General features: G+C 43.7%; 2 protein-coding genes across 2 annotated transcripts; both read right to left on the bottom strand.

The window, feature by feature from the left end:
* Positions 1-12595: 12595 nt before the first annotated feature.
* On the bottom strand, positions 12596-55306 carry LOC139386047 (SR-related and CTD-associated factor 4-like). The gene is made up of 14 exons (XM_071131460.1): positions 55139-55306; positions 54088-54171; positions 53898-53942; positions 53551-53712; positions 52721-53044; positions 52118-52291; positions 48215-48543; positions 46231-46424; positions 46032-46132; positions 45705-45818; positions 38664-38820; positions 38124-38227; positions 14249-14372; positions 12596-14034 (listed from the first exon to the last, which is right to left on the bottom strand). Exons 1-14 carry the CDS (start codon positions 55166-55168, stop codon positions 13385-13387), a joined length of 2592 nt encoding a protein of 863 aa, XP_070987561.1. The 5' UTR covers positions 55169-55306; the 3' UTR covers positions 12596-13384.
* Positions 55307-62316: 7010 nt separating this feature from the next.
* LOC139385928 (sulfotransferase family 3, cytosolic sulfotransferase 1) lies at positions 62317-67383 on the bottom strand. Its single transcript, XM_071131225.1, has 6 exons — positions 67114-67383; positions 64152-64354; positions 63937-64063; positions 63571-63665; positions 62989-63163; positions 62317-62731 (listed from the first exon to the last, which is right to left on the bottom strand). Exons 1-6 carry the CDS (start codon positions 67253-67255, stop codon positions 62601-62603), a joined length of 873 nt encoding a protein of 290 aa, XP_070987326.1. The 5' UTR covers positions 67256-67383; the 3' UTR covers positions 62317-62600.
* Positions 67384-72089: the final 4706 nt, after the last annotated feature.

The raw sequence follows: 72089 nt of genomic DNA, 5'->3' as shown, positions 1-72089 counted from the left end.
GTATCAGTAGTTGTAGCAGTAGGTTTATTAGTAGTTGGAGCAGTAGGTTTAGTAGTAGTTGTAGCAGTAGGTTTTAGTAGTAGTATTAGTAGTTGTAGCAGTAGGTTTAGTAGTAGTTGTAGCAGTAGGTTTAGTAGTAGTTGTAGCAGTAGGTTTAGTAGTAGTTGTAGCAGTAGGTTTAGTAGTAGTTGTAGCAGTAGGTTTATTAGTAGTTGTAGCAGTAGGTTTATTAGTAGTTGTAGCAGTAGGTTTTAGTAGTAGTTTTATTAGTAGTTGTAGCAGTAGGTATTAGTAGTTGGTATTAGTAGTTGTATCAGTAGGTATTAGTAGTTGGTATTAGTAGTTGTAGCAGTAGGTATTAGTAGTTGGTATTAGTAGTTGTATCAGTAGGTATTAGTAGTTGGTATTAGTAGTTGTAGCAGTAGGTTTATTAGTAGTTGTAGCAGTAGGTATTAGTAGTTGGTATTAGTAGTTGTAGCAGTAGGTTTATTAGTAGTTGTAGCAGTAGGTATTAGTAGTTGGTATTAGTAGTTGTAGCAGTAGGTTTTATTAGTAGTTGTAGCAGTAGGTTTAGTAGTAGTTGTAGCAGTTGTAGGCCTATTAGTAGTTGTAGCAGTTGTAGGTATTGGTAGTTGGTATTAGTAGTTGTAGTAGTTGTAGGCCTATTAGTAGTTGTAGCAGTTGTAGGCCTATTAGTAGTTGTAGTAGTTGTAGGCCTATTAGTAGTTGTAGTAGTTGTAGGCCTATTAGTAGTTGTAGCAGTTGTAGGCCTATTAGTAGTTGTAGCAGTTGTAGGCCTATTAGTAGTTGTAGCAGTTGTAGGCCTATTAGTAGTTGTAGCAGTTGTAGGCCTATTAGTAGTTGTAGCAGTTGTAGGCCTATTAGTAGTTGTAGCAGTTGTAGGCCTATTAGTAGTTGTACAACTTTTTAGGCTGTTAATGTACGTTTAATAATTATTTAATTGTTATTATTATTATCTGAAAATATCTGAAACCTCTTCAACGAGTATCTTAGACAATCTATGGCCGCGAGGAAAGAGGAAGGGTGCTCGGCCAGTGGAGACGACTTGGGAATAGATTGCTGCTAACTTCTTGCTGGAGCCAATCGGAGTCTGGGAGTCTGGAAGTCGGGAGTCTGGGAGTCTGGGAGTCGGGAGTCTGGGAGTCTGGGAGTCTGGGAGTCGGGAGTCGAAGTCTGGGACACCACAAGATCTGTGTGTTTGTCATCAGAGTTCAGTGTAGATGCGCCGAATACAACAAGTGTAGACTTTACGATGAAAGGCTTACTTACAAGCCCTTAACCATTGTAAATAGTCCGTTTGCCATTTGATTAATTGTTCAGCAGTCTTATGGCTTGGGGGTAGAAGCTGTTGAGGAGCCTTTTGGTCCTAGACTTGGTGCTCTGGTACCGCTTGCCATGCGGTAGCAGAGAGAACAGTCTGACTGGGGTCTCTGCCAATTTTATGCATCCTCTGACATCGCCTGGTATAGAGGTCCTGGATGGCAGGAAGCTTGGTCCCAGTGATGTACTGGGCCGTTCGCACTACCCTCTGTAGCGCCTTACGGTCAGATGCCGAGCAGTTGCCATACCAGGCGGTGATGCAACCGGTCAGGATGCCCTCGATGGTGCAGCTGTAGAACATTTTGAGGATCTGGGGACCCATGTCAAATCTTTTCAGTCTCCTGAGGGGGAAAAGGTGTTGTAGTACCCTCTTCACGACTGTCTTGGTGTGTTTGGACCATGTCAGTTCGTTGGTGACTCTCGACCCGCTCCACTACAGTCCCGTCGATGTTAATGGGGGCCTGTTCGTCCCGCCTTTTCCTGTAGTCCACGATCAGCTCCTTTTGTCTTGCTCACATTGAGGGAGAGGTTGTTGTCCTGGCACCATACTGCCAGTTCTCTGACCTCCTCCCTATAGGCTGTCTCATCAATGTCGGTGATCAGGCCTACCATTGTTGTGTCGTCAGCAAACTTAACAATTGTGTTGAGGTCATGTTTAGCCACCCAGTGGTGGGTGAACAGGGAGTACAGGAAGGGACTAAGTACACACCCCTGAGGGGCCCAAGTGTTGAGGATCAGAGTGGCAGACGTGTTGTTGCCTACCCTTACCACCTGGGGGCGGCCCGTCAGGAAGTCCAGCATCCAGTTGCACTAGTGATGAGCTTCGTGGGCACTATGGTGTTGAACGCTGCGCTGTAGTCAATGAACAGCATTCTCACACAGGTGTTCCCTTTTGTCCAGGTGGGAAAGGGCAGTGTGGAGTGTGATTTAGATTGTGTCATCTGTGGATCTGTTGGGGGGGGGGTGTAAATTGGATTGGGTCTAGGGCAGGGCTGCCCAACCCTCTTCCTGGAGATCTACTGTCCTATAGGTTTTCAGTCCAACCCTAATTTAGCATATCTGATTCAGCTAGTTAAGGTCTTGTTGAGCAGATAATAAGTAGAATCAGGTGTGTTAAATTGGGGTTGGACTGAAAACCTACAGGACAGTAGATCTCCAGGAAGAGGGTTGGACTGAAAATCCACAGGACAGTAGATCTCCAGGAAGAGGGTTGGACTGAAAACCTACTGGACAGAAGATCTCCAGGAAGAGGGTTGGACTGAAAACCTACAGGACAGTAGATCTCCAGGAAGAGGGTTGGACTGAAAACCTACAGGACAGTAGATCTCCAGGAAGAAGGTTGGACTGAAAACCTACAGGACAGTAGATCTCCAGGAAGAGGGTTGGGCAGCCCTGGTATAGGATATCTGGGACGATGCTGTTGATGTGAGCCATGACCAGCCTTTCAAAGCACTTCATGGCTACCGATGTGAGTGCTATGGGGCGCTAGTCATTTAGGCAGGTTACTTTCGCTGCTTGAAACATGTAGGTATTACAGACTTGGTCAGGGAGAGGTTGAAAATGTCAGTGAAGACACTTGCCAGTTGGTTCACGCATGCTCTGAGTACACATCCTGGTAATCCGTCTGGCTCCGCGGCTTTGTGAATGTTGACATGTTTAAAGGTCTTGCTCACATATACTACTAAGGGTGTTATCACACAGTCATCCAGAACAGCTAGAGCTCTCGTACATGCTTCAGTGTTGCTTGCCTCGAAGCAAACATAAAAGGCATTTAGCTGGTCTGGTAGGCTCGCGTCACTGGGCAGCTCGCGTCTGGGTTTTCCTTTGTAGTCTGTAATAGTTTTCAAGCCCTGCCACATCCGACGAGCGTCAGAGCCGGTGCAGAAGGATTCCTACTTAATCCTGTATCCTACTACACCGGCTCTGACGCTCGTCGGATGTGGAACAATCTAAATTCCTACAAATATAAAACTGGGGCGGCAGGGTAGCCTAGTGGTTAGAGCGTTGGACTAGTAGCCGGAAGGTTGCAAGTTCAAACCCCCGAGCTGACAAGGTACAAATCTGTCGTTCTGCCCCTGAACAGGCAGTTAACCCACTGTTCCTAGGCCGTCATTGAAAATAAGAATTTGTTCTTAACTGGTAAAATAAATAAAAATATAAAAGAAAGACCATCGCCAAGCCAGAACCAGAGGTATTAGTTGTGTGAAGGGAACACACTTTCAGAGATGTGACCAAGACAAAATAAAAAAGAGTTCATAATAACTGAGTTTATAACTTCTAAAGAGTTTCAACTTTTCAGTTTCCAATGTTACAAGGAACAAACAGTTCAAGCTTTGTCTCACTCTCCACCAGTAATAACCTCGGGCTATAGGGGGGATTGTAAAATGCAGGCTTAGAGAAAACGTCAAAGACAACATTGTATCATGTAGAGTCAAGCGGCCGGTAGCAATGGACTCACATGTCAGCTGAGGCTGTTGTTGTGGGGTTAAGAAACAGTCGCCCTTAACATGTGCAGCGCCCTTCAGAAAGTATTCACACCCCTTGACTTTTTACACATTTTGCTGTGTTACAGTCTGAATTTTAAAAAATGATTAAATTGAGATTGTGTCACTGGCCTACACACAATACCCCATAATGTCAAAGTGGACTTTTTTTTTGAAATTATTTGAAAGAAATTAAAAATGAAAAGCTGTAATGTCTTGAGTTAATAAGTATTCAACCCCTTTGTTAAGGCGATGTCTAAATAAGTTCAGGAGTAAAAACGTGCTTAACATGTCACAATAAGTTGCATGGAATGTGTGCAGTAAGTGTTTTAGCTTTGATTGTTGGAATGACTTACCTCATCTCTGTACCTCATATACACGTACAATTATCTGTAAGGTCGAGCAGTGCATTTCAAACACAGATTCAACCACAAAGACCAGGGTTTTCCAACACGGGGTTGGCTAGGTTACGGTTACAAGTTACCCGTCCAAAATGTGTAATCAGTAACGATTATGGGGTATTTGTGTGTAGATTGGTGAGATAATTAATCCATTTGTAACACGACAAAATGTGGAATAAGTCAAGGGGTGTGAAAACCTTCTGACGGCTCTGTAAGATAACAAACCAATAATATACCTGTTGTGGTCAGATAATGTAAACAGATGTACAAAATGGACACCGTCTGGAGGAGCCCACAGACAGGTGACGAGCTGAGCATAGAGAGAACTGAAGACGGCTGCAGAGACAACCGGTGCATCCCAATTAGCACCCTATTCTATCCCCTATATAGTGCATTACTTCTGACCAGAGACCTAAAACCGTGTAATATATTGGGAATAGGGTGGCACAGTAACCCCCCCCCCCCTCCTCCTCCCCAACACTCAAAAAACAACTTGCCTTTCACGAACTAACACTCACACTTGACTTTCCCCCTATTAGTTCTGACTTGCTGATAGCTACTTCATTGAGGAACAATTGACTTACTCTGACTGTGATATGAGGTTGTCTCGCCATCTTAAAATGAATGCACTAACTGTAAATCAAATCAAATGCATTGGTCACATACACATGGTTAGCAGATGTTATTGGTCACATACACATGGTTAGCAGATGTTATTGGTCACATACACATGGTTAGCAGATGTTATTGGTCACATACACATGGTTAGCAGATGTTATTGGTCACATACACATGGTTAGCAGATGTTATTGGTCACATACACATGGTTAGCAGATGTTATTGGTCACATACACATGGTTAGCAGATGTTATTGGTCACATACACATGGTTAGCAGATGTTATTGGTCACATGGTTAGCAGATGTTATTGGTCACAAACACATATTTATCAGATGTTATTGGTCACATACACATGGTTAGCAGATGTTATTGGTCACATACACATGTTTAGCAGATGTTATTGGTCACATGCACATGGTTAGCAGATGTTATTGGTCACATACACATGTTTAGCAGATGTTATTGGTCACATACACATGGTTAGCAGATGTTATTGGTCACAAACACATATTTATCAGATGTTATTGGTCACATACACACGGTTAGCAGATGTTATTGGTCACGTACACATGGCTAGCAGATGTTATTGGTCACATACACACGGTTAGCAGATGTTATTGGTCACGTACACATGGTTAGCAGATGTTATTGGTCACATACAAATCAAATCAAATCATCAAATCAAATCAAATTTTATTTGTCACATACACATGGTTAGCAGATGTTAATGCGAGTGTAGCGAAATGCTTGTGCTTCTAGTTCCGACAATGCAGTAATAACCAACAAGTAATCTAACTAACAATTCCAAAACTACTGTCTTGTACACAGTGTGAGGGGATAAAGAATATGTACATAAGGATATATGAATGAGTGATGGTACAGAGCAGCATAGGCAGATACAGTAGATGGTATCGAGTACAGTATATACATATGAGATGAGTATGTAAACAAAGTGGCATAGTTAAAGTGGCTAGTGATACATGTATTACATAAGGATACAGTCGATGATATAGAGTACAGTATATACGTATGCATATGAGATGAATAATGTAGGGTAAGTAACATTATATAAGGTAGCATTGTTTAAAGTGGCTAGTGATATATTTACATAATTTCCCATCAATTCCCATTATTAAAGTGGCTGGAGTTACACATGGTTAGCAGATGTTATTGGTCACGTACACATGGTTAGCAGATGTTACTGGTCACATGGTTAGCAGATGTTATTGGTCACGTACACATGGTTAGCAGATGTTACTGGTCACATGGTTAGCAGATGTTACTGGTCACATGGTTAGCAGATGTTAATGGTCACATACACATGGTTAGCATATGTTATTGGTCACATACACATGGTTAGCAGATGTTATAGCGAATGTAGCGAAATGCTTGTGCTTCTAGTTCCGACAATGCAGTAATAACCAACGAGTAATCTAACCTAACAATTCCACAACTACTACCTTATACACACAAGTGTAAAGGGATAAAGAATATGTACATAAAGATATATGAATGAGTGATGGTACAGAACGGCATAGGCAAGATGCAGTAGATGGTATCGAGTACAGTATATACATATGAGATGAGTATGTAAACAAAGTGGCATAGTTAAAGTGGCTAGTGATACATGTACTAAATAAAGATGCAGTAGATGATATAGAGTACAGTATATACATATACATATGAGATGAGTAATGTAGGGTATGTAAACATTATATTAAGTGGCATTGTTTAAAGTGGCTAGTGATATATTTTACATCAATTCCCATTATTAAAGTGGCTGGAGTTGAGTCAGTGTGTTGGCAGCAGCCACTCAATGTTAGTGGTTGCTGTTTAACAGTCTGATGGCCTTAAGATTGAAGCTGTTTTTCAGTCTCTCGGTCCCTGCTTTGATGCACCTGTACTGACCTCTCCTTCTGGATGATAGCGGGGTGAACAGCCAGTGGGTGGTTGTTGTCCTTGATGATCTTTATGGCCTTCCTGTGACATCGGGTGGTGTAGGTGTCCTGGATGGCAGGTAGTTTGCCCCCGGTGATGCGTTGTGCAGACCTCACTACCCTCTGGAGAGCCTTACGGTTGTGGGCGGAGCAGTTGCCGTACCAGGCGGTGATACAGCCCGACAGGATGCTCTCGATTGTGCATCTGTAGAAGTTTGTAAGTGCTTTTGGTGACAAGACAAATTTCTTCAGCCTCCTGAGGTTGAAGAGGACCTGCTGCGACTCCTTCACCACGCTGTCTGTGTGGGTGGACCAATTCAGTTTGTCTGTGATGTGTACCCTGAGGAACTTAAAACTTACTACCCTCTCCACTACTGTCCCATCGATGTGGATAGGGGGGTGCTCCCTCTGCTGTTTCCTGAAGTCCACAATCATCTCCTTTGTTTTGTTGACGTTGAGTGTGAGGTTATTGTCCTGACACCACACCCGAGGGCCCTCACCTCCTCCTTGTAGGCCATCTCGTTGTTGTTGGTAATCAAGCCTACCACTGCAGTGTCGTCTGCAAACTTGATGATTGAGTTGGAGGCGTGCGTGGCCACGCAGTCGTGGGTGAACAGGGAGTACAGGAGAGGGCTCAGTAACTCTGGAGTATCTGATAAATGACTCACACTGCAGGCAAACTTAAATCAGTTTTACAATGTTTTTACCAGCATGTCACATGTGCAACCAGGAAAAACAGACCACCTTTACTCCACACACAGAGTCGCATTCAAAGCTCTCCCCCGTCTTCCATTTGGCAAATCTGACTACAATTCTATCGTCCTGATTCCTGTTTACAAGCAAAAACTAAAGCAGGGAGTACCAGTGACTCGCCCAATACGGAAGGGGTCAGATGACGCGGATGCTACACTACAGGACTGTTTCGCTAGCACAGACTGGAATATGTTCTGGGATTCATCCAATGGCATTGAGGAATACACCACCTCAGTCATCGGCTTCAACAATAAGTGCATCAACGACGTCATCCCCACAGTGACTGTACGTACATATCCCAACCAGAAGCCTTGGATTGCAAGCAACATCCGCATCGAGCTAAAGGCTAGAGCTGCTGCTTTCAAGGAGCGGGAGACTAATCCAGACACTTATAAGAAATCCCACTATGCCCTCAGACGAACCATCAAACAAGCAAAGCATCAATACAGGATTAAGATTGAATTATACTACACCGGCTCTGACGCTCGTCGAATGTGGCAGGGCTTGAAAACTATTACAGACTACAAAGGGAAACCCAGACGCAAGACTACCAGACTAGCTAAATGCCTTTTATGTTCGCTTCGAGGCAAGCAACACTGAAGCATGCACGAGAGCACCAGGTGTTCTGGATGACTGTGTGATAACGCTCTCGGTAGCCGATGTGAACAAATCCTTTAAAAAAGGTCAACATTCACAAAGCAGCTGGGCCAGACGGATTACCAGGACGTGTACTCAAAGCATGCACAGACCAACTGTCAAGTGTCTTCACTGACATTTTCAACCTTTCCCTGTCTGAGTCTGTAAAACCAACATGTTTCAAGCAGACCACCATAGTCCCTGTGCCCAAGGAAGCGAAGGTAAATGATTACTGCCCCGTGGCTCTCACGTCGGTAGCCCTGAAGTGCTTTGAAAGGCTGGTCATGGCTCACATCAACAGCATCCTCCCGGACACCCCAGACCCACTCCAATTCGCATTCCGCCCCAACAGATCCACAGATGATGCAATCTCAATCGCATTCCACACTGCCCTTTCCCATCTGGACAAAAGGAACACCTATGTGAGAATGCTGTTCATCGACTACAGCTCAGCGTTCAACACCATAGTGCCCACGAAGCTCATCACTAAACTAAGGACTCTGGGACTAAACACCTCCCTCTGCAACTGGATCCTGGGCTTCCTGACGGGCCGCCCCCAGGTGGTAAGAGTAGGCAACAATACGTCTGCCATGCTGATCATTAACAATGGGCCCCTCAGGGGTGCATGCTCAGTCCCCTCCTGTATTCCCTGTTCACCCACGAATGTGTGGCAAAACACGACTACAACACCATCATTAACTTTGCTGACGACACAACAGTTGTAGGCCTGATCACCGACAACGATGAGACAGCCTATAGGGAGGAGGTCAGAGAACTGGCAGTGTGGTGCCAGGACAACAACCTCTCCCTCAATGTGAGCAAGACTAAGGAGATGATCGTGGACTACAGGAAAAGGCGGGATGAACAGGCCTCCATTAACATCGACGGGGCTGTAGTGGACCGGGTCGAGAGTTTCAAGTTCCTTGGTGTCCACATCACCAACGAACTATCAGGGTCCAAACATACCAAGACAGTCGTGAAGAGGGCACAACAAAACCTTTTCCCCCTCAGGAGACTGAAAAGATTTGGCTTGGATCATCAGGTCCTCAAAACGTTCTACAGCTGCACCATCGAGAGCATCCTGACCGGTTGCATCACCGCCTGGTATGGCAACTGCTTGGCCTCCGACCATAAGGCACTACCGAGGGTAGTAGGTACGGCCCAGTACATCACTGGGACCAAGCTTCCTGCCATCCAGGTCCTATATACTAGGCGGTGTCAGAGGAAAGCCCATAAAATTGTCATAGACTCCAGTCATCCAAGTTAGAGACTGTTTTCTCTGCTACCGCACGGCAAGCGGTACCGGAGCACCAAGTCTAGGGCCAAAAGGCTCCTCAACAGCTTCTACCCCCCAAGCCATTAGACTGCTGAACAATTCATAAAAATCGCCACTGGACAATTTACATTTACGCCCCCCAACACTGCTGCTACTCGCTGTTTGTTTGTTACTGTGGGAGCAGGCTGTACATATTGGGACAAACATAATACTGTAGAGCAAAGGTGTACATTAGACCGCAAGAGGAAGAGGATACACTTAGAGTGCATTTGCCATTCTGGTAAAAACAGGAAACCAAGAAATATGCATAGTCACTTCGCCCCCACCTACATGTACAGATTACCTCAACTAGCCTGTACCCCAGCACACAGACTCGGCACCGGTGCCCCCTGTATATAACCTCCACATTGTCTCTGTACCGTGTGTATATAGCCTCCACATGGACTCGGTATCGGTGCCCCGTGTATATAGCCTCCACACTGACTCGGTACCGGTGCCCCCTGTATATAGCCTCCACATTGTCTCTGTACCATGTGTATATAACCTCCACATGGACTCTGTACCGTTACCCCCTGTATATAACCTCCACATGGACTCTGTACCGGTACCCCCTGTATATAACCTCCACATTGTCTCTGTACCATGTGTATATAATCTCTACATGGACTCTGTACTGGTACCCCCTGTATATAACCTCCACATGGACTCTGTACCGGTACCCCCTGTATATAACCTCCACATTGTCTCTGTACCGTGTGTATATAGCCTCCACATGGACTCTGTACCGGTACCCCCTGTATATAGCCTCCACATGGACTCTGTACCGGTGCCCCCTGTATATAACCTCCACATTGTCTCTGTACCGTGTGTATATAGCCTCCACATGGACTCTGTACCGGTACCCCCTGTATATAGCCTCCACATGGACTCTGTACCGGTACCCCCTGTATATAGCCTCCACATGGACTCTGTACCGGTACCCCCTGTATATAGCCTCCACACTGACTCGGTACCGGTGCCCCCTGTATATAACCTCCACATTGTCTCTGTACTGGTACCCCCTGTATATAGCCTCCACATTGACTCTGTACTGGTACCCCCTGTATATAGCCTCCACATTGACTCTGTAACGGTACCCCCTGTATATAGCCTCCACATTGACTCTGTACGTGCACCCCCTGTATATAGCCTCCACATGGACTCTGTACCGGTACCCCCTGTATATAGCCTCCACATGGACTCTGTACCGGTACCCCCTGTATATAGCCTCCACATGGACTCTGTACCGGTGCCCCCTGTATATAGCCTCCACATTGACTCTGTACCGGTGCCCCCTGTATATAACCTCCACATGGACTCGGTACCGGTACCCCCTGTATATAACCTCCACATTGTCTCTGTACCATGTGTATATAACCTCCACATGGACTCTGTACCGTTACCCCCTGTATATAACCTCCACATGGACTCTGTACCGGTACCCCCTGTATATAACCTCCACATGGACTCTGTACCGGTACCCCCTGTATATAACCTCCACATGGACTCTGTACCGGTACCCCCTGTATATAACCTCCACATGGACTCTGTACCGGTACCCCCTGTATATAGCCTCCACATTGACTCTGTACCGGTGCCCCCTGTATATAACCTCCACATGGACTCAGTACCGGTACCCCCTGTATATAACCTCCACATTGTCTCTGTACCATGTGTATATAACCTCCACATGGACTCTGTACCGTTACCCCCTGTATATAACCTCCACATGGACTCTGTACCGGTACCCCCTGTATATAACCTCCACATTGTCTCTGTACCATGTGTATATAACCTCCACATGGACTCTGTACTGGTACCCCCTGTATATAACCTCCGCATGGACTCTGTACTGGTACCCCCTGTATATAACCTCCACATGGACTCTGTACCGGTACCCCCTGTATATAACCTCCACATTGACTCAGTACCGGTACCCCCTGTATATAACCTCCACATGGACTCTGTACCGTTACCCCCTGTATATAACCTCCACATGGACTCTGTACCGGTACCCCCTGTATATAACCTCCACATGGACTCTGTACCGGTACCCCCTGTATATAACCTCCACTTGGACTCTGTACCGTTACCCCCTGTATATAACCTCCACATGGACTCTGTACCGGTACCCCCTGTATATAACCTCCACATGGACTCTGTACCGGTACCCCCTGTATATAGCCTCCACATGGACTCTGTACCGGTACACCCTGTATATAACCTCCACATGGACTCTGTACCGGTACCCCCTGTATATAACCTCCACATGGACTCTGTACCGGTACACCCTGTATATAACCTCCACATGGACTCTGTACCGGTACCCCCTGTATATAACCTCCACACTGACTCTGTACCGGTACCCCCTGTATATAACCTCCACACTGACTCTGTACCGGTACCCCCTGTATATAACCTCCACACTGACTCTGTACTGGTACCCCCTGTATATAGCCTCCACACTGACTCTGTACTGGTACCCCCTGTATATAGCCTCCACACTGACTCTGTACTGGTACCCCCTGTATATAACCTCCACACTGACTCTGTACCGGTACACCCTGTATATAACCTCCACACTGACTCTGTACTGGTACCCCCTGTATATAGCCTCCACACTGACTCTGTACTGGTACCCCCTGTATATAGCCTCCACATTGACTCTGTACTGGTACCCCCTGTATAAAGCCTCCACATTGACTCTGTACTGGTACCCCCTGTATAAAGCCTCCACATTGACTCTGTACCGGTGCCCCCTGTATAAAGCCTCATTATTGTTATTCTCATTGTGTTACTTTTTATTTTAGTCTACTTGGTAAATATTTTCTTCATCTTGAACTGCACTGTTGGTTTAGGGGGTTGTAAGTAAACATTTCACGGTAAAGTCTACACTTGTTGTATTCGGCGCATGTGGCAAATAAAGTTTGATCTGATTAAAGTTTAAAAGTGAGACCCTGGTTACTATCCCAGGTAAAAAAGTGCTACATTGCCCTCTAGCGGTAGATGATGGAACTGCCAACAGTTTCCCTGGTGTCAGTGAGTGAAAAAAAAAACATTGCATTTAAAATGTGCCTCCCATGAAGAATTTACAAGAGACACTTGCTTAGTACAAAAATAGTTTACTTAAAACAAAACAGCTAATGATACAAATTCTGAAGCAAAATATTTTGGTGCTCTGAAGCCCCCCCCCCCTCCCCCTCCCCCTCCCCCTCCTCCCCCCCCCCCCCCCCTCCTCCCCTCCCCCTAATCAATACAAAGATCATTGTGTTTTCAGATCCAACCGATAAAAACTGACAACAAATCAACAGTTTGTTTTTTTCTAACTGGCCTAGTGACAGACTTACTTGAGAATTAACAAAACATTCACTCAAAATATACAAAACAAGATATTGGCCATCAGCACATACAATATATACCAAGCAGTATTCTTCTCTCTGTGGTTTTCTGTCAGAATATACCAGCTCAAAAATAGGACACAAAGTTATTCACATGAACTGACTGCAAAATTAGACTTCCGTCGGTTTAAACTGTGATATTCTCACCGAGTTGGTTTCCCAGACACAGATTAAACCTAGTCCTGGACTAAAGAAGTCCTTCACACAGAGATCCTCCATTCAACATGCTTTTTATTCACGGTCTAGGTCCATTCTGTTTCTGGGTAACCGGACCATAATGTTTCATTGTGATTAGTCTTAATGTCTTTGGAACGGTAGAGAAATTCATCAGGGACAGGCTGTACATTTCAATGTTTGTGTCCCGACTCAAATGCGCCCAGTCTCCAAGTGGTTCTCCTGAGGCCAGGTAATCTGGGTTGTGTTCAGTTACACGCACTGTAGAAAAAAAACTAAACTCTTGTGTTTTTATTGGACGAGTTCAGGTCGTTCATTCCTGTTCATCACCGTTCAAATCTATCCTGTCGGTTCATGAAGTGGTCCCTCCCCTCAGGCCCACCTCTGGACCAACCCCCTCCTCTTCCTCCTCTCGGAAACCCTCTCACCTGCTCCCCAAACCTCCCCCAATCCCTGTCATGTCCCCCGAACCCTGGCCTCTCGCCCCTGAAGTGTCTCCCGCCCTCCCAGTTGCCACCTTCTTCCCCGGGGGGTCCGGGTTGGAAGGGATGTCTGGGGGGTCCAGGCTGGAAGGGATGTCTGGGGGGTCCGTGAGGAAAGTCCCCCATGGACTGGTGGCCCATGGGCATCCTGAACCCACCTGGAGGGCCCCCCCTGGGGGGGAACATGGGGTTGGGGCCCCTGGAGCCCATCATCATTGGGGGCATGTTGGGGGGAGGGAGGTGAGGGGCAAAAGGGGGCTGGAGTTGAGGGGGTGGTAGTCCTGAACGAGGCTGCATGGTCATCATGGCCATCCTGGGACCCAGTAACACTGCTGGGCCTGGAGGACTCATCACGGCCCCTGGCCCTGGAGCTCCCAGCTGGCTGTCTGGAGCGTCTGAGGGGCCAGAGAGGCCACCACTCCCTCCAGCCTTGTCTTTAGACCCCGAGTCATCTTTGGTGCTCCTTGGTCCTCCCACCACTGGTGCAGGGAAACCTGCAGACATAAAACATATGGGTTAGAAAAGTTCAAATCAAACAAATGGACTAACAACATATCTTCAAACGCTTTCGTGATTATTAAAAAGGTTCGTTTGGACCTCTTGTATATTTCATAACAAATATGTTTTAATTCTACAATGACAATCCGAGGGGGTTGGGGGGAGACTGTTTGTTTGTGATCCTATAGTTATTTTGTTCTGTACTGTTACCTGGAGGCATCTGTGTGGGGTTGAAGCCAGCGGGCAGGAAGGAAGGGGGTCCACCGGGGGTGAGAGAGGGGGTTGGGGGGCCAGAGGGACCACCCACAGACCCTATTGGCTGGACTGGAGGCACCTGGAGACACACAGAAACACAAGAATATCCCTGTTAAGACGAGATCAACTTTCTCCGTTTCAACTGTTCTGAGGGCAAAGGAGGGGGGACTTCAATATTAGGAAGGTGTTCTTAATGTTTTGTTCACTCGGTGCATGTGGAGTGCATAACAAACATTATAAATGTTACACAGTACACCCCCCCAACATGTTGCACAACGCACATAATTAAGCAATTAAGGCTTGAACACCTGAACCATCATTGTCAATAACACACGGCCAAGGAATGCTCTTAAAATGACCCAATGAACACACGGCCAAGGAATGCTCTTAAAATGACCCAATGAACACACGGCCAAGGAATGCTCTTAAAATGACCCAATGAACACACGGCCAAGGAATGCTCTTAAAATGACCCAATGAACACACGGCCAAGGAATGACCTATTTCATACTCTTATATAAGGGGCTTCCACAATATTGTGATTTATTTTACCGCATACAAGTTAAAGTACTTGAACACAACCTTTTCAAGCTTCTTTTATTCTTATATGAAAGCTAGCTTTGCTGTTATACTTAAAATAACATCATGCTTGATTGGGGGCGGCTGGTAGCCTCGTGGTTAGAGCCAGTAACCTAAAGGTTACTGAGCTAACAAGGAGCTGACAATCTGTCGTTCTGCCCCTGAACAAAGCAAGTTAACCCACTGTTCCCCGGTCGGCCGTCATTGTCAATAAGAATGTGTTAACTGACTTGCCTCGTTAAATAAAAGGTTACATTGAGCCGTTTTGTAATGTGGTGCCTGCATTTCCTCAAACTTTTATTTTAGCATTATAAACTGGGTGGTTCGAGCCCTGAATGCTGATTGGCTGACAGTCGTGGTATATCAGACCACGGGCATGACAAAACATTTACTGCTCTAATTACGTTGGTAGCCAGTTTATAATAGCAATAAATCACCTCTGGGGTTTGTATATTGGCGTTGTGCCTAAGAACATCCTTAGCTGTGGTATATTGGCAATATACCAAACCCCCTCGTGCCTTATTGCTTAAATATACACTGTGTATAAAACATTAGGAGCACCTTCCTAATATTGGGTTGCAGCTCAATAACATTGCCCCTCAGAACAGCCTCATTTTGTCGGGGTCAGGGACTCTACAAGGTGTTGAAAGCGTTCCACAGGGATGCTGGCCCATGTTGACTCCAATGTTTCCCACAGTTGTGTCAAGTTGGCTGGATGTCCTTTGGGTGGTGGAACCTTCTTGATACACGCAGGAAACTGTTGAGCGTGAAAAAACCAGCAGCGTTGCAGTTCTTCACACACTCAAACCAGTGCGGCTGGCACCTACTACCATACCCCCCCGTTCAAAGGAACTTCAATATTTTGTCTTGTTCATTCCCCCTCTGAATGGCACACAGACACAATCCATGTCTCAAGGCTTAAAAATCCTTCTTTAACCTGTCTCCTCCCCTTCATCTACACTGATTGAAGTGGATTTAACAAGTGACATCAATAAGGGATCATAGATCTCACCTGGATTCACCTGGTCAGTCTATGTCATGGAAAGAGCAGGTGTTCCTAATATTTTGTACGCTGTGTGTGTATTTCATAGCATGTTTTTTTTGTCTGTAGGTGCCCAACATAACAGGTGTGTTTTGGCTCAGTCACTCATATTGAGCCCGTTTACATTCATAATTGACATTGACATAAACTCAAGAATATGACCGTGCCACGTTGAAAGTCACTGAGCTCTTCAGTAAGGCCATTATACTGCCCATGTTGGAGATTGCGTGGCTGTGTGCTCAATTTTATACACCTGTTAGCATTGGGTGTGGCTGAAATAACCCAATCCACTCATTTGAAGGGGTGTCCACAGACTTTGGACACAGCTACTCATTCAAGGGTTTTTCTTTATTTTTACTAATTTCTACATTGTAGAATAATAGTGAAGACATTAAAACTATAGTAACCAAAAGAATGTTACAAAAATTGAAATATATTTTATATGAGATTCTTCAAAGTAGCCACCCTTTGCCTTGATGACAGATTTGCACACTCTTGGCATTCTCTCAACCAGCTTCACCTGGAATGCTTTCCCAACAGTCTTGGAGTTCCCACATATGCTGAGCACTTGTAGGCACTTGTAGCAGTGTTTGTGCTGAAACTGACATCTGGTTGCACACGTAGCTATCTATCCAGTTTGACTGTATCATACCGGAGTAGCTAGATGAGCAATGCCCATTGGCTGTATTATAAGTTAGCGGCGTGGCAGTTTCCCAATGTTTGGTGTTGACGATGAACTTTACTTAGCTAGCTAGCTATGCTTATTAGAAGAATGTAGCTAGCTAGGATATAGTGTCAACATTGATTTGCGGTGGATGATCTATAAAGCTATGGCGCAGGCTCGTTGGCTTGTAACTACTACTTACGAGTTGGCTAGCTAACTGGCTATAATAGCAGCCAAGGACATTTACTAGCTTATTTGTTTGTGCTCTGATTTAGCTAACACAGATGACATCAGACATATGAAAAACCTTCCATAGAAAAAATATCCCAGGCTAGCTAGCTAGCTAGCTTCCTTTGCTAGCTTCCTTTGCTTGTAGCTTGCTTCTCATCCGACTGGTGTTAGCTATCTAGCTACAACTGCTAGCCTGCTACTAGCTAGTTGCGGATTTTGCGCAGGCAAACAAGTGCTGGTTCTGTTTTTAAAACTCTTAAGGTTCAGCCGAAAAGATGTTAGCATTGTCAGAAATGCTACAAAAAGGTAGCACATCGTTTGTCCTTAATAGAGAGAAATGAGGACGTGAGATAAGTTGATACATCTTATAAAATCTGTTGCACCTACAAACTTGGTCAGAACTACATTTTAAGTCCAATGGTCACTTTATGGACACTATAGTCTAGTTTTAATCTGACGTCTAGAATTTGAGCTAGGTAAACTATGAAAACTCAATTGCTAACGACCCGGTTAAAAAAATCTGGCATGTGTTTCTCGGTAACTGCTGGACGGCTCATGATGAGAAGCGGGGGGGGGGGGGGGGGGGGGGGGGGGGGGGGTGTGTTGTGTACCTCCCAAGTTGATTTGCGAATTTTCATCGACATTGGTGTCATATTGGCTTACATATGATAACAGGGAGATTTGTATTTAACATTGAGCTTCAACCTTAGACATACTATAATATCATCAATGATGCTATTTAGGCCTGTGTAGCATTTGCAAGGTCATCAACCGCTATTGTTTCAATTCAACTCAGGGTTAAACAAAAAAATAGATAATACCTAGGGATTCAAACTCTGGTTGATTAAAAATTGAATCTACCAGATAAAAATTCATATTTTAGATTTACGTCTGCATCTAAACCAACATTTTAGTTAAAGAATAAGACTAAATCAAATCAAAAACACACTTTAAAGTGCATTTTAAAGTTTGATTTGGTCACATTCTACAACTTAGATTTTTTGGTTGAGATGGAGATGTGAATCCAACAGAAATGATACATGTATAGATAGACACACTGGATATTGAATTGTGTCTGTTTGTCAACGCAACCAAATATTAACATTTGAAGATGTATCTTCTGCTTGTATAGTTCCATATGTGCTACTGACTTAAACTGTAATTAAATCCAGACTAGCTACAACTTAATAATTGATATGTTGGATTCATCTCCTCCAAAAAAAAATCTAAGTTCAAGAATAGGAATAAATCAAATCATACTTTAAAGCTGCAGTATGTAACCTTTTGGGTGACCCGGCCAAATTCAGCTATTGATCTGTCAATCTCATTGAAAGCCAGTCTAATAAGCGGTAGATATGTTCTATATATCTGCAGTATGTACTCTATTTCTATGGTCTACATATCTATATGCTCTATTTCTATGTTTCCCGTTCTTACGTTTCGTTTTGGCGTCTTTAACTTTCGTTTTTTGTACACCAGCTTTAAAAACAGCTGAAAATACAATATGTTTTTGGTTAAGGAAAATATATTTCACAGCGGTTTAGATGGTACAATAAATCTCTACACTGTACTTGCATGTTTTTGTCCTAGAAAATGAAATTAGGTCAACTTTTCTAATATTAGCAAACAGGAAATGGCAGAGAGCGATTTCTGCATTGTTCACCTTTTAAAAGCACTTTAAATAAAGATTTGATTTAGTCCAAATCTTTATCTTAGATTTTTTTGGTTGAGATGGAGATGCGAATTCAACATAATAAATTATTAATTCATAAAGTTAGTGGCACCGAAGACACGTCTCCTTTAAAATGTTAAAGGAGCTTCTACACCTGCATTGCTTGCTGTTTGGGGGGTTTTAGGCTGGGTTTCTGTACAGCACTTTGAGATATCAGCTGATGTACAAAGGGCTATATAAATACATTTGATTTGATTTATATTCGGTTGCTTTGTCAACCAAACAACCAAATATAGTAGATAACTTTAGGCTAAGGTTGTAACAAACTAATGGAACGGTATTTATTCAACCTTTAAAAAATAAAAAAAACATCCATGGCAACTGAGGTTATTGTAACTATAAATGTGTCCTTATGCAATAATAGAAAACGTGCATGTTTCAAGATAGCGTGCAAAGGTCGCAGGTCGCTGGAGATCTTCACAATCGCTGTAATAATCTGTAATAATCTGTGTAGAATATTGAACAGCGTTGATCACATCGCACCATGTACTTTAATGTCATCTCATTCTCAACTGCAATCCAGGTTATTGGGTTGTGCTACAATGATAACGCATTGAGTTGATGTATAAATACAAAATATCTGACATAGTGTTCCCATTTTTAACTTTGTTGTGCTTTTAAAATGGCTGTGCAGTGATAACACATTTACATGACAATTACACACATCTGACATTGTTTTTCCAGTTGGAATTCGGTTGTGCTTTTACACTGAACAAAAATATAAATGGAACAAAGATTGTACTGAGTTACAGTTCATATGAGGAAATCACTCTATTGAAATAGATTCATTAGGCCCTAATATATGGAATTCACATGACTGAGAACACAGATATGCATCTGTTGGTCACAGACACCTTAAAGAAGTAGGGGAGTGGATCAAAAAACCAGCCAGTATCTGGTGTCACCACCATTTACCTCATTCAGCACGACCACATCTCCTTCACATAGAGTTGATCAGGCTGTTGATTGTGGCCTGTGGAACGTTTCCCCAGTCTTCTTCAATGGTTGTGTGAAGTTGGCAGATCTCTGGGGGGGGGAACATGCACATCGATCCATGGGTGACATGCCTGGTGAGTATTTTGCCCATAGAATAACTGGGACATTATCAACTTCCAGGAATTGTGTAAAGATCCATGCGACATGAGGATGTGCATTATCACGCTGAAACACGAGGTGATGGTGGCGGATGAATGGCACGACAATGGGCCTCAGGATCTCGTCACAGTAACTCTGTGCATTCAAATTGCTAATCGATAAAAATGCAATTGTATTCATTGTCCACAGCTTATGCCTGCCCATACCATAACCCCACCATGGGGCACTCTGTTCACAACGCTGACATCAGCAAACCGCTCGCTCACACAACGCCATACACCTGGTCTGCCATCTGCCCGGTACAGTTGAAACTGGGATTAATCCGTGAAGAGCACACTTCTCCAGCGTGCCAGTGGCCAATCGAAGGTGAGTATTTACCCACTGAAGTCGGTTACGACGCCGAACTGCAGTCAGGTCAAGACCCTGGTGAGGACGACGAGCAAGTTTCACAGACGGTTTCTGACAGTTGGTGCAGAAGTTCTTTGGCTTGTGCAAACACAGTTTCAACAGCTGTCCAGGTGGCTGGTCTCAGACAATCCCGCAGCTGAAGAAGACGAATGTGGAAGTCCTGGGCTGGCGTGGTTACACTGCCAAATTCACTAAAACGACATTGGAGGCAATTTACAGTAGAGAAATTAACATTAAATTATCTCCCAACAGCTCTTGTGGACATTCCTGCAGTCAGCATGCCAAATGCATGCTTCCTCAACCTGAGACATTGTGTTGCGTGACAAAACTGCACACTTTAAGAGTTGCCTTTTGTCCCCCAGCACAAGGTGCACCTGTGTAATGATCATGCTGTTTAATCAGCTTCTTGATATGCCACACCTGTCAGGTGGATGGATTACCTTGGTAAAGGAGAAATGCTCTAACAGGGATGTAAACAAATTTGTGCACAGAATTTGAGAGAAATAAAGCATTTTGTGCGTATGGAAATTTTCTAGTAAACTTTTATTTCAGTACATGAAAAATGTGACCAACACATTAACAAGTTGTGTTTGTATTATTGTTCAGTATAAATAGTTGAAAACACAGTAATCTCTGTTAACCCAGAAGTAATTTGGTCACCTGCTTGATTAACTGCAGTCTACACGCAGGCAGTGGTGTACTTACCATTAGGCAGAAGAGGCAAAGTGCCTCAGGACTCACATCATCAAGGGGTCTTGTGAACAGGGAATAATCCCCCCGAAAAATATACAACAGTGCACTGTTGGGATGCTGGAATTATTTTTGGATGAACGTACGAAGGTAACCTACTTTTTGAAGTGATTTGTTTGACAATCCGATGAAAAGGTTTGTGGTCATGGCACATTAAAAAGGTAATGGATATTATTTTTTGTATTTTTTTTAACAGTTAAATTACATGTCTTTACTATAAAAACCCATTTGGGGGAGGGGGGGGGGGGGGGGGGGGGGGTGCAGAAGCTGCCCGGGTGAGATTCAAAACCATTGTAATAACACATTGGGATTTCAACAGACTTCTGTCTTTTTAGAATGGGTGAATAAAGAAAAGGTTGAATCTCATTGATCAACATCTCAACCAAATATTACCCACATTTCCACATTGAATTTTTTACATTTATTTTGTACCTTTTTTTTAACCTTTATTTAACTAGGCAAGTCAGTTAAGAACAAATTCTTATTTTCAATGACGGCCTAGGAACAGTGGGTTAACTTGCCTGTTCAGGGGCAGAACAACCTTGTCAGCTCGGGGGTTTGAACTTACAACCTTCCGGTTACTAGTCCAACGCTCTAACCACCCTGCCGCCCCAGGGTAGCCTAAACGACGTGGTGTGCCCAGTGGGATGATACAGTGGGGACTGAACTGGCATCTGGAGGGCTGTTGGTGTCATATCCTTGACACACTCTCCTACCGCTGTGCCCTTTGGCAAGGCTCTTAAGCCCCAAAATAGCTCCTGGGACACGGCAATGTGGCTGACAAATATGTGTGTTTGTGTGTTGTCTGGGGGGGGGGGGGGGGGGGGGAGCAGAATACCACTTTCTGGTTCAAAAATAGTTGTATTGTTTAAGGCACCCATGTTATGGCATCACATAGTGGAGGCTGGTGGGAGGAGCTGTAGGAGGACAGGCTCATTGTAATGGAGGCTGGTAGGAGGAGCTGTAGGAGGACGGGCTCATTGTAATGGAGGCTGGTAGGAGGAGCTGTAGGAGGACAGGCTCATTGTAATGGAGGCTGGTGGGAGGAGCTGTAGGAGGACAGGCTCATTGTAATGGGTGCTGGTGGGAGGAGCTGTAGGAGGACAGGCTCATTGTAATGGAGGCTGGTGGGAGGAGCTGTAGGAGGACAGGCTCATTGTAATGGAGGCTGGTGGGAGGAGCTGTAGGAGGACAGGCTCATTGTAATGGAGGCTGGTGGGAGGAGCTGTAGGAGGACAGGCTCATTGTAATGGAGGCTGGTAGGAGGAGCTGTAGGAGGACAGGCTCATTGTAATGGAGGCTGGTGGGAGGAGCTGTAGGAGGACAGGCTCATTGTAATGGAGGCTGGTAGGAGGAGCTGTAGGAGGACAGGCTCATTGTAATGGAGGCTGGTAGGAGGAGCTGTAGGAGGACAGGCTCATTGTAATGGCTAGAATGGGATAAACAGTATCAAAACACACGGAAACCACGTTTGACTCCGTTCTATTAATTCCAGCCATTACAATGAGCCCGTCCTCCTCCTACCAACTCCCATTACAATGAGCCCGTCCTCCTCCTACCAACTCCATTACAATGAGCCCGTCCTTCTCCTACCAACTCCATTACAATGAGCCCGTCCTCCTCCTACCAACTCCCATTACAATGAGCCCATCCTCCTCCTACCAACTCCATTACAATGAGCCCGTCCTCCTCCTACCAGCCTCCATTACAATGAGCCCGTCCTCCTCCTACCAGCCTCCATTACAATGAGCCCGTCCTCCTCCTACCAATTCCATTACAATGAGCCCGTCCTCCTCCTACCAACTCCCATTACAATGAGCCCGTCCTCCTCCTACCAGCCTCCATTACAATGAGCCCGTCCTCCTCCTACCAACTCCCATTACAATGAGCCCGTCCTCCTCCTACCAGCCTCCATTACAATGAGCCTGTCCCCTCCTACCAACTCCCATTACAATGAGCCCGTCCTCCTCCTTACCAGCCTCCACTGCAGTGAACAGGGAAGTAAACCCAGCTGTTACTGACGTCAGAACTCAAATCCTCAGTGCTTTAGGTGCCAGTTGTAGACGGGCCGTAGATAATATCCTGACCATACGCCACTCTTTACAGGTGAGTATGCAGTCAATACTCATCACCTGATTTAACGTTGAAACAACACACTCCAGTATTATTTCAATTTACATTAATTGTGAGTTTAAAGAAATCAGTGAAAAATATACTATTTTTTTTATTGCCATGCTATCGCTACTGACAAAAACACACTCCTCTTCTAGTTGGGGTCGTGAGCATGTCTAGTATTTAAGGACTTGATTCAGAGAGTCAAATGAGCTATAGTTACCCAGTGTATCAGTGCACTGCAATAAGCAATGGTGTGCTTTCAGAAATATTCTGTATAGACACTGATGGAAGACGATCTTGGCCATGTTCTGTTATAATCTCCACCCGGCACAGCCAGAAGAGGACTGGCCACCCCTCAGAGCCTGGTTCCTATCTACCTGGCACAGCCAGAAGAGGACTGGCCACCCCTCATAGCCTGGTTCCTCTCTAGGTTTCTTCCTAGGTTCTCTGGCATTTCTAGGGAGTTTTTCCTAGCCACCGTGCTTCTACACCTGCATTACTTGCTGTTTGGGGATTTTAGGCTGGGTTTCTGTACAGCACTTTTGAGACATCAGCTGATGTAAGAAGGGCTTTTATAAATACATTTGATTAGAATAAGACTGCAGTGACATGCAGATAGATGCAAGGCATTTGTGACCGTCTGACAAGCGCAAAGGGACGACCAGACCAGAGAGAATAGGTCCTCACTGTTTCAGTTGTAATTCTCCCATCAAGAGGCTTTGCTGACTAGGTTGTGCTGCAGTTCCACAACGGTGATAACAGACCCTTAGCTCATGTCATAGATGTTGCAGGGTTGTTTAATGAACTCGTCTCCTTGAGTTCTACCCAGCCCTGCTGGTTAGACGTTTCTCCCCTGGCACCTACTTGATCAATGAATGTCACTGATTGGTTGGAGTATCCACACCTGAGGGATTCTCCCACTGCCAAGCTGAACCGAGTCAAGTTGTACTCAGCTGGCCTGAGTATCGGCGCCAGCAGTTTGGTTAGGTAGAAATCAGGTAGAAATCAGTCCTTGGTTAAAAGGCAAGGACAAACAATGAGCAGGTGTGGAGCCCTGCTGGAAGGATGGAAACGGTTCAGATCATAAGTTCTGACAGATGTACTCAGGTGTGGACTAAGCATTTGATCATGGATTTTTTTCTCTCTCCAAAACATCAAATTGAGATTTTATATGATAATAGTATCTTACTTGATATGGTGTTTTCATAATATATGCCAAATTGCCAATTAGCAGATGCTTTTATCCAAAGCGCCTTACATTAATGCACGTATAAGTGTTCATATCGGTCGCTCCAGCGGGAATCGAACCCACAACCCCGATGATGCAAATCAACACGTTCTACCAACTGTGGGAGCCACACGGGACCACTTCTAATAAGAAGAAGCGGTTGTTACCTGTAGAACGCCATATATGGTCAACACATCTGTTATGTTCAAGTTGTAGAATACGGTTCAAAAGCAAGGTAGCTATGGATACGGTTACCGCTGGCGTCGGTAATTATGTTTCATAGTAGGCTATGCGAGTTTAAAAAATAAATAAAAATGTCTGTGCCAAAAGTGATTGGTCTAACACACACCTGAATCAACTAATCATGGGCTTATTGTAGCACCTGGGGTCATGCTGGACAGGAACAAATATGCAGTCCTGTGGGTCCACGGGAACAGGCTTGAAAAACACTTATTGTACAAGGGTCCTATTCAGAAATGTTGTGATGCCTTCAGATATTGTTAACATCCCTCAATCAACTCGTCTTTGAAAAAAAAAAAGGATACCCCTGTTTGATCACAAATTCACACAAAACGGGTGTATTTCTATCAATTAAGAATGATTAATAAACAAATGAGATTCATACATATACATTTTTTTTTTAAAAAGGCATTATCATCCCTTTTACTTACTGAACTTGGGAGTTCTCTTCAGTTTTCTATTGCTTGTCTATATGTCTAATGTAACCGTTGCCACATATTGACCATATTATTGAAGGGAAACGGTCAACAACAACAAATAAATAATAATATTAGTGGCTTGTACCGCACTACCAGTAACCTACCTTTTAATTTCACTGCATCCACATTACTTCTTTGTCCTTGGATTTAATTGGGGGGCGATTTAATTTCATCAGCAACAGATACGAAAGGCTAAGAGGTACTTGCACACGAGCTGCGAGTTCATTGACAGTATTAAGCAGTTCAAAGCCAAACAAATAAAAGCTTTAAAAAAAAATCTGTAAATCAAACAACGTCACCCTTTTTAAGGTAAACAGCTTAGGGATGGGGGGGGGGCGGGAGAAATGTAACCACTCTCAAATTCATAGAAGTGACTATGGATGAAAAGGACCGACGTCCATGAGATCAAAATAATAGGTTTTAACCACGTTTCGAAGCTATAAGTGTGTTAGTTTGCAAATGACATTGTTTACAAACGATGGGGGTAAAAAAAACACATGTACTGTGAATTTTGTGTTCTGATGGGGGTTAGACAGTTGAACTAAAGCTCATCAGGCATTTCTAAGTTATATTTGTCATGAATTAATGGGTATATATCATTAATATAGATAAAAAAATAGATGTAGCAATCACCGATCGCCACTAACTTCCCCTCCTTTGATAAAGACAACTGATTAGCAGGGCTGGGTAGAGTACTGAAACTATGTACTCAAGTGAAAGTACCACTACTTCAAAATGACCGACTTGACTACATTAGAAGAGTTAGACCTACAAAACCAAGAGTTAAAAAAAAAGTATTTACAGGAAACAAAGTAGACTAGACTAAATGACTTACTTTTCCCTGACGTCACATGCCACCTCACTAGACGTGTGGTAAGTGGCATGTGTAATTCACCCCGTTCCTACCAATAACTTATATAAACCCTGGATTGCAGATGCTATGTATTGGCCAGTGAGAGGCTTTGAAGCCACCAGTAGCAACAGTCCATAGAGATAGATAGAGGACTGATCTTTGTTTCTGTGCCATGACGGCATAGGCCGCGCCATTGAGGCAATCAATTTTCTTCTTTGCGATTGGGTGATCTCTCCTGATGACCCAGCTGGACATGACTGGTTGGGAGGATCAGCCAATGAAGTCTCACCATGTGGACTACATTAAAATGGCAGAAGCCCTCAATGGCACTGCACATGATAAACAGACTTTTGGTCACTAGAGCTCTCTATCGTTCTCTATGGAGCAGTCCTCCATGCTAGGAATGAATGGAATTCTACAGTATTTCAACGAACATTTATTAAAAAGGTCAAAATGACATGTTAAATTATTTTTGCTGTTGTAGTGAGGACAGTAACATTAGTACTCTCTAAAAACAACAAAAAAGAAAATTTAAAGGAAAAAGTTTTATATTTCTCATTTAGCTCGCATAATGTACATTTAAAGTATGCATTAATGTGTCTGTAATTAGAATAAATGTGTCAATGTAGACATTAAAATTATTTCTATAGCTTCCCAAACATTTTTTTTTAGTACCAAGATGGCTGCATGGTGGCTTCAATACAGCAACACCTGTCAGCCATCCAGGGTTTATACACATCATTGGTTTGCTACAAAAGGAGAGTTTGTATTTATAAATGGATCCCCATTAGCTGTTACCAGCTCCTCTTCCTGGGGACCGGCAGAATTAAGGCCATTTTTTTTATTTTATTAAACATTACAATACATTCACAGATTTCACAATACACCGTGTGCCTTCAGGCCCCTACTTTCCCCACTAAAGGGAAAGGGGGGGGGAGACCTAGTCAGTTGTACAACTGAATGCCTTCAACTGAAAATGTGTCTTCCGCATTTAAAAACAACCCCTCTGAATCAGAGAGGTACGGGCGGCTGCCATAACCGACAACCCCATCTTCCACGTCAACTGCCCGGCTCACCACATATCCACAGTACAAAATCCACGTGTATGTGTGTGTATCGTGCATATGCTATCGCGCGTATGCACGTGTCTGTTTTTGTTGCTTCCATTTTTCCATGTGTATTTTTATGTATTTTTAAAAAATACAATTCTACTGCTTTGCATCTTGACTCTATTCCTGATGTGGAATAGAGTTCCATGTAGTCATGGCTCTATGTAGTACTGTGGAATAGAGTTCCATGTAGTCATGGCTCTATGTAGTACTGTGTAGTAGAGTTCCATGTAGTCATGGCTCTATGTAGTACTGTTCACCTCCCATAGTCTGTTCTGGACTTGGGGACTTTGAAGAGATGATTGGTTGGGGTGTCTTGTGGGGTATCTGAGCTGTGCGCCAGTAGCTCAAAACAGACAGCACAGCGCATTCAACATTTCAATACCTCTTAATAAATACAAGTAGTGATGAAGTCAATCTCTCTTCCACTTTCAACATGCATATTATTAAATGTTAGCTCTCTGTGTACATCCAAGGGCCAGCTGTGCCTTCCCTGTTCTGAGACAATTGCAATTTTTCCGAGTCCCTTTTTGTGGCACTTGACCACACGACTGAACAGTGGTCCAGGTGCGACAAAACTAGGGCCTGTAGGACCTGCCTTGTTGATAGTGTTGTTAAGAAGGTAGAGCAGCGCTTTATTATAGACAGACTTCTCCCCATCTTAGCTACCGTTGTATCAATATGTTCTGACCATGACAGTTTACAATCCAAGGTTACTCCAAGCAGTTTAGTCACCTCAACTAGCTCAACTTCCACATGATTTATTACAATATTTAGTTGAGAATTAGGGTTCAGTGAAGTATAATGCTTTAAATTTAAATATTTAGGACTAACTTATTCCTTGCCACCCACTCTGAAACTAAGTGCAGCTCTTCGTTAAGTGTTGCAGTCATTTCAGTCGCTGTAGTATTTGACGTGCATAGAGTTGGGTCATCCGCATACATAGACACACTTTCCTCAAACCATTCCAGTGTTTTACTTGCTATATTGTATTTACTTCGCCACCGTGGCCTTTTTTTTTTTGCCTTTACCTCCCTTATCTCACCTCACTCTTGCTCACATTGAATACAGACTTATCTTTCTACTGTATTGTTGACTGTATGTTTGTTTTACTCCGTGTGTAACTGTGTTGTATATGTCGAACTGCTTTGCTTTATCTTGGCCAGGTCGCAATTGTAAATGAGAACTTGTTGCCTACCTGGTTGAATCAAAAAATATATTTTTTTAAATGTAAAAGCCAGTGTCATGTCATTAATAAAGATTTAAAAAAAAGTACAAATGGGCCTAGACAGCTGCCCTGTGGAATTCCTGATTCTACCTGGACTATGTTAGAGAGGCTTCCATCAAAGAACACCCTCTGTGGTCTGTTTTTCCAGCAGCAGACTATGATAGAAAATGTCAAAAGCCGCACTGAAGTCCAACACAACAGACCCCAATCTTTTTATTGTCAATTTCTCTCAGCCAAATCAGTCGTTTGTGTAAGAGTAGTGCTTGTTTAATGTCCTTCCCTAGAAGCATGCTGAAATTTCGTCAATTTGTTTACTGTAAAATAGCCTTGTATCTGGTCAAACACCATTTTTTCCAAAAGTTTACTAAGGGTTGGTAACAGGCTGATTGGTCGACTATTTGAGCCAGTAAAGTTTTTTTTACTATTATTAAGTAACAGAATGACTTTTGCTTCCCTCCAGGCTTGAGGGCAAATAGGAGTTGCAATATTGTCCGCTACTACCCTCAGTAATTTTCCATCCAAGTTATCAGACCCCGGTGGCTTGACATTGTTGATAGACAACAATCATGTCACCTCTTCAAACACTCACTTTACAGAATTCAAAATTACAATTCCTCTCTTTCATAATTTGGATAGATATACTTGGACGTGTAGGGTCAGTGTGTGTTGCTGGCATGTCATGCCTAAGTTTGCTAATCTTGCCAATGAAAAAATAATTAAAGTAGTTGGCAATATCAGTTGGTTTTGTGATGAATGAGCCATCATGAATGATGGAGCGGCGTTTGCCCTTGTGCCCAAAATTTCATTTAAGGTGCCCCAAATCTTTTTACTATCATTATTTTTGTCATTTATCTTTGTTTCATAGTGTAGTTAATTATTTTTGATTCAGTTTAGTAACATGATTTCTCAATGTGCAGTATGTTTGCCAATCGGTTGTGCAGCCAGACTTATTTGGCAAACATTTTGCCTCATCCCTCTCACCCATACAGTTTAAATTCCTCATCAATCCACGGGGATTTAACCGTTTACAGTCATTTTCTTAATAGGCGCATGCTTATTAGTAACTGGAATAAACAATTTCATTCAAGCGCAGTGTCTGTTCGCTCCTCATTACACACCACGGACCAACAAATACTCTTTACATCAAATCTTCTTGTATGACCTCTTATACACTATATTAGGCCAGCCTTTGGAACTTTCCTAGATATGGCTACTATATTGTGATCACTACATCCTATGAATCTGGATACTGTTTTCAAGCACATATCTGCATCATTAGTAAAGATGTGATCAATACATGTTGATGATTTCATTCCTCTGCTGTTTGTAACTAGCCTGGTAGGTTGACTGATAACCTGAACCAGGTTGCAGGCATTTGTTACACTTTGAAGCTTTCTCTTGAGTGGGCAGCCTGACGAATGCCAGTCAATAATTAAATCACCCAGAAAATATACCTTTCTGTAGACATCACATACATTATATCAAGCATTTCACACATTATACAGATACTGACTGTTAGCACTTGGTGGTCTATAGCAGCTTCCCACCAGAATGGTCTTTAGGTGAGGCAGATGAACCTGTAGCTATATTACTTCAACAGTATTTAACATGAGATCCTCAAATTTTTTTACAGGAATGTGGTTCTGAATATAAAACAGCAACACCTCCACCATTGGCATTCCTATCTTTTCTGTAAATGTCATAACCTTGTATTGCTACCACTATCATCAACGGTATTAGGTAGTTGTTGGGAATTGTTAGATATTACTGCACTGTTGGAACTAGAAGCATTTTGCTACACTCACATTAACATCTGCTAACCATGTGTATGTGACCAATACAATTTGATTTGACTGAGTGTCAGAGAGTTACTGTCAAATTATTGATTTCACGAACCTTGCTTTTTAAGATATATGTTAACGTGGGCTATTTTTAGCACTTTTCTGTGCTGCTTGCTTGTTTTCATTGCTTTACTGTGAAGCTTAGCAGAAGTAGACATGCTCATGTTATTTATGTTTGTGCAGGGTGAGCTGCACACAGTGGACTTCCTCCCCGGGCACACACGCCTCACTGCTAACAGTATCAATCTGGTTCATAGGCACATGATTACTGCGTACAACAGCTGTATGATCAGCAGAGGCATTCAGGACAGTGTGAGTGACATAAATTAGGCTACTTACATTGTGTCTTCCAACGCCCCTGGGATCATGTACATTTGCTGAAGCATTATGACAACTCTGCGACACAATGGTAGAGGATTAACTGAGCTGGGCTTGGGTCATTGATAAGTCGTTGTTTCGACGCAGCCTTATAGTGCGGTGAAAGGATCCAGGAACCCACATGATTTGGGTGGATCCCATCCTCCTTATAATGCTGTGAAAGGATCCATGAACCCACATGATTTGGGTGGATCCCATCCTCCTTATAATGCTGTGAAAGGATCCATGAACCCAAATGATTTGGGAGGATCCCATCCTCCTTATTATACGAGCTTTGTTTCCAGAAGGTATCGAAATTGTCAACAAAAGTTACATCCACAAGCATTGCAATAATCACGTAGCCAGTTGTGAAGAGAAAGAATTCTGCTCAAGTGTTCAATGCCACGATTCAGAGAAGGGCACAGAGCCAGATATGATGGGTATTTTATTAGTGTCTAGCAGAGAGTCAATCAGCTCTTTAAAAATCCAGTTTCCAACTGTTCAGAGCTGCTCGTGACAATGCCATTAAAACCCACATGGGACTACGATAAAATAAATGTTCATGTCCTGGCGTAGTACGTTGTTCGGGTGCAGCTTAGTAATGTCATTTACTCAACCTCCGGGGTAGGACATTGTTTTTGTTGCCCCTGAAATCTGATCCAAGATCAGTTTTACATCTTTAGACATAGATCTAGATCTGTGACAATAAGCAACTTCCACCCAGCACAGCCCCCCCCCCCCCCGTATTTTAGTAGATAAGCTTTCTTATAGCTACAACATACAAACTGAGGATTATGAGCCCAAATAAAATGTAATAAATTGGCAGACAAATGCTGATTGTAAAAGCTTAAACTAATGAATAGTTCACCATAAATATAACACTCTCAGACTAGAATAACAATCATATCCTTATTGCTTATTTATGAGTAAAAAAAAAATAAATTAGTATGCTTAAAATCGAGTAAAATGCATATGAAAACTGTAGCGAGACTCATTCTGTACACCAAATCCAAAAAGGATCTCACCTAGTCAATGAAAGTAGCAGCAATGTTTAGGTGCTCAATATAGTGTTCATATGCATTTGCAAATTAAAATGTACACTTCTGATAACATGAAACTGAATTCAATTCCAACATAACCAACACAGCCATAGTGCCACTGCAGGGAGGTCGTGGGTAGAGGGAGATCTATCCTTACCCAGGTCTCAGATTCCACCGGTAGAGGATCCTGCGGTGGAGCTCCACCGTGGGGCCCACAGGCTGTCTGCCTCCTTCGTTCCTGCTAGACCCACAAACTCTAATGCCAGTGCGCCCCCCCACCCCCCCTACAGGTGGTCAAGTCTTATTGTTTCTACTTCCTGTCGATTAAATGTAACCGAACTGAGAATATAACATTTGAGATCACTGTCAGGTAGATAACATCCTGTATGTTTCCTTACTGTTGAATAAATGTGTTTAGGAATCTCTTCAACTACGCAAAGTATGTAACTGTATGAATATTGTTTGATAAAGGCCTGAAAACCCCAGGGCTAGTGTGCGAGAGCAATGCTCATTTTATACATCATGATCAGCTGGGAGTCCTGGACATTAGAAAAACATTGTTTCAGCTCACCTCATGTCTTTTGGCCCACAGAGAACTCCTCACGAGAGCCCTACACTAATAAACACCGGGATATTGTAAATTGAGCAATAAAAGATATCTGATATCGCAGGAACAGCATTATGACAACTAAACAGCTGTTCTGCTCGGACGCCAATTTCAGGTCATTTGTGGCAACTTGAATTGTGATAGATTAGAGTAACTGTGGCTCGTTCATTTGTTTCTGCGACTTGCCCCCCCCCCCCCCCCCCCCAATATGCCACGAGAACAATCCAGTAAATTCCGACAGGGGAGGGAGCGTCACCTTTACCTGGCAGCCATTGGAGAAGTTCCTCAGTATTAGTCCCAGCGAGGAACGGATCTGCGAAATCCATATTCCACGTCCAGAAACACTCACCTTCGTGAGGCCTCGTGACACTGACGATCCTGACACAGTGTCACTTGGAGCCACAGAACGGGACTACAAAAAAATACATTTTTTTTTTTAAAAGTAGTAGCCATCGCAGGTGTCTTTGTTGAAAGCTGTTCAGGGGCTAAAAGTATCATCTTCCAGGTTCACCTCATTCACCTTACCTGGGTGATAACCTCAAGTTGTCTGGTTGACTGAAATAAAAGGCTGGCAGATAAGACCAGTTTCAGGGGGGAGTCAGTTTCAGGGTGGAGTCAGTTTCAGGGTGGAGTCAGTTTCAGGGTGGAGTCAGTTTCAGGGTGGAGTCAGTTTCAGGGTTAGACTATGGCCCTGATACTGAACTAGGTGGTATGAAGGTTGAGTCGTAGTGAGCGGCAAACCTTTGGCGCACCACAATATGTGGCATTCACAACTGTTCTAAGTTACAGATTGCAATAGGGGATGTTTAGGCAGGTTTGACAACGCATATTTTTACCTATATACATATTCTGTTGATAAAATATTCCAGAATTATTTTTAAACAGCAAAGATGACATTTAGACGGGATTATTGTCTCTTCCTTCTCGTGAGCATGTATTCATTAATCCCTAATTATTATTTTTATATATTTTTTTTTATCTCAAGCCTGCTTCTGAAGACAAATCATAAACTCGTGTTGTGTTTGATTGCTCCACATGCCACAGCGTTCAGGTTCATGTTTGTTTGTGTGCAGGAACTAGGATCACAGTTACAAGCACAATTGTCCGTAGTAGTACAACTCTGATCTGCCTTGTACCAAGAAACAGCCTCTGGTACAATTTATTTATTTATACACACTGCAACTAACAGGTCAAACTTGATGTGAAGCCATCTGCTAAAAGCCTTTGAATAATAAATAATTTGATTATTTTTGTGTTGTGAGCATTACAGTGCAATCAGAAAGACCCCTTCCCCATTACCACATTTTGTTACAGTACAGCCTTATTCTAAAACGGATTAAATACTTGTTGTTTTTACTGATCAATCTACACAGAATACTCCATAATGACAAAGGAAACAGTTGATTTTTTATTTAAAAAAACTGAAAATGTCACATTTAAATCAGTTTGTAACCACCTAATCTTTCTAGAGCTTTTGCCCGCCAGGCAAAACTGAAAAATTGGGGGAGAAGGGCCTTGGTTAGGGAGGTGACCAAGAACCCGATGGTCACTCTTAACAGAGCTCCCAGAGTTCCTCTGTGGAGATGGGTGAACCTTCCAGAAGGACAACCATCTCTGCAGCACTCCACCAATCAGGCCTTTATTGTAGAGTGGCCAGATGGAAGCTACTCCTCAGTAAAAAGGCACATGACAGCCCGCTTGGATTTTGACAAAAGGCATCTAAAGGTCTCTGATACAATGAGAAACAAGATTCTCTGTTCTGAGGAAACCAAGATTGAACTCTTTGGCCTGAATGCCAAGCATCACGTCTGGAGGAAACCTGGCACCATCCCTATGGTGAAGCATGGTGGAGGCAGCAACATGCTGTGGGGATGTTTTTCAGCGGCAGGGACTGGAACACTAGTCAGGATAAAGGAAAGAAATGGAGCAAAGTGCAGAGATCCTTGATGAAAAACTGCTCCAGGGCACTCAAGACCTCAGACCATGGTGAAGGTTCACCTTCCAACAGGACAGCGACCCTAAGCACACAGCCAAGACCATTCAGGAGTGGCTTCGGGACAAGTCTCAGAATGTCCTTGAGTGGCCCAGCCAGAGCCCGGACTTGAACTTCTCTGGAGAGACTTGAAAATAGCCGTGCATCAACACTCCCCATCCAACCTGACAGAGCTTGAGAGGATCTGCAGAGAAGAATGGGAGAAACTCCCCAAATACAGGTGTGCCAAGCTTGTAGCGTCATACCCAAGACGACTTGAGGCTGTATTCACTGCCAAAAGGGTGCTTCAACAAAGTACTGAGTAAAGGGTCTGAATAGTTACACACGTCATTTCAGTTATTTTTAATACACTTGCAAAAATGTCTAAAAAAACCTGTATTTGCTTTGTCATTATGTGGTATTGTGTGTGTGTATATATATATATATATATAAATATAGATTTAAATCACTACATTGGGGAAATAAGTAGTGTGTACACTGGTGTAAAATTCCAATGCTCTTTGATGTGCTAAACTGTGTACATGACGAACACACTTTTTTAACACTACGTGAAGCCCCCATCGCCACAACAATTGAAGTGTAATTTAATTTAGAGGGGGGGGGGGGGAGCATGTAGAACAAGGCTGTAACATTACAAAATGTGGAAAAAAGTCTAGGTCTGAATACTTTCCCGAATGCTCTGTATTGAAGGAATGTGCAACAGGTGGTACCTTCCAATCATCTCAGAGACATTTTTTTTTTTTTTTTTTAGGTTTTTGGGGTTTAAGTGAGAGTCAAATGTTAAGCTGGTTCAATGATCTTCACGATAGCATAGATCATTCTGCCTCCGTCACGCTAGTAAGTCAATTCACACGGAGTGGACATCATGCCCATCTGCCCCGTCACAGAATGGTGTAATGGTCACAGTCATGAGGTGAGGGCACTCAAGTCCTTTCAGTCTCAGAATGGTGTAATGGTCACAGTCATGAGGTGAGGGCACTCAAGTCCTTTCAGTCTCAGAATGGTGTAACGGTCACAGTCATGAGGTGAGGGCACTCAAGTCCTTTCAGTCTCAGAATGGTGTAACGGTCACAGTCATGAGGTGAGGGCACTCAAGTCCTTTCAGTCTCAGAATGGTGTAATGGTCACAGTCATGAGGTGAGGGCACTCAAGTCCTTTCAGTCTCAGAATGGTGTAATGGTCACAGTCATGAGGTGAGGGCACTCAAGTCCTTTCAGTCTCAGAATGGTGTAATGGTCACAGTCATGAGGTGAGGGCACTCAAGTCCTTTCAGTCTCAGAATGGTGTAACGGTCACAGTCATGAGGTGAGGGCACTCAAGTCCTTTCAGTCTCAGAATGGTGTAACGGTCACAGTCATGAGGTGAGGGCACTCAAGTCCTTTCAGTCTCAGAATGGTGTAACGGTCACAGTCATGAGGTGAGGGCACTCAAGTCCTTTCAGTCTCAGAATGGTGTAACGGTCACAGTCATGAGGTGAGGGCACTCAAGTCCTTTCAGTCTCAGAATGGTGTAACGGTCACAGTCATGAGGTGAGGGCACTCAAGTCCTTTCAGTCTCAGAATGACATTCCGTTCAAACGAATGTCAATCGAATTAGAATTTTGGCTTGAAAACAACAACAAAAAAAAAAAGACATAAGGACTTTGAACAGCAGTTGATATTGATATGATGAAAAACCAATCATTGACGGAGCCAAACACCAGGTGGTACTAGCAAAAAAAATGGTAGGGGGAGAAAAAAAAATCCATATTCCAAACTCATAAAAGGTTTTTATTTTTACGCTAAACTGTTTTCATCTGTATCAATGGAGGAAACTAAAGCCCTACTAGAAGGGAAAGATAAATGGAGGAAACTAAATTTGGAACCATTAAGAAAAGTCCCTAACTGGAAAAATCTGTTAACATCGCAGTGCAATAGTCATCACTATAAAAGGCCTAAGGGGGGGTGGGGTGTCATTTAAATAAAACCAGGAGAGGAAGAGGTGAAAGTTTAGGCTACTTTGGTGAATATGTGAGGCATGTAAGACAGTGCAACAGTGCAGATGACCACTACATACAGTGACAGCTCTTTGGTCTTGGCCAGAGTGGAGTTTGGAGTGTGACTGTTTGAGGTTGTGGACAGGTGTCTTTTATACTGAGAACAAGTTCAAACAGGTGCCATTAATACAGGTAACGAGTGGAGGACAGAGGAGCCTCTTAAAGAAGAAGTTACAGGTCTGTGAGAGCCAGAAATCTTACTTGTTTGTAGGTGACCAAATACTTATTTTCCACCATAATTTGCAAATAAATTAATTAAAAATCCTACAATGTGATTTTCTGGATTTTTTTCTTCTCATTTTGTCTGTCATAGTTGAAGTGTACCTATGATGAAAATTACAGGCCTCTCATCTTTTTAAGTAGGAGAACTTGCACAATTGGTGGCTGACTAAATACTTTTTTCCCCCACTGTATGTTCACGGTTCTTTCAGCCTGACCCCTCCCTCTCTCTTCCTCACGCTGGCTCGTCTGCTCTTTCTCTTTGCTAACGATGCCAGTGTGTGTTAAGGCTTTGGTCTGTTGCGTTTTGAATTTCATCTTGGCCTATTCATTAATGATAGACCCTGCTTTACTGAAGTTGCAAGCCAAGAAACAGAGACAGCATTCCTTTGCGACATACAGCTTTTGATTGCCGATAGATAGGCCTAGTGCACGGTTCTGACTGTCTGCCTGGTGGCTGACCAGCTTATACTGATAGATAGACCTAGTGCACGGTTCTGACTGTCTGGTGGCTGACCAACACACTGATAGATAGACCTAGTGCACAGTTCTGACTGTCTGCCTGGTGGCCGAACTGCCTATACTGTGCCAGTCCCCTCTCGCTCAGTCCTTCGCTAGCTCGCTATGAAAGATGTGAGTTTGTGTTCTGCGAAGTACAGCAACTAGTCTCTCCGCTCCAGAAAGACTATTCTTAGCAGAATCAAATCTTGACACTCAGAATTGGGATTCGGCGCCGGGAGTCGACATGCAAGGAGTCGAGAAATCAATTAATTTTGGCGACGACGCTCCACCACTACGTCATCGTCGTTAACAGTTGGGAAAAAACGTCAGAGGAAAGCAAGCGACAGCAGGGAAGTCCTGTATGGCAATACTATGAGAGGTTAAATGAGAAGGAAATGGAGGTAGAGTAATGGTGGAACAGGTGCAATACTATGAGAGGTTAAATGAGAAGGAAATGGAGGTAGAGTAATGGTGGAACAGGTGCAATACTATGAGAGGTTAAATGAGAAGGAAATGGAGGTAGAGTAATGGTGGAACAGGTGCAATACTATGAGAGGTTAAATGAGAAGGAAATGGAGGTAGAGTAATGGTGGAACAGGTGCAATACTATGAGAAGTTAAATGAGAAGGAAATGGAGGTAGAGTAATGGTGGAACAGGTGCAATACTATGAGAAGTTAAATGAGAAGGAAATCCAAACTTTTGCAAGGTGGAACTGAGGTACAGTAATGGCAGTACAGGCGCAATAGTTAGCCATCTGAAAGGGGGGGGGGGGACGTACTGTGAGACTCAAACCATTGCTGGCAGCAGTGCAGCTGCATTGAGAATTCACATGAAATGTTGTGAATTTATGTTGTTAAATCGTACCAACAAAAAAATAAAAAATGCCATTTAAACATGATGAAAAAAGTTCCATTTGTCACATCCCTCCCTACCTAATATCAGGAAGACACTTTTTTGGGGGGATTAGACAAGTGAAAAGACAAGTGTTCACGAGTAAAGTTGCCTTTCCTTTTATTGGGGAGTATTGTGTCATGTAGGCAGAAACTGGATCATTGCATTCAGACTGGTTGACTTACTACTGGAAGAAAGCTATTACAACAGCCTTTCAATATGGACCCTTAGTTTTCATATAGGTGATGTACTGAGGTGAGTGAAATACTAGTCACCCAGGCCATGATGCTAGTAAATCTGTTTTTATTAATCCACCAATGCATTTCTATACCAACACTTATAAAAACCTGCAATTTTAATAAAAACATACAGAAAACTGACAACTAAGGAACAAAATCACAGGATAAACTCTGTTTCCCAAGAAAAGAGATGGTGAGATACTATGGTGAGGCAGAACACCCAGACTAGTGTGTTTCATTGGGTCCCTTCTGTCTGTGGTGTGTTTCATTGGGTGCCTGCTGTCTGTGGTGTGTTTCATTGGGTGCCTGCTGTCTGTGGTGTGTTTCATTGGGTCCCCTGTAGCGGGTGTTACCTGTACATGGGCGGTGGCAGCTCCCTCGGTTTCCATGGCATCCACTCCTCCTCCGTTGTTCAGTCCTCCTGGTTTAGTCAGCTCCTTCACGTCATCTCCCCACTCTGAAAAACAGACCAATCAATCAGGAATAAATTATACACTTAAAACAGAATAGCTACACGAGCAATGTAAAGATAAATTTAACCTAACTCTGTGTCCAATACTTCTGACTTCAACAGGAATTTCTTCAGACCACTTGACCCAACTAGGAAAAGTTTTAGACCAGGTTTTTACTAGTCAAGTGGCCAGGCCACAATAATTCCACATCTAGGACAGAGGGTGAATCTCAACAGGGTTCCTTGATTCCCTCAAACCCTGTTTACTCACATCCTTCTTCAAAGTGCATTGGAGGAGGTGGTCTGAGGAGAGGAACCAGAAATCTTCTTCTCCAATGCATTTTGAGAAGGAGGCGAGGAGAGAGGAGGTGAGGAATCAAGGAAGACAATTGAGATTCACCCAAAGCAGACAGTGTAGAGGTTGCGTGAGACAGATGTTTACCTGGACAGAGTGTGTCTGCGTCCAGCATGCCTCCCTCCCTGGACCCCTCCAGCTCCTCTATCTTCACCTTGCTCCAGGGGATGTAGGTGACGCCTCGCTCTACGTCCCAGAACTTCTTATGGGTCGCCTTTATACCCTTGTTCAAGGCCCATGCAATCTACACAAAAATACAATATGCTTAAGTTATTAAGTTAAATAACAAAGTGTTTTAAATAACTGGGTGCTGCAAGGTATACCGAAAACGCAGTACCTTTTCAATACTACAACATGACAAACAGATTCTTTCTGTTACTTTCAAGACTTTGTCAAATGTGTCTCACGGATTGAGGGGATCCAGTCTGTCTCGTAATTTGTCTGAATCTTCTCAAGGGGGCAGTAGTAAGCTAGCCAGGCTACTTGTCTTCTCTAGGGGGCAGTAGTAAGCTAGCCAGGCTACTTGTCTTCTCTAGGGGGCAGTAGTAAGCTAGCCAGGCTACTTGTCTTCTCTAGGGGGCAGTAGTAAGCTAGCCAGGCTACTTGTCTTCTCTAGGGGGGCAGTAGTAAGTTAGTCAGGCTACTTGTCTTCTCTAGGGGGCAGTAGTAAGTTAGTCAGGCTACTTGTCTTCTCAAGGTGGCAGTAGTAAGCTAGCCAGGCTACTTGTCTTCTCTAGGGGGCAGTAGTAAGCTAGCCAGGCTACTTGTCTTCTCTAGGGGGCAGTAGTAAGCTAGCCAGGCTACTTGTCTTCTCTAGGGGGCAGTAGTAAGCTAGCCAGGCTACTTGTCTTCTCTAGGGGGCAGTAGTAAGCTAGCCAGGCTACTTGTCTTCTCTAGGGGGCAGTAGTAAGTTAGTCAGGCTACTTGTCTTCTCTAGGGGGCAGTAGTAAGTTAGTCAGGCTACTTGTCCTCTCTCGGGGGCGGTAGTAAGCTAGCCAGGCTACTTGTGCATGTAGATGACACAGCGCGAGCCACATTTGAGAAGGAAAACGTCATAACTCCACGCCCGCAGCTTTTTGACAGCTGGCTCCAGAAGCAAAGTATGGGAATACTTTACTTACAGAGTAGATGAGGGTCAGCCTACCGAAACTACCAAGCAAAAGGTGTAAAAGTAGCGCATGGGAGGTTTTAGTTCACCCCCAATAAATTGAATAATTTGAGTGACAATAACATGAACATATTCAGCATGATATTCATGTGAGCATTATAATATGATTACAACCCAAAAGTAAAATGTGAAATGTGCTCAATTTAATATATGACAATATATTAAGACTACTTCGCGTTTGACTGGGCTTGCTAACGGTCGCCAGCCAGCCGTCTGGGCGGCGCATTGCATCATGGGAGGTGACGTGTACTCTGGGAATCGCAGTATGTTGTGTAAAATCCATTGTATTTCTATGGTGTGTAGACAGACTTTTGCAATATAGAAGCTTCCGAAACAAGCTTTAAAGTGTTTGTGTTATTTTGGAAGTAAAGTATTAATTTAATACATTAAATAATTTAGCTGTAATGTATAATGAATCATGTATCTAATGAATGTCATCTGACCCAATATTTTGTCCAAAGTTTAACAAATGAACACAGATACACTACATGGCCAAAAGTATGTGGACACCACTTCAAATTAGTGGATTCTACTTTTTCAGCCACACCCGTTGCTGACAGGTGTATAAAATCGAGCACACAGCCATACAATCTCCATTGATATTGGCCCGTACTGAAGGGCCCAGTGAGTTTCAACGTGGCACTGTCATAGGATGCCACCTTTCCAACAAGTCAGTTAGTCAAATTTCTGCCCTGCTAGAGCTACCCCGGTTGACTGTAAGTGCTGTTATTGCGAAGTGGAAAAGTCTAGGAGCAACAACGGCTAAGCTGCAAAGTGGCAGGCCACACAAGCTCAGAACAGGACCACAGAGTGCAGAAGCATGGAAAAATCGTCTGTCACCGGTTGCAACACTCACTAGAGTTCCAAACTGCATCTGCAAGCAATGTCAGCACAACAACTGTTAGTCGGGAGCTTCATTAAACGGGTTTCCATGGCCGAGCAGCTGCAAACAAGCCTAACATCACCATGCGCAATGCCAAGCATCGGCTGGAGTGGTGTAAAGCTTGCCACCATTAGACTCTGGAGCAGTGGAAACGCGTTCTCCATCTGGCAGTCCGACAGACAAATCTGGGTTTGGCGGATGCCAAGAGAAAGCTACCTGCCCCAATGCATAGTGCCAACCGTAAAGTTTGGTGGAAGAGGAATAATGGTCTGGGGCTGTTTTTCCATGGTTCGGGCCCCTTAGTTCCAGTGAAGGGAAATCTTAGAGATACAGTATAGAACAACATTCTAGATGATTCTGTGCTTCCATCTTTGTAGTTTTTGCCCTTTCCTGCTTCAGCATGACAATGCCCCCGTGCACAAAGCGAGGTCATACGGACAGAAGCGCTTTGTCGAGATCGGGGTGAAAGAACTTGACTGGCCTGCGCAGAGCCCTGACCTCAACCAAATCAAACGCCCGACCTCACTAATGCTCTTGTGGCTGAATGGAAGCAAGTTCCCCGCAGCAATGTTTCAACATCTAGTGGAAAGCCTTCCCAGAAGAGTGGAGGCTGTTATAGCAGCAATGTTCCTACATCTAGTGGAAAGCCTTCCCAGAAGAGTGGAGGCTGTTATAGCAGCAATGTTCCAACATCTAGTGGAAAGCCTTCCCAGAAGAGTGGAGGCTGTTATAGCAGCAAGGGGGAGGGACTCCATATGAATGCCCATGACATTGTAATGAGATGCTCAATGAGCAGATGTCCACATACTTTTGACCACGTCGTGCTCTGATCATTCTGTAATTTAATAGGGCGTTTAATTTTTGAAAGAATTCGTTGTTTTAGTCTCTATTACTATTACTTACTATCAATTATCAACATATTGTTCCATGTAAAGCCCAGTGGTTATTCAGTGACTTTAGATCATGTTTTATTTTTTGTTGTTTCTGTGGTATCGTTTTGCGCATCGTGATACTAAACCTGGTATCAAAGTCAAAATTCTGGTATTTATGAAAACACTAGTCGTCTCTATAACCATGTTCAAAACCTACGCAATCTACATAAACACAAAATATATTTAGGTTAGACACTAAACAAACAGGGCTCTATAGAGACCAATCTACATAAACACAGTATATATATTTAGGTTAGACACTAAACAAACAGGGCTCTATAGAGACCAATCTACATAAACACAGTATATATTTATTTAGGTTAGACACTAAACAAACAGGGCTCTATAGAGACCAATCTACATAAACACAATATATATTTAGGTTAGACACTAAACAAAATATATATTTTTTTCCAGTTGATGGCGCCAGCACATTTTGGTCTTACCAATGTTTTTTCACGCCGATAATGACCTGACCTGTGCCCCCTAATATACCTGCACTCCATACAGAAACACACTAATAATGAATAGATACACACTGCTCCAAAAAATAAAGGGAACACTCAAATAACACATCCTAGATCTGAATGAATGAAATATTCTTATTAAATACTTTTTTCTTTACATAGTTGAATGTGCTGACAACAAAATCACACAAAAATTATCAATGGAAATCAAATGTATCAACCCATGGAGGTCTGGATTTGGAGTCGCACTCTAAATTAAAGTGGAAAACCACACTACAGGCTGATCCAACTTTGATGTAATGTCCTTAAAACAAGTCAAAATGAGGCTCAGTAGTGTGTGTGGCCTCCACGTGCCTGTGATTGACTTGGAGTTACATTGTGTTATTTAAGTGTTCCTTTTATTTTTTTGAGCTGTGTATTTTTAAAATTAGCACACCCTTGACATTCAACACTGGGTCTGTGTTAACTGGCCAGAATGAAAAGACTGTCCTGGGAAAACAGGCGGATCAAGATTATTTTAATGAACGACCTTCCATACACAAATAATTACATTTTTAACTTGACAATATCAGATTTACATTGATTGTTTGGAGGGAAACTTATCTCAAAAAGGGGTGTTCATTGTTAGCGATTTTGATCTGTCAGTCTACAGTTGTAGGGCCATATAAAATCAGATATCTTCTGGTAAATTCACTCACACACACACCTCAAAAAAATAAAGGGAACACTTAAACAACACAATGTAACTCCAAGTCAATCACACTTCTGTGAAATCAAACTGTCCACTTAGGAAGCAACACTGATTGACAATAAATTTCACATGCTGTTGTGCAAATGGAATAGACAACAGGTGGAAATTATAGGAAATTAGCAAGACACCCCCAATAAAGGAGTGGTTCTGCAGGTGGTGACCACAGACCACGTCTCAGTTCCTATGCTTCCTGGCTGATGTTTTGGTCACTTTTGAATGCTGGCGGTGCTTTCACTCTAGTGGTAGCATGAGACGGAGTCTACAACCCACACAAGTGGCCCAGGTAGTACAGCTCATCCAGGATGGTACATCAATGCGAGCTGTGGCAAGAAGGTTTGCGGTGTCTGTCAGCGTAGTGTCCAGAGGATGGAGGCGCTACCAGGAGACAGGCCAGTACATCAGGAGGCGTGGAGGAAGCCGTAGGAGGACAACAACCCAGCAGCAGGACCGCTACCTCCGCCTTTGTGCAAGGAGGAGCAGTGCCAGAGCCCTGCAAAATGACCTCCAGCAGGCCACAAATGTGCATGTGTCTACTCAAACGGTCAGAAACAGACTCCATGAGGGTGGTATGAGGGCCCGACGTCCAAAGGTGGGGGTTGTGCTTACAGCCCAACGTTTGGCATTTGCCAGAGAACAACAAGATTGGCAAATTCGCCACTGGCGCCCTGTGCTCTTCACAGATGAAAGCAGGTTCACACTGAGCACGTGACAGTCTGGAGACACTGCGGAGAACGTTCTGCTGCCTGCAACATCCTCCAGCATGACCGGTTTGGCGGTGGGTCAGTCATGGTGTGGGGTGGCATTTCTTTCCTCCATGGTGTGGGGTGGCATTTCTTTCCTCCATGTGCTCGCCAGAGGTAGCCTGACTGCCATTAGGTACCGAGATGAGATCCTCAGACCCCTTGTGAGACCATATGCTGGTGTGGTTGGCCCTGGGTTCCTCCTAATGCAAGACAATGCTAGACCTCATGTGGCTGGAGTGTGTCAGCAGTTCCTGCAAGAGGAAGGCATTGATGCTATGGACTGGCCCGCCCGTTCCCCAGACCTGAATCCAATTGAGCACATCTGGGACATCATGTCTCGCTCCATCCACCAACGCCACGTTGCACTACAGAATGTCCAGGAGTTGGCGGATGATTTAGTCCAGGTCTGGGAGGAGATCCCTCAGGAGACCATCCACCACCTCATCAGGAGCATGCCCAGGCGTTGTAGGGAGGTCATACAGGCACGTGGAGGCCACACACACTACTGAGCCTCATTTTGACTTGTTTTAAGGACATTACATCAAAGTTGGATCAGCCTGTAGTGTGGTTTTCCACTTTAATTTTGAGTGCGACTCCAAATCCAGACCTCCATGGGTTGATACATTTGATTTCCATTGATAATTTGTGTGTGATTTTGTTGTCAGCACATTCAACTATGTAAAGAAAAAAAGTATTTAATAAGAATATTTCATTCATTCAGATCTAGGATGTGTTATTTTAGTGTTCCCTTTATTTTTTGGAGCAGTCTATATATATATATATATATATATATATATATACATACACACACACACACACACACACAGTTGAAGTCAGAAGTTTACATACACCTTGGCCAAATACATTTAAACTCAGTTTTTCACAATTCCTGACATTTAATGTCCTGTCTTAGGTCAGTTAGGATCACCACTTTAATTTAAAAATGTGAAATGTCAGAATAATAGTAGAGATAATTATTTATTTCAGCTATTATTTCATCACATTCCCAGTGGGTCAGAAGTTTACATACATTCAATTAGTATTTGGTAGCATTGCCTTTAAATTGAGGTAGGGACAGTGCACATTAATCAACGTTTCAGTAAAAGTGCCAGTTTTAGCCAACTGGCTCATTTTCAAAATCAGTCCCTGGGCAGATTATTACAATACAGACAATCAATGAGCACCCGCAGAGCAACATAGGACAAAAAGAAACAAGACAAAAATCCATAAAAGCAACAGTGTTTCCACACCTCACAAGGTACAGACAACGGACATGGAAATGTTTTAACTTGGGTCAAACGTTTCAGGTAGCCTTCCACAATCTTCCCACAATAAGTTGTGTGAATTTTGGCCCATTCCTCCTGACAGAGCTGGTGTAACTGAGTCAGGTTTGTAGGCCTCTTTGCTCGCACACGCTTTTTCAGTTCTGCCCACAAATTTTCTGCAGGATTGAGGTCAGGGCTTTGTGATGGCCACTCCAATACCATGACTCTGCCGCCCCCCTCTAGCCACCAGGCCAGCCTGCCGCCGCCCCCCTCTAGCCACCAGGCCAGCCTGCCGCCCCAAAATATTAGAATGTAATCCTATATTAGTACTTACGCTGACTGTTTTTCTTAGAATGCAACAGAATATTGTTTAGAACTCATGTGTCTGTGTGAAGAGAGAGAAGCCTCAGATTTTAACAGTGACAGTAGATTTACGATGGCTTGGTGACAAGACAACATTCCATTCCATGATTAGTGTCTGTGTGCCTGTCTGTCAGTACCAGGGAGACACAATCTCCATTTTATTTAAAGAAAGGACCAAGTGTCTATGTTGCATTAGTATTCCTACACAAGCAAGCAGTAAATAAACTAGAGACAGATATTTGGCGCCATGTAAATCTTGATGTCTGTTTCATGAGAAGCAAAATGTACCTTGGTATAAATTCTCTCGTCTGTGATTTGTCATCAACATCCAGGAGGATGGACTTGGCTATAAACGGGGTGTGGCTTAATTCCTGCTGTTTGGGTTCTCAACAAATAACCTATGGGTGGTGTCGTTGACAAGCTCCCTGTCCGCAGTAATTAAATAATCAAGTTTGACTGTTTTCAGGAAGTCTAAAAGTCTCTCCTTTGATTAGAATAATTTTTACCACATTATAAAAAGAGTTGGTTTAACATTAAAAAAAAAATTAACAAGTACCTTGATAGCCTTCTGGTTGACCTTGAAGGATCCTCTGCCGAGTTTGTGTAGAGCTCTGTAGGCATCCTGCCTGTGGACCATCACTATGTAGGCACAGCCACGAGGAGGTATCATCTGGAGGGGAGCGGGAAGGAGAAGGTTGGCGTTCGCTCCTAAAATTGTTCCCTTTCACAAACAGCCTAGTGTATTTTTCAGGGTCAATCTCCCCCCTGTGTCCTATATAGAGCACTCTCTTAGACTATTTCTTATGTGGCTCCAGTGAAAAATAGTGCACTGTAAACGGAAATAGGTTGCCACTGACTAGATCAGTGTCCGCTTCATACTCACATTGATGGAGTCTATCTGCCCAAACTCCTCTAGTAAACACATGACGTCCTGCTGAGAAGTCTTCTTGTCCAGCTGGCCCACCCACAGAGTCGTAGTGCAAACTAGACAACAACGAGGGAAACATTCAATACTTGTCGAATATAGCAGGGAAAAGGGAGCCATTTTGGGACGCAGTCCTTGTGTATCTGACAATACGTACCACTGAGTGTCTGGCTCTTGATGCTGGGCAGACCTTTCTGTCTACGGTCTTTGTCCTTCTCTCTCTCCTTCCTCTCCTGCGAGCGGGAGCGAGGGGAGTTCCAGCGACTCTCCCTGGAGCGGGACCCGGAGCGCTGGGAAGAGTGTCGGGGTTTCCGGGAGGGAGAACCGGGGGATCTCTTTCTCCTGGGAGAACTGGAGAAATCAAACCTTATTTAAAATGCTTTTACAATCACAACGTACTAAAATCAGGGCTCTCCAACCCTGTTCCTGAAGATCTACCGTCCTTGTAGGTTTTCACTTTAACCCTAATCAAGCACACCTGATTCTAATCATTAAATGGTTGATAAGATTAATCAGGTTAGTTACAACTGGGGTTGGAGTTAAAACCTACAGGAGGGTATCTAACCAGGAACAAGGCTGAATTAAAACCTACAGGAGGGTATCTCTCCAGGAACACGGTTGAATTAAAACCTACAGGAGGGTATCTCTCCAGGAACAGGAGAACTAAAGCACTTAAGTAAAACAATCAAATTAAATATATAAAATCAAACGAGATAAGATAGATGACTAAAAGACTCAAATCCAAGCTAACACAGCAATACGGCAGACTAAATGCCAAGCTAACACAGCAATACGGCAGACTAAATGCCAAGCTAACACAGCAATACGGCAGACTAAATGCCAAGCTAACACAGCAATACGGCAGACTAAATGCCAAGCTAACACAGCAATACGGCAGACTAAATGCCAAGCTAACACAGTAATACGGCAGACTAAAAGCCAAGCTAACACAGCAATACGGGGGACTAAAAGCCAAGCTAACACAGCAATACGGGGGACTAAAAGCCAAGCTAACACAGCAATACGGGGGACTAAAAGCCAAGCTAACACAGCAATACGGGGGACTAAAAGCCAAGCTAACACAGCAATACGAGGGACTAAAAGCCAAGCTAACACAGCAATACGGGGGACTAAAAGCCAAGCTAACACAGCAATACGGGGGACTAAAAGCCAAGCTAACACAGCAATACGGGGGACTAAAAGCCAAGCTAACACAGCAATACGGGGGACTAAAAGCCAAGCTAACACAGCAATACGAGGGACTAAAAGCCAAGCTAACACAGCAATACGAGGGACTAAAAGCCAAGCTAACACAGCAATACGAGGGACTAAAAGCCAAGCTAACACAGCAATACGAGGGACTAAAAGCCAAGCTAACACTGCAATACGAGGGACTAAAAGCCAAGCTAACACAGCAATACGAGGGACTAAAAGCCAAGCTAACACAGCAATACGAGGGACTAAAAGCCAAGCTAACACAGCAATACGAGGGACTAAAAGCCAAGCTAACACAGCAATACGAGGGACTAAAAGCCAAGCTAACACAGCAATACGAGGGACTAAAAGCCAAGCTAACACAGCAATACGAGGGACTAAAATCCAAGCTAACACAGCAACACGGGGACTAAAAGCCAAGCTAACACAGCAATAAGGCAGACTAAAAGCCAAGCTAACACAGCAATACGGGGACTAAAAGCCAAGCTAACACAGCAATACGGGGACTAAAAGCCAAGCTAACACAGCGGACTAAAGGCCAAGCTAACACAGCGGACTAAAAGTCAAGCTAACACAGCGGACTAAAAGCCAAGCTAACACAGCAATAAGGGAGACTAAAAGCCAAGCTAACACAGCAATAAGGCAGACTAAAAGCCAAGCTAACACAGCAATACGGGGACTAAAAGCCAAGCTAACACAGCGGACTAAAAGCCAAGCTAACACAGCGGACTAAAAGCCGAGCTAACACAGCGGACTAAAAGCCGAGCTAACACAGCGGACTAAAAGCCGAGCTAACAGCGGACTAAAAGCCGAGCTAACACAGCAATAAGGCAGACTAAAATCCAAGCTAAAAGGTGGGAACAGACAGGATTCCATTAGAAGTCTCCTAAAAATAACTAATATCAACAATAAGCCCAGCTTCTTACCGAGAGCCAGACCTGGAGCGTGACCTCCTGCCGTGACCCCGCTGCCTCCCCTCCCTCCTCCCAGACGGATCTTCTCTTTCTCTGGGGTTTCCCTGGTCCTGGTTCTGCTGGGCAGTGTGCTGGCTCTGGTTGTAGCCCTTGTTCAGACCAGGGTATCCTCCAACAGGTGTCTGCTGTCTCCCAGGCTGGCCCTGAAACTGTTGCTCCATGTTGGGCTGCATCGGACCAGGAAAATGGCCGTCGTACTGGTTCCCTGGAACAAGGGGATTCATCTCCTCTCGCTTCACTTCTTCTGGTTCGTCGTCATAATCAAAACGGTCCAGGAGTTTCTGAAGATCGACATCCATAACAATGAGCACAGCATAATTTAGCTCCACACGCATAATAATTTAGCTACACAACAATAAGAGCCGCATAATTTAGCTCCACATCCATAGCAATGAGAGCAGAATTTAGCAACACAGCCTTAACAGAGTGCAACGATTTACTTCGACATCTATAATAATCACAGTAGACTTAATATCTGTGACTGACCATCCCTCTCAAGGAGGCTTTAAGAAAACCATGGCACAACGCCTCTCCCCCAAACGATCTCTCTGTTGTGTGTATGTACTGACATGTATGTGGAACTGAGATTCACATACACCACATGTTAATGTTTTAAATATATGCAAATTGTAACCATGGTGTTGGGAACCATAGGGATGGGGGGGGGGGTGTTGGAACCTCTGAGGGCCACTCCTCCGGATTACACTAGTGACCATATCCCCCACGCATCCCACACAGGTGGAGGTGTTGATAACATTCACGACAAATTTCAATTTACAAAAAAAGATTCTCTTTTGAGCTTCTAGTCATGAAATATATGCAGCCTACTTAATCACGTTTTATCGCTACTGTTTACAGGCCTCCTGGGCCGTTTACAGGCCTCCTGGGCACAGAGTTCCCGGAATGCCTGTCTGATCTTGTAGTCACGGCAGATAATATTCACATTTTTGGTGACATCAATGTTCACATGGAAAAGCTCACAGACCCACTCCCAAAGTCTTTCAGAGCCATCATCGACTCAGTGGGTTTTGTCCAACATGTCTCCGGACCTACTCACAGCCACACTCTGTATCTAGTTTTGTCCCGCGGAATAAATATTGTGGATCGTAATGTTTTCGTCATAATCATAGACTAACAGGACCAACATTTTATTACGTTTGCAATCGCGACATATAACCAACCCCCAACCAAGGATCATCAAAAGCCATTGTATAAATTCTCAGACAACCCAAAAATTCCTAGATGCCCTTCGACTCCCTCTGCATACCCAAGGTCATCGGAGTACAAAAATTGGTTAACCACCTGACTGAGGAACTCAATTTAACCTTGCGCAATACCCAAAATGCAATCGCACCCTTAAAAACAAAAAACATTTGTCATAAGAAACTTGCTCCCTGGTTGGTATACAGAAAATACCAGAGTCCCGAAGCAAGCTTCCAGAAAACTAGAACGGAAATAGAGATCCACCTAACCGGAAGCTTGGAAAGACATGATGATTTGTCCTCTAACAAATAAATTGTTTAAGTTTTGGTGTTCCTCAAGGTTCCGTTTACAGACCACTATTGTTTTCACTATATATTCTACCTCTTGATGATGTCATTCGGGAAACACTCAACTTTCACTGCTATGAGAACGACACACAGCTGTACATTTCAATGAAACACGGCGAAGCCCCAAAATTGTCCCCCCTGGAAGCCTGTGTTTCAGACGTATGGAAGTGAAGTGACGCAAATGTTTTACTTAAAAACATGAAAATTAAATTTTAAAAAATCAAACCAAACAGTTTGTTCTAGGTTAACAAGAAACAAAGAGATCTGCTGTATGATATGACAATTAATCTTGATGGTTGTACAGTCGTCTCAAATAAAACTGAAGGACCTCCGCGTTAATCTGGACCCCGATCGCTCTCTTTTGACAAACACAGCCAGGACATAATTTTTTCCATCTTCATAACAATTGCAAAAATCTGAAACTTTTTGTCCAAAAAAATTATGCAGAAAAACGAATCCATGCTTTTGTCACTTCTAGATTAGACTACTGCAATGCTCTACTTTCTGGCTAAAGCAGTTAGTGCTAAACACGGCTGCTAGAATCCTGACTCGAACCAAAACATTTGATCATATTACTCCAGTGCTAGCCTCTCTACACTGGCTTCCTGTTAAGGCAAGGGCTGATTTCAAGGTTCTACTGCTAACCTACAAAGCATTAGATTTTATTTTACCTTTATTTAACCAGGCAAGTCAGTTAAGAACAAATTCATATTTTCAATGACGGCCTAGGAACAGTGGGTTAACTGCCTGTTCAGGGGCAGAACGACAGATTTGTACCTTGTCAGCTCGGGGGTTTGAACTTGCAACCTTCCGGTTGCTAGTCCAACGCTCTAACCACATGGGCTTGCTCCTACCTATCTCTCTGATTTGGTCCTGCCGTACATACCTACACGTACGCTACGGTCACATGACGGAGGCCTCCTTACTGTCCCTGGAATTTCTAAGCAAACAGCTAGAAGCAAGGCATTCTCCTATAGCTCTATATTTTTATGGAATGGTCTGCCTATCCATGTGAGAGACGCAGACTCCTCCATCTCAACCTTAAGTCTTTACTGAAGACTCATCTCTTCAGTGGGTCCAATGATTGAGTGTAGTCTGGCCCAGGGTTGCGAAAGTTGAAAGGCGAGGCACCGGAGCGAAGAACCGCCGTTGCTGTCTCTGCCTGGCCGGCTCCACTCTCTCCACTGGGACTCTCTGCCTTTGATCCTATTACAGTCACCGGCTTACTGGTGCTCTGCCATGCCGTCCCTGCGTCACCTGAATGGGTGGAATCGCTGACAGGATCTCCTGTCTGGTCCTGCACGGGCTTGTAAGGGTGGAGATCTTTGTGGGGTATACTCAGCCGGGTCTCGGGTAGTAAGTTGATATCTGTCTGTTGATATCCCTTTAGTGGTGTGGGGGCTGTGCTTCAGCAAAGTGGGTGGGGTTATATCCTGCCTGGTTGGCCCTGTCCGGGGGTATCGTCGAAAGGGGCCATAGTGTCCCCCGACCCAATTATCTATGCTGCCGGGGGGCTAGGGTCAGTCTGTTATATCTGGTATCCTGTGCAATTTAAGTATATATATCCCCCCCCCCCCCCCCCCACTAGGACCACGCCTCAGTCCCACCTGGCTGTACCCAGTCCCACCTGGCTGTGCTGCTGCTCCTGTTTCAACTGTTCTGCTTGCTGATATGGAACCCTGACATGTTCACCGGACGTGCTAACTTGTCCCGGACCTGCTGTTTTCAACTCTCTCTCTAGCGCACCTGCTGTCTCGACCACTGCGTGCTCGGCTATGAAAAGCCAACTGACATTTACTTGTGAGGTAGTGATATGTGGCACCCTCAACAACCACTGTGATTATTATTTGAGCCTGCTGGTCATCTATGAACGTTTGAACATCCTGAAGAACAATCTGGCCTTAAATGGCCATGTACTGTTATAATCTCCACCCGGGACAGACAGAGGGCTGGCCACCTTTCTCAGCCTGGTTCCTCTCTAGGTTTCTTCCTAGCTTCCTGCCTTTATAGGGAGTTTTTCCTAGCCACCATGTTTCTACATCTTCCTTGCTTGCGGTTTGGGGTTTTAGGCTGGGTTTCTGTATAGCACTTTGTGGCATCAGTTAAATGTAAAAAAGGGCTTAAAATAAATGTAATATGTGACTTACAAAAAAAAGTATATTTCGTTATGTGTTGGACCCCAGTAAGACTAGCTGTCGCTAATTGCGATCCTAATAAATCAAAAGCTGTCCTGTTAAGATTAGGCCTCTGAAAATGGTCTTGTTGGTCAAAAATATGCCTAAAGTACAAAAAAAGAAATCATTACCTTAGCTAGTGAGTTCTTCTGCTCCGTAGGATGTGTCTGGTGTGTGTTCAACGGTGGGTGGTGTGTATTATGCTGGCCTTGGACCACATGTGGGTGGTTCTGGTCAGCCATGGTGTTTGGAACCACGGGGGGAGTCTGTTGCCCTGGCTGGAACCTCTGGAGGATCTTCTGAAGCTGGACAGACAGGAAGGAATACAGCGGAATTACACTTAATCCACCCAATCAGTTACTACCTAGGTGACAAGCAAGATACTATGCAATTATCATTTATTGGGCTGGTAGAGAACTCCCCCCACCCCCCAGAATAATTAACTAGTTCACAGGAAACAGCCAACTGGATTGGTCAAGAAAGAGCAATGGTGAATTTCTGTCACAGTCATGTTGTTCTGGGGTATATGAGCTAGTAGTGTGTAATACTGTAACTATAACAAAATACTTAGAATATATTCCAGTTATACTCAATCACTGGACCATGGCAATTTAACAGGTAAACTCATGGGTACACTCATAGAAGTAGGACACAGCATCTAGGATCTCTATGGGTGCACTCATCGTCGCTGACCTGATATTGTGATGCATACTTTCATTCTATATAGCTCTCACCTCATGTCCCTGTCCAGACTGGAAAAGCTGTGCCACGGCAGCCAGGGCCTCAGGGTTCTGGAGCTGTGGGGGGAGCTGGGGCAGGGCTGCTGCTATGGAGGCCCTGGAGACTTGGGGCAGGGCTGCTGCTATGGAGGCACTGGAGACCGGGGTCTGGACTGATGCTATAGAGGCACTTGGCACCTGGGGCTGGGCCTGGAGGTCCTCCTGGGGGGAAGGAGTAGGGACTAAGGAGCCAGCAGCCATGTCCAAAAGGGGCTGGACGACGTCCATCTCAAATACAGCGTTCTTTTGCCACAGGTTGAGAACACGGATGATCTTACTCTGCAGGGAGAGAGGGAAAGGGAGACAAAGTGGAGGAATAAGAACCCATAATGAGAAAGGTTTACAGTTATGCTCTGCTTTAGCTGGCCATTAAGAATATCAGAAAGAGTAAAGTTTCAACTCTTAATTGCTGTACCAGCTCAATACAGCCACACCTCACCCAATACAGCCACACCTCACCCAATACAGCCACACCCGACCCAACTACTGATTAAGTCAATACAATCATCCACAATTTAACCGCTGATTAATTGAATAATCATCCACTACTTAACCGCTGATTAAATTGAATACAATCATCCACTACTTAACCACTGATTAATTGAATAAACATCCACTACTTAACCGCTGATTAAATTGAATACAATCATCCACTACTTAACCGCTGATTAATTGAATACAATCATCCACGATTTAACCACTGATTAGTGTGTTATCGCTAGAACAAAAACTGCATCCCCGACATGGTGGAACACCAGAAAAAAACGGCTACAGTAATAACCCACCTTGTCATCGTGTGGACAGAGGTAGAGGTTCTGGAATGTCGGGGTGAAGTTCTTTTGGAACCTGGGTCCATAGACGTCCTTATCCACTCCAAACTGATGTCGGGACTGTCGGACAATGGAATCCACCACGTATAAACCAGGAACCTTCAGTTCTGGCTTACACTGGAGTAACAAGTAACATATGTTATTATCACTAGTCTTTCCACATTATCACTGGTCTACAAAATTACAATAAGGGTAAATTAGGTTTGTTTTTGTTATATGCTTTTAAAAGCTACTGGCATTGTCTGAAAGCAAAGTGACCCCACTATTGATTATAGTTCCTTGGTTGTGTTTCCATGACATACCTTCTTGATGAACTTCTCCACAATCTGGACGACATGCTTGTATAGCTGAGAAAAGGGGACAAGAAGTGGAAACAGGATCATTATGTTTCATGGTGTGAATCTAAAACACGGTTACATCTTGGCATCACTTTTTTTTTTTACATATTTCATTTTCCAATGAGAAACACTCACACACGTTGGCCAAACTTACCTTGATAGCCTTTATTGCTGATTTAGTGACTGACATCATCTTTGCTCGTGATATTGGAGGCTTCATGTCAATCATGGAGAATAACTGGACAAGGAGGGAAACGAAGAATACCTTCAGCTAGCACCTAAACGAGGTCATCTAATCCAGACTCCACATCAATCCCAAAAGCACATTTGTTTTTATAAGCATGAAGACCAGAATTGGGGGATTGATGGTAGACAGGTCATGTTCACATAGGGAAACAAACACTGATGCCTCGACACTGAACACATGGTGCAAATACAGAGTAACATACAACGTGAAGGAGACGCTGCCATATTTCGGATTAGGCAACAACAAAAAATGAAAACAGGCTAGTCCCCTGCAAGAGGAAGACAGCTATCTAACTAGAATAACGCTTGCTAACGTTACGCAATAACACTTGTTATATTCACGTAACGTTATATTTTTCAGGAAGACATAACCAACTTAGTACATAGAAACAACTGGACAACTAACATTACCAAACTTTTAGTGACAACCATGTGGTTCTGCATTTCCTACAACAAACCCAACTAAGGTTAGTTAGCTAAATTAGCCACCATTGGCGTTATTGCCAATAACAAGCAGACCTTATCAGCCCAACAAAACAGAAAACTGGCCGTGCAATAGCGTTCACACTATCAGCGGTTAATGGCATGGGTTATACATTAATAGCAGACCAGTTGAGCAAGAAAACTCTTGCGGTTGATGCTCCATCGTCTAAGGTCAACAAGGGCAAAGTTCGCCATCATCTTGCATGATAGCTTTTAGAGTGTTATCGTTAGCTGCGTAGTCATTTTTGAGTTGTAGATTGGAAGGTCGAAAAGTGGGTAGCTTAGCTAGCTAACGTCTGATTTGCTACTACATTTAATAAACACATTGTGTTTCTGATCATTCTAGTAACATGACACAAAGTTGGCTAAATTAGGACATATTTAGCCAATACATCGACAATTCAACTAGCTAACATTAGCTAGATTAGCTAGCAGAATAGCCGCGTAGCTAGCGAACAGAAAGCTTCATGTTTTACCTCCAAGTTGAAAGCGTTGACGGAATCCATAATTATATGTTGATATGCCGACAAAATATATACCGTTTTAAATTAATAATACGTGTTCATTTAGCTGACTATGTTTATGTAGTCGCAAACATTGGCCTGCGTTGCTAACCCATCTATCCGCTGGTTGATAATAGGTGTGGCCAAAACGTTTCCGACGGAAACAAGTCTCGGGAACACAGAACAAAATTCCCGCGAGAAAAACCTAGAAGAGGCCAGGACTGGATTGCTGCAACGACACGCCACAGGGGTGAGCAGTGGGGTCAGGTTGCCATTCAAGTGTTTCACACAAGTTGAGAATGGCGATATGATGATAAATCGATAATTTATAGTAAACTCAATGATGCTAATCATAAAGATCGAAATGGATTTCAAGGGTAGCTGACAACACATGAAAGCTGTTAAAAATAAAATAAGAAAATTAAGTGATACTTCACAAACCCAAGATAAACCACCCCATAGAAATCAAATCACATGCGCCGAATACAACAGGTCGTTAACCAACAATGCAGTTTTAAGAAAAATAAGTGTTAAGTTAAAAAATTGATAAGTAAAAAATAAAAGTAACAAATAATTAAACAGCAGCAGTAAAATAACAATAGCAAGGCTATATACAGGGGTACTGATACAGAGTCAATGTGCGGGGGCACCGGTTAGTCGAGGTAATTCAGGTAACATGTACATGTAGGTAGAGTTAAAGTGACTATGCAGAGATTATAAACAGAGAGTAGCAGCAGCGTAAAAATGTTCATCCTGTAGTACTAACTCCAAAAACATTCTGGGATACTGTAAAGTCCATGGAGAATAACGGCACCTCCTCCCAACTGCCCACTGCACTGAGGCTAGGAAACACTGTCACCACCGATAAATCTACGATAATCGAGAATTTCAATAAGCATTTTTCTACGGCTGGCCATGCTTTCCACCTGGCTAGCCCTACCCCGGTCAATAGGTCTGTACCCAACCACAGGAACTTACCCAAGCCTCCCCTATTTCTCCTTCACCCAAATCCAAATTCAGCTGATGTTCTGAAAAAGCTGCAAAATCTGGACCCCTACAAATCAGCTGGGTTAGATAATCTGGACCCTCTCTTTCTAAAATGATCCTAAACAATATCCTAATCGCCATCGATAAATTACAATACTGTGCAGCCGTCTTCATTGACCTGGCCAAGTCTTTCGACTCTGTCAATCACCGTATTCTTATCGGCAAACTCAACAGCCTTGGTTTCTCAAATGACTGCCTCACCTGGTTCACCAACTCCTTCTCAGACAGAGTTCAGTGTGTCAAATCGGAGGGCCTGTTGTCCGTATCTCTGGCAGTCTCTATGGGGGTGCCAACGGGTTTAATTCTCGGGCCGACTCTTTTCTCTGTATAGATCAATTATGCCGCTCTTGCTGCTGGTGATTCTCTGATCCACCTCTACGCAGACGACACCATTTTGTATACTTGTGGCCCTTCTTTGGACACTGTGCTAACTAATGCCATACAACACTCCTTCCGTGGCCTCCAACTGCTCTTAAATTAAAGTAAAACTAAATGCATGCTCTTCAACCGATCGCTGCCCGCACCTGCCCACCCATCTAGCATCACTACTCTGGACGGTTTTAACTTCTGTTAATATGTGGACAACTACATATACCTAGGTGTCTGGTTAGACTGTAAACTCTCCTTCCAGGCTCACATTAAGCATCTCCCATCCAAAATTAAATCTAGAATTGGCTTCCTATTTCGCAACAAAGCATCCTTCACTCATGCTGCCAAAACATACCCCCGTAAAACTGACCATCCTACCGATCCTTGACTTTGGCGATGTCATTTACAAAATAGCTTACAACACTCTACTCAACAAATTGGATGCAGTCTATCACAGTGCCATCCGTTTTGTCACCAAAGCCCCACATACTACCCACCACTGCAACCTGTATGCTCTCGTTGGCTGGCCCTCGCTTCATATTCGTTGCCAAACCCACTGGCTCCAAGTCATCTATAAGTCTTTGCTAGGTAAAGCCCTGCCTTATCTCAGGTCACTGGTCACCATAGCAGCACCCACCCGTAGCATGCGCTCCAGAAGGTATATTTCACAGGTCACTCCCAAAGCCAATTCCTCCTTTGGCCGCCTTTCCTTCCAGTTCTCTGCTGCCACTGAAGCTGGAGACTCATATCTTCCTCACTAACTTTAAGCATCAGCTGTCAGAGCAGTTTACAGATCATTGCACCTGTACATAGCCCATCTTTAAATAGCCCACCCAACTACCTCATCCCCATATTTTATTTTATTTTTTTGCTCCTTTGCACCCCAGTATCTCTACTTGCACATTCATCTTCTGCACACCTATCACTCCAGTATTTAATTGCTAAATTGTAATTATTTCGCCACTATGGCCTGTTTATTGCCTTACCTCTCTAATCTTACTTCATTTGCACACACTGTATATAGACTTTTCTATTGTGTTATTGACTGTACGTTTGTCAGAGGGCATAGCGGGATTTCTTATAAGCTTCAGGGTTAGAGTCCTTGAAACCGGAAGCTCTACCCTTTAGCTCAGTGCGGATGTTGTCTTTAATCCATGGCTTCTGGTTGGGGTATATACTGTACGTACGGTCACTGTGGGGACGACATCATTGATGCACTTATTGATGAAGCCAGTGACTGATGTGATGTACTCCTCAATGCCATCAGAAGAATCCCGGAACATGTTCCAGTCTGTGATAGCAAAACAGTCCTGTAGCTCAGCAACTGCTTCATCTGACCACTTTTTTATTGACCGAGTCACTGGTGCTTCTTGCTTTAGTTTTTGCTTGTAAGCTGGAATCAGGAGGATAGAATTATGGTCAGATTTGCTCTACTCAACAAATTGGAGGGCGAGGGAGAGCTTTGTACTCGTCTCTGTGTGTGGAGTAAAGGTGGTCTATCATTTTTTTTTACCTCTGGTTGCATGTTTAACAAGCTGGTAGAAATGAGGTATAACGGATTTAAGTTGTCATTAAAGTCCTCGGCCACTAGGAGCGCCGCCTCTGGTTGAGCGTTTTTCTGTTTGCTCATTGAGTGCGGTCTTAGTGCCAGCATCAGTTTGTGGTGGTAAATAGACAGCTACGAAGAATATAGATGAAAACTCTCTCGGTAGATAGTGTGGGCTACAGCTTATCATGAGATACTCTACCTCGGGAGAGCAAAACCTCGAGACTTCCTTAGATTTCGTGCACCAGCTGTTGTTTTCAAATATACATAGACCGTCGCCCCCAGAGGACGCTGTTCTATCCAGCCGAAAAAGCATAAAACCCACCATCTGTATGTTATTCATGTCGTCGTTCAGCCACGACTCGGTGAAACATAAGCTATTAAAGTTTTTAATGTCCCGTTGGTAGGATATAGGTGTTATCCATTATTATCCATTGATTGTACGTTGGCTAATAGGAATGATGGTATTGGGAGATTACCCGTCGGATCCTTACAAGGCACCCAGACCTTTGTCCCCGATACCTCTGTCTCTTTCTCCTGCGAATGACGGGGATGAGGGTCTTGTCGGGCGTCTGAAGTAAATTCTTCCCGTCCGACTCGTTGAAGAAAAAGTATTCCTCCAGTACGGGGTGAGTAATCGCTGTCCTGATATCTAGAAGCTATTTTCGGTCATAAGACACGGCGGCAGAAACATTACGACCAAAATAAGTTACAAATAACGTGAAAAAAACACACAATTGGTTACGGGATCGTAAAAACAGCCTTTTCCTTCGGCGCCATTCCTAACTGCAGGAGCTGCTGGATGAGCTATATTGCTAGATACACTTTGCTTATTGTTGTGTTTAGGAAATATACTTTCCACAGCTTTTACTAGATGCAGTGCTGCTGTCAGAACCTCTGGTGGCTCAAAATAAGTTACAAATAACGTGGGAAATTGGTTTGGGGATCGTAAAACGGCAGCCATCTCCTCCGTCGTCATTATCATGAGCCACTCATTGTTTTACTTTTACATGACTAGTTAGGATGAGGTCTTAGTGTGCAGTAGTGTGTCCCACATGGCACCTTATTCCCATAGGGCCCTGGTCAAAAGTAGTGCACTAAAAGAAATAGGGTGCCATTTGGGATGAAACCTCAGTGTAATGCAACAATACTAACGTTGTCAACTCTTCAGACTTGATAGTGATCATATTCTGGATCAGTCTGGCTGCTTTTGTGTCATTTCGACTTTCATTTCCCGCTCAGTCAGTCTACCCAAGTAGGTGTTCCTTTCAGTCTCATTCCATCAAGTTCCTCAATATTGTGTATTTCAGGTTATGTTTTACAGACAGATGAGCGTGTATGATGCTTTGCCTGGAATCTGAAAGGGGGATAACTGATCAAGCTAATTGTTGGAACTCGCTGATGGGAAAAATAGTGTTTCACACTTGCATTTGTTTAATGCTATTTATTTTATTTTCTGCTCAGAGCTCAGTTCCAAAAAGTTCAAGAAATCATGAAGGAATTCTGCCTGATCTGTGATCTGATGGAGAATACTTGATTGATCCGGTTTCTGCTTTATCCCAACCCCTCTGAAAGACGCACACGCGTTGGAGCAGAGGGCAGCCAATGTAGCGTCCAAAGAACAGTTTTAGGGGTTAAGTGCTTTACTCAAGGACACAACGGCTAGATATGGCATTTGGGACAGTGATGTGGTTTGATGAAGTTGTGACTTAAACTCTTCAGAACTATTATAAGCAGCTGTATGTAACATTGGCTACCAGCTGTATGTATCATTGGCTACCAGCTGTAAGGCCCAAGGAGGTGTTGTATATGGCCAATATTTATTTTATTTTACCTTTATTTAACTAGGCAAGTCAGTTAAGAACAAATTCTTATTTTCAATGACGGTCTAGGAACAGTGGGTTAACTGTCTGTTCAGGGGCAGAACGACAGATTTGTACCTTGTCAGCTCGGGGATTTGAACTTGCAACCTTCCAGTTACTAGCCCAATGCTCTAACCACTAGGCTACCCTGCCGCCCCATGCCAACCGTAAAGTTTGGTGGAGTTGGAATAATGGTCTGGGGCTGTTTTTCATGGTTCGGGCTAGGCCCCTTAGTTCCACTGAAGGGAAATCTTAATGCTACAGCACATACAATGACATTCTAGAGGATTCTGTGCTTCCACCTTTAGGGAAGGCCCTTTCCTGTTTCAGCATGACAATGCCCCAGTGCACAAAGCGAGATCCATACAGAAATGGTTTGTCAAGATCGTTGTGGAAGAACTTGACTGGCCTGCACAGAGCCCTGACCTCAACCCGATCAAACACATTTGAGATTAATTGTAACGCCGACTGCACGCCAGGCCTAATCGCCCAACATCAGTACCTGACCTCACTAATGCTCTTGTGGATGATTGGAAGCAAGTACCCACAGCAATGTTCCAACATCTAGTTGAAAGCCTTCCCAGAAGAGTGGAGGCTGTTATACTAGCAAAGGGGGGACCAACTCCATATTAATGCCCGTGATTTTGGAATTAGATGTTTGACGAGCAGGTGTCCACATACTTTTGGTCCTATAGTGTAATTATGTTTTGTCATACTCATGGTATACGGTCTGATATACTACGGCTGTCAGCCAATCAGCATTCAGGTTTCGACCACCCAGTTTATAATAGTGGATACACCCTTATGTCATACTATTTTTTGTTATTTTTATTTAACCTTTATTTAACCTTTATTTAACTAGGCAAATTGGTTAAGAACAAATTCTTATTTTCAATGACGGCCTACCAAAAGGCAAAAAGCCTCCTGCGGGGACGGGGGCCTGGGATTTTTTAAATATTTTTTTTAAATGACAAAATATAGGACAAAACACACATCACGACAAGAGAGACAACACAACACTACATAAAGAGAGATCTAAGACAACAACATAGCATGACAACACAGAATGGTAGCAACACAACATGACAACAACATGGTAGCAACACAACATGACAACAACATGGTAGCAACACAACATGGCAGCAGCATAACATGGTAGAAGTACAAAACATGGTACCAATAGTATTGAGTACAGGCAACAGCACAAAGGGCAAGAAGGTAGAGACAACAATACATAACGCCAAGCAGCCACAACTGTCAGTAAGAGTGTCCATGACTGAGTCTTTGAAGAGATTGAGATAAAACTGTCCAGTTTGAGTGTTTGTTGCAGCTCGTTCCAGTCGCTAGCTGCAGCGAACTGAAAAGAAGAGCGACCCAGGGATGTGTTTGTTGCAGCTCGTTCCAGTCGCTAGCTGCAGCGAACTGAAAAGAAGAGCGACCCAGGGATGTGTGTGCTTTAGGGACCTTGAACAGAATGTGACTGGTAGAACGGGTGTTGTATGTGGAGGATGAGGGCAGAGATGTTTACAGAGGAGTACAGAGTGAAGCCGTTCTTCAATATATTCTGTTTGTCTGCACACACTTGAAACACGGACAAATCCTTTACAATTCTTACACTGCAGTGATTTGAGGAACGAAAGCTCTTACGTTGTATTTTACATAACCAAGCTTCACATGCGTCGGTCTTTATCAAAACAACAACAGGACCGACACACTTCCTTATTTTTCTCCATTCTCCCAGCGGGTCAAGACGCCGGGCACCAAAACACACCAGGAAATATCTTCGGGTATTGAAACCAGAACATCCGTCGTCACCCCTGAGATGACTCCTTTGACGGGCGTCTCTACTCCGAAGTTCAAAACACAAAAAAACGTCTGTTGTCCCGGATTCTTTTGAATCTCACTGCAATCACCCTCTGTTCTTCAGAAATACAATGAATCAAAAAATAAGACCATTCCTGGTCACTCTGACAACACTCCGCTTTTCCAAGGGCATACTTCACAATTTTCGACACCTCAAACGAGTTTTCCACATATGCATCTTTACAACAACAACATAAAAAAAACGCATCCCAAAAAAGAAGCGATTCATTTACACACGTTTCCTCCAGTCCAGTTTTAGACTTTTTCCATTTTGTTCCAGTTTTCGATACGAATGTTGTCCACTCAGAACATTCGTATAATTTACTCGACCCACTGCTTGGTTCCAACTCAGCATTCACTTCCTCCATCTTCCCCGCCCTACGGCCTCAGCTATACTGTCGGCGAGCGTTCTTTTTTACATCAAAATAAAAATACATATTAATTCAAATAAAAGATCTGAGTCTGACAGTATTGTTTCATTTAATTCCTCATCAAGGAGTGATCATTACTAGAATACACAAAAATAATAGTTCTGGAATTGTCCAAGTTTTGGTACATTCAACAGATAATTGACATGAATGTCGTTAGCAGAGTGTCCACTGGGAGGTTTGTGTCGGCAGAGCTGCAGGCTCCTCCCTTCCGTCACTGTAGACTTGCATTGCCATCCTTCCAAGGCTGGACTCATCACTGAGCTGTTGGAACTCCTGAACGTGAGGAGGTAGAGGAAGCCAGGGAGCGAAGGCTCCCATCACTCTGATTGTTGAGCCATGTCCCAGATGAACGTCAGAGTCCGGATATCCTTCATCCGTTCCTCAAAGACCTGGTCAAACCTCTCACTCTGGGCCACTGTGAACACGTTCTTCCACTCCCCGATTTTACCTGTCACAGCACAACCAACACGTCATTATTCAGAGTAAGAACATTATAAAATGGTTTATACACAGTTTATTTATAAACAGTCCCCCCCCCCCCCCCCCCTAATCTCAGGCCCATATTCATGAAGCGTCTCAGAGTAGGAGCGCTGATCTGGGATCAGGCCACCGTGTCCATGTGATCTTATTCATTATGATCTGAAAGACACAACTGATCCTAGATCAGCACTGTTATAGAGACGCTGTGTGAATACAGGGCCTGACCTTTGCGTAGGAACTGCCCCTTTTTGAGAATGTCTTCTGGTATGAACTCATAGTTGGCCTTGCGGTCGTTTTTCATGTTTTTGAACGTGGCTTTTTCCACTATCTTGTTGATGTCTGCTTCCGTCAGGTCCCTGTCCAGGAAACAGCAGATCTTCGTCACGGCTGTCTTCAGATCCTGAGAAAGGAGAAGTCCATTTAAAGATGGAACCCTGTGCCTGGGGTTGGTCAAGTGGTGAAGGCCACTGCCCTTCGGTACATTAACAATCCCCTGCCTGTGTGGGATCACATGCCAGTCCTACAGAACTTCTACACACTATGTCCTCCCTCTGTCTGTCTCCTTCTTCATTTCCATGTCCATCCTTGTTACCTGTGTGGGATCACATGCCAGTCCCACAGAACTTCTACACACTATGTCCTCTATCTGTCTCTCTCCCTCTTCATTCTCATGTCAATCCTTGTTAATAAAATCGGAAAAATTAGGTTGAAATATTGAGGGACAGGTAAAGTCAGGCTGGTTGGTTGTCTCTAGCTAGCTATCCAGGTCAGAGGTCATGGGTGTCAGATGAGTCTGTAATATCTTACCATGATCATGTCCTCATAGGTCAGAAACAGGATGTTGTACTGGTCTCTCTTACTGTGCCACTCTCTGATGTGGTCGAACCAGGACGAAGCACCAACTGTAGGTCAGTAACAGGGTTATAACAGGTCACCAAGGTCAATACAGTATTCATGGATTGGTCAAAAGTAGTGTAACTGTGAAAAAGGGGTGATATTTAGGACACAGGCTGTCGGGGTCATCACAGGCTGTTGTGTGTCCCACATGGAACCCCATTCCCTATTTGACCAGAGCCCAATTGGCCATGGTGAAAATGAGTTCACTATGTAGGGAATAGGCTATTCATTTGGGAGACAACCAATGGTGTTATATAAATGATGTCTTTACTCTACCATTCCCTGCTAACCACTGGTCCAGAAAGTCCTCGAAACTCTTTGGGGTCTCAAACATGGCCCAGTTAACACACCAGTGATAGTAGGAAGTCACGTTGTCCTTTGGGTTCCGCATCACATAGATCATCTGAGAATAAGAGAGATATTTACAGCCCTACGGGCCTCCGTGTAGGGTACCTCCATTAACATTCTCATTCGACCCTCCTTGTGCCTACCTTTGCCTTCTTGTCCCTCAGGCCTGGGGGCATGAGTACAGGGGTGAGGTGGGAGGCGAATAACCGCGGGTTAGGGCGTAAGGAATAGTCAGGGCGTTTGTCAATATACTCCAGCCATGGCATCATCTCCAAGTTGTTGGGATAGATATCACCCATCTCGGACTCACAGATAGAAGTGATGATCTGCTGTGCCCAGATGGTTCCTGCAGGTTAGGAAAGGTGTCAGTCATAAAGCTCTTGGGGCCGACTCGGTGGAAAGGGGATTCGAAAAACAACAAAGCTCTTGGGGCCGACTCGGTGGAAAGGGGATTCGAAAAACAACAAAGCGGTCACCCTGCCAGAGCTGAAAGGGCTGGAGTAAAACAAGCGCTAAGACAGTTTCACTATTTCCTCATGAGAAATGTTTAAGTTATATATAAAAGTAGCAGTCAAAAGTTTGAACACACCAACTCATTTAAGGGTTCTTCTTTATTTGCATTTTCATGTAGTAACCATATATTTTAGATTTTAGATTCTTCAAAGTAGCTACCTTTTACCTTGACAGCTTTGCACACTCTTGGCATTCCCTCAACCAGCTTCATGAGGAATGCTTTTACAACAGTCTTGAAGGAGTTCTCACATACAGTATGCTGAGCACTTGTTGGCTGCTTTTCCTTCACTCTGCGGTCCAACTCATCCCAAACCATCTCACTTGGGTTGAGATCGAGTGATTGTGAAGGTTATCTGATGTAGCACTTCATCACTCTCCTTGGTCAAATAAACAATACACAGCTTGGAGGTATGTTTTGGGTAATTTTTCTGTTGAAAAACTAAAGACAGTCCCCCTAAGCGTAAACCAGATGGGATGACGTATTGCTGCAGAATGCTGTGGTACCCATGCTGGTTAAGTGTCTCTTGAAATTTAAATAAATCACTGACAGTGCCAACAGCAAATCACCCACACACCATCACACCTCCTCCTCCATGCTTCGCGGTGGGAATCACACATGCAGAGATCATCCGTTCACCTACTCTGCGTCTCACAAGACACGGCGGTTGGAACCAACAATATCAAATTTAGACTCAGACCAAAGGACAGATTTCCACCGGTCTAATGTCCATTGCTCGTGTTTCTTGGCCCAAGCAAGTCTCTTCTTATTATTGGTGTCCTTTAGTAGGGGTTTCTTTGGAGCAATTCGACCATGAAAAGGAAAAGGCTGCTGAAGTTCTATCAACACATCAACTGTAGTACTCACGCTGCTAAAACACTCAACCACTGCTACTCCAACTTCTGGGATGCAAAAAGCCCCCCCCCCCCCCCCCCCCCCCCCCCCCCCGCCTTCCTGTCGGCAAATCTGACCACGACTCCAACAGGAATCACCCGTGCTAAGGACTATTCAACGCTGGTCTGACCAATCGGAATCCACGCTTCAAGATTGTTTTGATCAAGCGGACTGGGATATGTTCCAGGTAGCTTTCGAGAATAGTATTGACGAATATACTGATACGGTGACTGAGTTTATCAGGAAGTGTATAGGAGATGTTGTACCCACTGTGACTATTAAAACCTACCCAAACCAAAAAGCTGTGGATAGATGGCAGCATTCACGCAAAACTGAAAGCGCGAACCACCGCATTCAATCTCGGCAAGTTGACTGGGAATATGGCAGAATGCAAGCAGTGTAGTTATTCCCTCCGCAAGGCAATCAAACAGGCAAAACCTCAGTATAGAGACAAAATGGAGTCGCAATTCAACGGCTCAGACGCGAGACGTATGTGTCAGGGTCTACAGACAATCACGAGAGCCAGTTTCATCATAACGCTTGATTGTTTTTGCGACTGCACTTGAAGAAACTTTCAAAGTTCTTTACATTTTCCGTATTGACTGACCTTCATGTCTTAAAGTAATGATGGACTGTCATTTCTCTTTGCTGCTTATTTGAGCTGTTCTTGACATAATATGGACTTTGTCTTTTCCCAAATAGGGCTACCTTCTGTATACAACCCCTACCTTGTCACAACACAACTGATTGGCTCAAACGCATTAAGAAGGAAAGATTCCACAAATTAACTTTTAACAAGGCACACCTGTTAATTGAAATGCATTCCAGGTGACAACCTCATGAAGCTGGTTGAGAGAATGTCAATAGCGTGTAAAGCTGTCATCAAGGCAAAGGGTGGATACTTTGAAGAATCTTAAATATAAAATATAATTTGATTTGTTTTACATTTTTTTGGTTACTACATGATTCCATATGTGTTATTTCATAGTTTTGATGTCTTCACTATTGTTCTAAAATGTAGAAAATAGTAAAAAAATTAAGAAAAACCCTGGAATGAGTAGGTGTGTCCAAACTTTTAATTTTGGTAATTTTGCAGTGGTCTCTTCATTTTTTTCCAGAGCTGTATATATTTACTTTAACTTTTTCTCCCCAATTGGTAGTTAGTCTTGTCCCATCGCTGCAACTCCCGTGCGGACTCGGGAGAGGTGAAGGTCCAGAACCGTGTGTCCTCCTAAAAGCGACCCTGCCAAGCCGCACTGCTTCTTGACACACTGCTCGCTTTACCCGGAAGCCAGCCGTACCAATGTGTCGGAGGAAACACTAGAGCGCGATAGGACAAGGACTTCACGGCCGGGTAAACACTGTCCTAACAGCCGACACAGATCGAACCCTGTAATGACGCCTCGAGCACTGCTGTGCCCAGACCGCTGCGCAACTTTTGGATATAAGTTATATTTTTCAATAATCAATGGATATCATTAATTTAAAAGTCCAAAGATGGATGTTCCAATCCCGGATTTCCCTTTAACTTTCTAAAATGCTGTTTTTATGCTCTCTACTTATAATGGTTTCTCAACCTCACTGATTACCTAAACAGAGCCGAGATCGCAACCCTTTTCATGGCTAGTAACCCCATGTATGATAAGTGTTTCTAGACCATCTCAAAAGCTGTTTTTCCATCCAGCAGATTTGTCACTCACCTGATTTAGGGTAAGTGACCAGAAAGATGTCACTGTCCCGGATCTCAAAGCTCTGCAGGGAGTCAATGTGCTCAGCGTTGACCAAATCCTTCGCAAAAACATAGTCCTTGTACTTGACCAGGTCATCGGTGAGCTTCTCCATAATAATGGTAGTTTTGTATAAATATTAGTATCTACAGTGGATATGAATAGCTATGCAACAAAGAACCAAATGAAGTTGGAATTACAGCACGTTTAGACTTTGGAACGTGTGGTAAGGTTCGCGGAGTTATTACGAGTAAGATTCACTGACGTTGCAATAATGTGCACTCCCGAGTCGTCGTTCTAACGCTACGACATCCAGTGTAGTCGGTAAGTATTCAGACCCCTTGACTCTTTCCACATTTTGTTACATTACAGCCTTATTCTACAATGGATTAAATCGTCCCTCCCCTAATCAATCTACACACAATACCCCATAATGACAAAGCAAAAACAGGGTTATAGAATTTTTTTGCAAAAGTATTACAATTATTATTATTTGTATTATGAAATATCACATAAGTATTCAGACCCTATATTCAGTACTTTGTTGAAGCACCTTTGGCAGCGATTACAGCATCGAGTCTTCTTGGGTATGATGATACAAGCTTGGTACACCTGTAATATGGGGAGTTTCTCCCATTCTTCTCTGCAGATACTTTCAAGTGTTGATTGGTGGAGTGCTGCAGAGACCCGTGTGTTAAACTAGTGGTTTTACACCCTTGTGTTATACTAGTGGTTTATCCTCTTGTGTTATACTAGTGGTTTACACCCTTGTGTTACACTAGTGGTTTATCCCCTTGTGTTACACTAGTGGTTTACCCCCTTGTGTTATACTAGTGGTTTACACCCTTGTGTTACACTAGTGGTTTATCCCCTTGTGTTAAACTAGTGGTTTACACCCTTGTGTTATACTAGTGGTTTACCCCCTTGTGTTAAACTAGTGGTTTATCCCCTTGTGTTATACTAGTGGTTTACCCCCTTGTGTTACACTAGTGGTTTACCCCCTTGTGTTACACTAATGGTTTACCCCCTTGCGTTACACTGACAGCAAGGATTTGTGAAGAGCAGAATAAACAACCTCTAGCATCATCAAAACAGTTGCTTTCCGAGGTGTTAAAGTTCAGTTCGTCATTGTTATGTAAATGAAGGCTGAAAAGGTACCCGTTGCCTGGCTTTGGCCCCAAGTGAGAGCAGGGGAGATGGGGGGGACAAACAGGTAGATGGGTAGACAGACTTCCAGTGTGTGAAGATAACCCTGAGGTGAGGGGTACACTTCTCCTCCTCTCGTCTCTCTTACCTCTCCTTCCTCCCCCCCTGTTCCTCTGGATAGGAGTTAAAACGGGACTGGGTCTGGAGAGATGAGCCTCTCCCACTGCCTTTCTCCCTGGCCAACCCTGAGAAGGTACAGAAACGCAGACATGTTGATTCTGCTGTATAACACCAAGCTGAGACCAGTGTCAGTACAGAGATTTGTCAAGTAGGCCCACGTCTGAGACGGAGAAAATAAAGTTGACCTCATCTGACTTTAAGAAGAAACGGATGGATGGGTTACTGTCACGAGGTGTTTTGATAAACTACACTTCCTAAACACAATCATATTGTCAAAGTTGGTCATTTCAGAGAGAGAAAAGCCAGACGGTGAGCCACCAGAGGTTCTGGCAGTAGCACTGCATCTAGTAAAAGCTGTGGAAATTACATTTCCTAAACACAACAATAAGCAAAGTGTATCTAGCAATATAGCTCATCCAGCAGCTCCTGCAGTTAGGAATGGCGCCGAAAGAAAAGGCTGTTTTTACGATCCCGTAACCAATTGTGTGTTTTTTCACGTTATTTGTAACTTACTTTGTACATAATGTTTCTGCCACTGTGTCTTATGACCGAAAAGAGCTTCTAGATATCAGGACAGCGACTACTCACCCTGTACTGGAGGAATACTTTTTCTTCAACAAGTCGGACGAGAAGAATTTACTTCAGACGCCCGACAAGGCCCTCATCCCCGTCATTTGCAGGAGAAAGAGAAGGAGATATCAGGGACGAAGGTCTGGGTGCCTTGTAAGGATCCGACACCGAGAGGGTAATCTACCTTTACCATCAGTCCTATTAGCCAATGTACAATCAATCGATAATAAAATAGACAAACTACTATCACGTATATATTCCACCGGGCCAATAAAAACTAACATCTTATGTTTCACCGAGTCGTGGCTGAACAACGACATGAATAACTTACAGATGGTGAGTTATACGCTTTTTCGGCTGGATAGAACAACGGCCTCTGGTAAGACAAGGGGCAACGGTCTATGTACTGTATATTTGAAAACAACAGCTGGCGCATGAAATCTGAGGAAGACTAAAGGTTTTGCTCGCCTGAGGTAGAGTATCTCATGATAAGCTGCAGACCACACTATCTACCAAGAGAGTTTATCTGTATTTTTTGCAGCTGTCTATATACCACCACAAACCGTTGCTGGCACTAAGACCGCACTCAATGAGCTGTATACGGCCATAAGCAAACAGGAAACCGCTCATCCAGAGGCGGCGCTCCTAGTGGCCGGGGACTTTAATGCAGGGAAACTTTAATCCATTTTACCTCATTTCTATCAGCATGTTAAATGTGTAACCAGAGGGGAAAAAACTCTGGACCTCCTTTACTCCACACACAGAGACGCGTACAAAGCTCTCCCTCGCCCTCCATTTGGCAAATCTGACCATCATTCTATCCTCCTGATTCCTGCTTACAAGCAACAACTAAAGCAGGAAGTACCAGTGACTCGGTCAATAAGAAAGTGGTCAGATAAAGCAGATGCTAAGCTACAGGACTGTTTCGCTAGCACAGACTGAAAAATGTTCTGGGATTCTTCCGATGGCATTGAGGAGGACACCACATCAGTCACTGGCTTCATCAATAAGTGCATCGATGACGTCCCCCCCACAGTGACCGTACGTACATACCCCAACCAGAAGCCATGGATTACAGGCAACATCCACACTGAGCTAAAGGGTAGAGATGCCGCTTTCAAGGAGCGGGACTCTAACCCGGAAGCTTATAAAAAAAAATCTTGCTATGCCCTCCAACGAACCATCAAACGGGCAAAGCATCAATACTGAACTAAGTTCGAATCGTACTACACCGGCAAGCTGCTCAGTGACACAAGCCTACCAGGAAAGCTAAATGACTTCTATGCTCGCTTCGTGGCAAGTAACACTGATACATGCATGACAGCATCAGCTGTTCCAGACGACTGTGCGATCACGCTCTCCAAAGCCGATGTGAGTAAGACCTTTAAACAGGTCAACATTCACAAGGCCGCAGGGCCAGACGGATTATCAGGACGTGTATTCCGAGCATGCGCTGACCAACTGGCAAGTCTACTCACTGCCATTTTCAAACCTCTCCCTGTCTGAGTCTGTAATACCAACATGTTTCAAGCAGACCATCATAGTCCCTGTGCCCAAGAACACTAAGGTAACCTGCCTAAAGGACTTCCGACCCATAGCACTCAAGTCTGTAGCCATGAAGTGCTTTGAAAGGCTGGTCATGGCTCACATCAACACCATTATCCCAGAAACCCTAGACCCACTCCAACTTGCATACCGCCCCAACAGATCCACAGATTATGCAATCTCTATTGCACTCCACACTGCCCTTTCCCACCTGGGCAAGAGGCAATGGTAGACTGGCCGCCGGGAGCAACAGGACAGTTCCCGGTGGCCCGAGGGTCGTTTTGGCCTGCTCCGAATATTCAACTTGACCAGCGCGACTCTCACTCTCTCGCTACAGTGTCCCCACGCCAAAAAATGACATCAGGTCTCTCCGCGCCGCACATAGCAACCGTCTCCACCTGCTTCTCTACGGATAACATTTTAGACACGTCGCACGGCGAAATGGACGGTCAGAAAAGGAAAGGTGGAGCAGAGAGGGAGAGAATAAAACAAGAGAAAGGCCCTTTGCCACAGACGCAGCTAAATAAGCGACATGTTCAGGGACCAGGTTAGTCAAAAACACCAGCTAAACCACACACACACACACACTGAGACACACACACACACACACACACACACACACACACACACACACACACACACACACACACACACACACACACACACACACACACACACTGACACCCAGCATGGCATGACACCCAGTAGCCTAGCTAATAATAGTGACACAACGGCCGGTAGGCTAAACAGTTTGCACAGTCTTACGTCTTCGTGGAGGAATTATATAATAGCAATGAGTGCAACATAGCGATCATAATATGACTCTGAAGGCAATATGTTTCAACTAGTAAAACATAGTAAAAAAAATAGTAAACCTAGACTATGGACTTGCTGGCATTCGGTCATGACTCATGCCACATACACTAGGGAAAGTGCACATCCACTGTACAGAGAAACAGGCTACAGTAACCTAACCATGATGCATGCATGAACGTAACACAGTAAGTAGCCTGTGTGACACATCACGGGAAATGACAAAGATCATTAGCGCCATTAGTACCAGCACTACTACAATAATATCCAGCTCCGGGGAAAAAACATCAAGAGATCACGATTTATGGACACCAGTGAGTAAACGTTGTAATCTACATTTTTTTTTTTTTGTAGAGGAGTTATTTTTCGACTTTTGTACTATACTTACATTGTTGTAGTTTATGTTCAAGTTCAGTGGATGTGTGTGAAGATTTTTGATATTTTTGATGCTTGAATATAAAGATAATCATTTGAACATTTGAGCTAACTCTGTATATCTCATTCTCTTAAAAAAAAAAAAGTGTTGTCTAATAGTTGTGTGTGTCTGGCCTTGTGCATTTGTAAGTGCTATGATTGGTATATTCCTAGTGAGTTTATGAGGGTGCACCCATAGCCATAGCATACCTAGCAAAACTCAGTGTTCAGATAGGCTACTTGTTGGTAGCCCCAAATGTTTGTATTTTGTAATGTGGATA

The sequence above is a fragment of the Oncorhynchus clarkii genome, chromosome 27 (genome assembly GCF_045791955.1).
Source record: "Oncorhynchus clarkii lewisi isolate Uvic-CL-2024 chromosome 27, UVic_Ocla_1.0, whole genome shotgun sequence".
NCBI classification, from domain to species: domain Eukaryota; kingdom Metazoa; phylum Chordata; class Actinopteri; order Salmoniformes; family Salmonidae; genus Oncorhynchus; species Oncorhynchus clarkii.
Note: the sequence above shows the minus strand (reverse complement) of the source record. Positions and strands in the feature narration are given on the sequence as shown.

Bases quoted from the DNA above. Each gene is read 5' to 3' on its own strand.
- LOC139386047 (XM_071131460.1), bottom strand. From the start codon at position 55,168: ATGGATTCCGTCAACGCTTTCAACTTGGAG. The intron at 46,133-46,230 runs GTACGTATTGTC...GTTGTTGTCTAG, and splicing joins CAAGAGCCAGACACTCAGTG to TTTGCACTACGACTCTGTGG. The intron at 14,035-14,248 runs GTAACAGTACAG...TTATGTCTGCAG, and splicing joins CCCCACACAGATGCCTCCAG to GTTTCCCTGCACCAGTGGTG.
- LOC139385928 (XM_071131225.1), bottom strand. From the start codon at position 67,255: ATGGAGAAGCTCACCGATGACCTGGTCAAGTACAAGGACTATGTTTTT. The intron at 63,164-63,570 runs GTAAGATATTAC...CTCCTTTCTCAG, and splicing joins CCTATGAGGACATGATCATG to GATCTGAAGACAGCCGTGAC. The intron at 62,732-62,988 runs GTCAGGCCCTGT...GTGCTGTGACAG, and splicing joins GGGGCAGTTCCTACGCAAAG to GTAAAATCGGGGAGTGGAAG.